Below are 72,089 nucleotides of genomic sequence, written 5' to 3'. Positions count from 1 at the left end.
TGTAGTAGTGTGGAAAAACCACCTTTCGCACTTGTGTTAGTGTTGAAAAACCACTTTTTGCACTTGTGTTAGTGTTGAAAAACCACTTTTCGCACTTCTGTTTTGCAGGAAACCACTTTTGCATTTGTATTAGTGTGGAAAAAAAACACTTTTTGCACTTGTGAAAGTGTTGAAAAAACACTTTTTGCACTTGTGATAGTGTTGAAAAACCACTTTTCGCACTTGTGTTAGTGTTGAAAAAACACTTTTCGCACTTGTGTTAGTGTTGAAAAACCACTTTTCGCACTTGTGTTAGTGTTGAAAAACCACTTTTGCACTTGTATTAGTGTGGAAAAAACACTTTTTGCACTTGTGATAGTGTTGAAAAACCACTTTTCGCACTTGTGTTAGTGTTGAAAAACCCCTTTTCGCACTTGTGTTGGTGCAGGAAACCACTTTTGCACTTGTATTAGTGTGGAAAAAACACTTTTCGCACTTGTGTTAGTGTTGAAAATGCACTTTTCACACTTGTGTTAGTGTTGAAAAACCACTTTTCGCACTTGTGTTGGTGCAGGAAACCACTTTTGCACTTGTATTACTGTGGAAAAACCACTTTTCGCACTTGTGTTAGTGTTGAAAAACCACTTTTCGCACTTGTGTTAGTGTTGAAAAACCCCTTTTCGCACTTGTGTTGGTGCAGGAAACCACTTTTGCACTTGTATTAGTGTGGAAAAACACTTTTCGCACTTGTGTTAGTGTTGAAAAACCACTTTTCACACTTGTGTTAGTGTTGAAAAACCACTTTTCGCACTTGTATTAGTGTTGAAAAACCACTTTTCGCACTTGTGTTAGTGTTGAAAAACCACTTTTCGCACTTGTATTGGTGTGGAAAAAACACTTTTTGCACTTGTGATAGTGTTGAAAAACCACTTTTCGCACTTGTGTTAGTGTTGAAAAACCACTTTTCGCACTTGTGTTAGTGTTGAAAAACCACTTTTCGCACTTGTGTTAGTATTGAAAAACCACTTTTTGCACTTGTGTTGGTGCAGGAAACCACTTTTGCACTTGTATTAGTGTGGAAAAAACACTTTTTGCACTTGTGATAGTGTTGAAAAACCACTTTTTGCACTTGTGTTGGTGCAGGAAACCACTTTTGCACTTGTATTAGTGTGGAAAAACCACTTTTCGCACTTGTGTCGGTGCAGGAAACCACTTTTGCACTTGTATTAGTGTGGAAAAAACACTTTTTACACTTGTGATAGTGTTGAAAAACCACTTTCGCACTTGTGTTAGTGTTTAAAAACCACTTTTCGCACTTGTCTTGGTGCAGGAAACCACTTTTGCACATGTATTAGTGTGGGAAAACCACTTATCGCACTTGTGTTAGTGTTGAAAACCCACTTTTCGCACTTGTGTTAGTGTTGAAAAACCACTTTTCACAGTTGTGTTGGTGCAGGAAACCACTTTTGCACTTGTATTAGTGTGAAAAAAACACTTTTTGCACTTGTGATAGTGTTGAGTAACCACTTTTCACACTTGTGTTAGTGTTGAAAAACCACTTTTCGCACTTGTGTTAGTGTTGAAAAACTACTTTTCGCACTTGTGTTGGTGCAGGAAACCACTTTTGCACTTGTATTAGTGTGGAAAAAACACTTTTTGCACTTGTGATAGTGTTGAAAAACCACTTTTCGCACTTCTGTTAGTGTTGAAAAACCCCTTTTCGCACTTGTGTTGGTGCAGGAAACCACTTTTGCACTTGTATTAGTGTGGAAAAAACACTTTTCGCACTTGTGTTAGTGTTGAAAATGCACTTTTCACACTTGTGTTAGTGTTGAAAAACCACTTTTCGCACTTGTGTTGGTGCAGGAAACCACTTTTGCACTTGTATTAGTGTGGAAAAACCACTTTTCGCACTTGTGTTAGTGTTGAAAAACCACTTTTCGCACTTGTGTTAGTGTTGAAAAACCACTTTTCGCACTTGTGTTGGTGCAGGAAACCACTTTTGCAGTTGTATTAGTGTGGAAAAACCACTTTTTGCACTTGTGATAGTGTTGAAAAACTACTTTTCGCACTTGTGTTAGTGTTGAAAAACTACTTTTCGCACTTGTGTTGGTGCAGGAAACCACTTTTGCACTTGTATTAGTGTGGAAAAACCACTTTTCGCACTTGTGTTAGTGTTGAAAAACCACTTTTCGCACTTGTGTTAGTGTTGAAAAACCACTTTTCGCACTTGTGTTGGTGCAGGAAACCACTTTTGCAGTTGTATTAGTGTGGAAAAAACGCTTTTTGCACTTGTGATAGTGTTGAAAAACTACTTTTCGCACTTGTGTTAGTGTTGAAAAACCACTTTCGCACTTGTGTTAGTGTTTAAAAACCACTTTTCGCACTTGTCTTGGTGCAGGAAACCACTTTTGCACATGTATTAGTGTGGGAAAACCACTTATCGCACTTGTGTTAGTGTTGAAAACCCACTTTTCGCACTTGTGTTAGTGTTGAAAAACCACTTTTCACAGTTGTGTTGGTGCAGGAAACCACTTTTGCACTTGTATTAGTGTGAAAAAAACACTTTTTGCACTTGTGATAGTGTTGAGTAACCACTTTTCACACTTGTGTTAGTGTTGAAAAACCACTTTTCGCACTTGTGTTAGTGTTGAAAAACTACTTTTCGCACTTGTGTTGGTGCAGGAAACCACTTTTGCACTTGTATTAGTGTGGAAAAAACACTTTTTGCACTTGTGATAGTGTTGAAAAACCACTTTTCGCACTTCTGTTAGTGTTGAAAAACCCCTTTTCGCACTTGTGTTGGTGCAGGAAACCACTTTTGCACTTGTATTAGTGTGGAAAAAACACTTTTCGCACTTGTGTTAGTGTTGAAAATGCACTTTTCACACTTGTGTTAGTGTTGAAAAACCACTTTTCGCACTTGTGTTGGTGCAGGAAACCACTTTTGCACTTGTATTAGTGTGGAAAAACCACTTTTCGCACTTGTGTTAGTGTTGAAAAACCACTTTTCGCACTTGTGTTAGTGTTGAAAAACCACTTTTCGCACTTGTGTTGGTGCAGGAAACCACTTTTGCAGTTGTATTAGTGTGGAAAAACCACTTTTTGCACTTGTGATAGTGTTGAAAAACTACTTTTCGCACTTGTGTTAGTGTTGAAAAACTACTTTTCGCACTTGTGTTGGTGCAGGAAACCACTTTTGCACTTGTATTAGTGTGGAAAAACCACTTTTCGCACTTGTGTTAGTGTTGAAAAACCACTTTTCGCACTTGTGTTAGTGTTGAAAAACCACTTTTCGCACTTGTGTTGGTGCAGGAAACCACTTTTGCAGTTGTATTAGTGTGGAAAAAACGCTTTTTGCACTTGTGATAGTGTTGAAAAACTACTTTTCGCACTTGTGTTAGTGTTGAAAAACTACTTTTCGCACTTGTGTTAGTGTTGAAAAACTACTTTTCGCACTTGTGTTGGTGCAGGAAACCACTTTTGCACTTGTATTAGTGTGGAAAAAACACTTTTTGCACTTGTGATAGTGTTGAAAAACTACTTTTCGCACTTGTGTTAGTGTTGAAAAACCACTTTTCGCACTTGTGTTAGTGTTGAAAAACTACTTTTCGCACTTGTGTTGGTGCAGGAAACCACTTTTGCACTTGTATTAGTGTGGAAAAAACACTTTTTGCACTTGTGATAGTGTTGAAAAACCACTTTTCGCACTTCTGTTAGTGTTGAAAAACCCCTTTTCGCACTTGTGTTGGTGCAGGAAACCACTTTTGCACTTGTATTAGTGTGGAAAAAACACTTTTCGCACTTGTGTTAGTGTTGAAAATGCACTTTTCACACTTGTGTTAGTGTTGAAAAACCACTTTTCGCACTTGTGTTGGTGCAGGAAACCACTTTTGCACTTGTATTAGTGTGGAAAAACCACTTTTCGCACTTGTGTTAGTGTTGAAAAACCACTTTTCGCACTTGTGTTAGTGTTGAAAAACCACTTTTCGCACTTGTGTTGGTGCAGGAAACCACTTTTGCACTTGTATTAGTGTGGAAAAAACACTTTTTGCACTTGTGATAGTGTTGAAAAACCACTTTTCGCACTTGTGTTAGTGTTGAAAAACCACTTTTCGCACTTGTGTTGGTGCAGGAAACCACTTTTGCACTTGTATTAGTGTGGAAAAACCACTTTTCGCACTTGTGTTAGTGTTGAAAAACCACTTTTTGCACTTGTGCTAGTGTTGAAAAACCACTTTTCGCACTTCTGTTGGTGCAGGAAACCACTTTTGCATTTGTATTAGTGTGGAAAAACCACTTATCGCACTTGTGTTAGTGTTGAAAAACCACTTTTCGCACTTGTGTTAGTGTTGAAAAACCACTTTTCACACTTGTGTTGGTGCAGGAAACCACTTTTGCACTTGTATTAGTGTGGAAAAAACACTTTTTGCACTTGTGATAGTGTTGAAAAACCACTTTTCGCACTTGTGTTAGTGTTGAAAAACCACTTTTCGCACTTGTGTTAGTGTTGAAAAACTACTTTTCGCACTTGTGTTGGTGCAGGAAACCACTTTTGCACTTGTATTAGTGTGGAAAAAACACTTTTTGCACTTGTGATAGTGTTGAAAAACCACTTTTCGCACTTGTGTTAGTGTTGAAAAACCCCTTTTCGCACTTGTGTTGGTGCAGGAAACCACTTTTGCACTTGTATTAGTGTGGAAAAAACACTTTTCGCACTTGTGTTAGTGTTGAAAATGCACTTTTCACACTTGTGTTAGTGTTGAAAAACCACTTTTCGCACTTGTGTTGGTGCAGGAAACCACTTTTGCACTTGTATTACTGTGGAAAAACCACTTTTCGCACTTGTGTTAGTGTTGAAAAACCACTTTTCGCACTTGTGTTAGTGTTGAAAAACCACTTTTCGCACTTGTGTTGGTGCAGGAAACCACTTTTGCACTTGTATTAGTGTGGAAAAAACACTTTTTGCACTTGTGATAGTGTTGAAAAACCACTTTTCGCACTTGTGTTAGTGTTGAAAAACCACTTTTCGCACTTGTGTTGGTGCAGAAAACCACTTTTGCAGTTGTATTAGTGTGGAAAAACCACTTTTCGCACTTGTGTTAGTGTTGAAAAACCACTTTTCGCACTTCTGTTGTGCAGGAAACCACTTTTGCATTTGTATTAGTGTGGAAAAAAAACACTTTTTGCACTTGTGAAAGTGTTGAAAAAACACTTTTTGCACTTGTGATAGTGTTGAAAAACCACTTTTCGCACTTGTGTTAGTGTTGAAAAAACACTTTTCGCACTTGTGTTAGTGTTGAAAAACCACTTTTCGCACTTGTGTTAGTGTTGAAAAACCACTTTTCGCACTTGTGTTAGTGTTGAAAAACCACTTTTCGCACTTGTATTAGTGTGGAAAAAACACTTTTTGCACTTGTGATAGTGTTGAAATACCACTTTTCGCACTTGTGTTAGTGTTGAAAAACCACTTTTCACACTTGTGTTAGTGTTGAAAAACCACTTTTCGCACTTGTGTTAGTGTTGAAAAACCACTTTTCGCACTTGTGTTAGTGTTGAAAAACCACTTTTCGCACTTGTGTTGATGCAGGAAACCACTTTTGCACTTGTATTAGTGCGGAAAAAACCACTTTTCGCACTTGTATTAGTGTTGAAAAACCACTTTTCGCACTTGTGTTAGTGTTGAAAAACCACTTTTCGCACTTGTGCTAGTGTTGAAAAACCACTTTTCGCACTTGTGTTGGTGCAGGAAACCACTTTTGCACTTGTATTAGTGTGGAAAAAACACTTTTTGCACTTGTGATAGTGTTGAAAAACCACTTTTCGCACTTCTGTTAGTGTTGAAAAACCCCTTTTCGCACTTGTGTTGGTGCAGGAAACCACTTTTGCACTTGTATTAGTGTGGCAAAACCACTTTTCGCACTTGTGTTAGTGTTGAAAAACCACTTTTCGCACTTGTGTTAGTGTTGAAAAACCACTTTTCGCACTTGTGTTGGTGCAGGAAACCACTTTTGCACTTGTATTAGTGTGGAAAAAACACTTTTTGCACTTGTGATAGTGTTGAAAAACCACTTTTCGCACTTGTGTTAGTGTTGAAAAACCACTTTTCGCACTTGTGTTGGTGCAGGAAACCACTTTTGCACTTGTATTAGTGTGGAAAAACCACTTTTCGCACTTGTGTTGGTGTTGAAAAACCACTTTTTGCACTTGTGTTAGTGTTGAAAAACCACTTTTCGCACTTCTGTTGGTGCAGGAAACCACTTTTGCATTTGTATTAGTGTGGAAAAACCACTTATCGCACTTGTGTTAGTGTTGAAAAACCACTTTTCGCACTTGTGTTAGTGTTGAAAAACCCCTTTTCGCACTTGTGTTGGTGCAGGAAACCACTTTTGCACTTGTATTAGTGTGGAAAAAACACTTTTCGCACTTGTGTTAGTGTTGAAAATGCACTTTTCACACTTGTGTTAGTGTTGAAAAACCACTTTTCGCACTTGTGTTGGTGCAGGAAACCACTTTTGCACTTGTATTACTGTGGAAAAACCACTTTTCGCACTTGTGTTAGTGTTGAAAAACCACTTTTCGCACTTGTGTTAGTGTTGAAAAACCACTTTTCGCACTTGTGTTGGTGCAGGAAACCACTTTTGCACTTGTATTAGTGTGGAAAAAACACTTTTTGCACTTGTGATAGTGTTGAAAAACCACTTTTCGCACTTGTGTTAGTGTTGAAAAACCACTTTTCGCACTTGTGTTGGTGCAGGAAACCACTTTTGCACTTGTATTAGTGTGGAAAAAACACTTTTTGCACTTGTGATAGTGTTGAAAAACCACTTTTCACACTTGTGTTAGTGTTGAAAAACCACTTTTCGCACTTGTGTTAGTGTTGAAAAACCACTTTTCGCACTTGTGTTGGTGCAGGAAACCACTTTTGCACTTGTATTAGTGTGGAAAAAACACTTTTTGCACTTGTGATAGTGTTGAAAAACCACTTTTCGCACTTGTGTTAGTGTTGAAAAACCACTTTTCGCACTTGTGTTGGTGCAGAAAACCACTTTTGCAGTTGTAGTAGTGTGGAAAAACCACTTTTCGCACTTGTGTTAGTGTTGAAAAACCACTTTTTGCACTTGTGTTAGTGTTGAAAAACCACTTTTCGCACTTCTGTTTTGCAGGAAACCACTTTTGCATTTGTATTAGTGTGGAAAAAAAACACTTTTTGCACTTGTGAAAGTGTTGAAAAAACACTTTTTGCACTTGTGATAGTGTTGAAAAACCACTTTTCGCACTTGTGTTAGTGTTGAAAAAACACTTTTCGCACTTGTGTTAGTGTTGAAAAACCACTTTTCGCACTTGTGTTAGTGTTGAAAAACCACTTTTGCACTTGTATTAGTGTGGAAAAAACACTTTTTGCACTTGTGATAGTGTTGAAAAACCACTTTTCGCACTTGTGTTAGTGTTGAAAAACCCCTTTTCGCACTTGTGTTGGTGCAGGAAACCACTTTTGCACTTGTATTAGTGTGGAAAAAACACTTTTCGCACTTGTGTTAGTGTTGAAAATGCACTTTTCACACTTGTGTTAGTGTTGAAAAACCACTTTTCGCACTTGTGTTGGTGCAGGAAACCACTTTTGCACTTGTATTACTGTGGAAAAACCACTTTTCGCACTTGTGTTAGTGTTGAAAAACCACTTTTCGCACTTGTGTTAGTGTTGAAAAACCCCTTTTCGCACTTGTGTTGGTGCAGGAAACCACTTTTGCACTTGTATTAGTGTGGAAAAACACTTTTCGCACTTGTGTTAGTGTTGAAAAACCACTTTTCACACTTGTGTTAGTGTTGAAAAACCACTTTTCGCACTTGTATTAGTGTTGAAAAACCACTTTTCGCACTTGTGTTAGTGTTGAAAAACCACTTTTCGCACTTGTATTGGTGTGGAAAAAACACTTTTTGCACTTGTGATAGTGTTGAAAAACCACTTTTCGCACTTGTGTTAGTGTTGAAAAACCACTTTTCGCACTTGTGTTAGTGTTGAAAAACCACTTTTCGCACTTGTGTTAGTATTGAAAAACCACTTTTTGCACTTGTGTTGGTGCAGGAAACCACTTTTGCACTTGTATTAGTGTGGAAAAAACACTTTTTGCACTTGTGATAGTGTTGAAAAACCACTTTTCGCACTTGTGTTGGTGCAGGAAACCACTTTTGCACTTGTATTAGTGTGGAAAAACCACTTTTCGCACTTGTGTCGGTGCAGGAAACCACTTTTGCACTTGTATTAGTGTGGAAAAAACACTTTTTACACTTGTGATAGTGTTGAAAAACCACTTTCGCACTTGTGTTAGTGTTTAAAAACCACTTTTCGCACTTGTCTTGGTGCAGGAAACCACTTTTGCACATGTATTAGTGTGGGAAAACCACTTATCGCACTTGTGTTAGTGTTGAAAACCCACTTTTCGCACTTGTGTTAGTGTTGAAAAACCACTTTTCACAGTTGTGTTGGTGCAGGAAACCACTTTTGCACTTGTATTAGTGTGAAAAAAACACTTTTTGCACTTGTGATAGTGTTGAGTAACCACTTTTCACACTTGTGTTAGTGTTGAAAAACCACTTTTCGCACTTGTGTTAGTGTTGAAAAACTACTTTTCGCACTTGTGTTGGTGCAGGAAACCACTTTTGCACTTGTATTAGTGTGGAAAAAACACTTTTTGCACTTGTGATAGTGTTGAAAAACCACTTTTCGCACTTCTGTTAGTGTTGAAAAACCCCTTTTCGCACTTGTGTTGGTGCAGGAAACCACTTTTGCACTTGTATTAGTGTGGAAAAAACACTTTTCGCACTTGTGTTAGTGTTGAAAATGCACTTTTCACACTTGTGTTAGTGTTGAAAAACCACTTTTCGCACTTGTGTTGGTGCAGGAAACCACTTTTGCACTTGTATTAGTGTGGAAAAACCACTTTTCGCACTTGTGTTAGTGTTGAAAAACCACTTTTCGCACTTGTGTTAGTGTTGAAAAACCACTTTTCGCACTTGTGTTGGTGCAGGAAACCACTTTTGCACTTGTATTAGTGTGGAAAAAACACTTTTTGCACTTGTGATAGTGTTGAAAAACCACTTTTCGCACTTGTGTTAGTGTTGAAAAACCACTTTTCGCACTTGTGTTGGTGCAGGAAACCACTTTTGCACTTGTATTAGTGTGGAAAAACCACTTTTCGCACTTGTGTTAGTGTTGAAAAACCACTTTTTGCACTTGTGCTAGTGTTGAAAAACCACTTTTCGCACTTCTGTTGGTGCAGGAAACCACTTTTGCATTTGTATTAGTGTGGAAAAACCACTTATCGCACTTGTGTTAATGTTGAAAAACCACTTTTCGCACTTGTGTTAGTGTTGAAAAACCACTTTTCACACTTGTGTTGGTGCAGGAAACCACTTTTGCACTTGTATTAGTGTGGAAAAAACACTTTTTGCACTTGTGATAGTGTTGAAAAACCACTTTTCGCACTTGTGTTAGTGTTGAAAAACCACTTTTCGCACTTGTGTTAGTGTTGAAAAACTACTTTTCGCACTTGTGTTGGTGCAGGAAACCACTTTTGCACTTGTATTAGTGTGGAAAAAACACTTTTTGCACTTGTGATAGTGTTGAAAAACCACTTTTCGCACTTGTGTTAGTGTTGAAAAACCACTTTTTGCACTTGTGCTAGTGTTGAAAAACCCCTTTTCGCACTTGTGTTGGTGCAGGAAACCACTTTTGCACTTGTATTAGTGTGGAAAAAACACTTTTCGCACTTGTGTTAGTGTTGAAAAACCACTTTTCACACTTGTGTTAGTGTTGAAAAACCACTTTTCGCACTTGTGTTAGTGTTGAAAAACCACTTTTCGCACTTGTGTTAGTGTTGAAAAACCACTTTTCGCACTTGTGTTGATGCAGGAAACCACTTTTGCACTTGTATTAGTGCGGAAAAAACCACTTTTCGCACTTGTATTAGTGTTGAAAAACCACTTTTCGCACTTGTGTTAGTGTTGAAAAACCACTTTTCGCACTTGTGCTAGTGTTGAAAAACCACTTTTCGCACTTGTGTTGGTGCAGGAAACCACTTTTGCACTTGTATTAGTGTGGAAAAAACACTTTTTGCACTTGTGATAGTGTTGAAAAACCACTTTTCGCACTTCTGTTAGTGTTGAAAAACCCCTTTTCGCACTTGTGTTGGTGCAGGAAACCACTTTTGCACTTGTATTAGTGTGGTAAAACCACTTTTCGCACTTGTGTTAGTGTTGAAAAACCACTTTTCGCACTTGTGTTAGTGTTGAAAAACCACTTTTCGCACTTGTGTTGGTGCAGGAAACCACTTTTGCACTTGTATTAGTGTGGAAAAAACACTTTTTGCACTTGTGATAGTGTTGAAAAACCACTTTTCGCACTTGTGTTAGTGTTGAAAAACCACTTTTCGCACTTGTGTTGGTGCAGGAAACCACTTTTGCACTTGTATTAGTGTGGAAAAACCACTTTTCGCACTTGTGTTAGTGTTGAAAAACCACTTTTTGCACTTGTGTTAGTGTTGAAAAACCACTTTTCGCACTTCTGTTGGTGCAGGAAACCACTTTTGCATTTGTATTAGTGTGGAAAAACCACTTATCGCACTTGTGTTAGTGTTGAAAAACCACTTTTCGCACTTGTGTTAGTGTTGAAAAACCCCTTTTCGCACTTGTGTTGGTGCAGGAAACCACTTTTGCACTTGTATTAGTGTGGAAAAAACACTTTTCGCACTTGTGTTAGTGTTGAAAATGCACTTTTCACACTTGTGTTAGTGTTGAAAAACCACTTTTCGCACTTGTGTTGGTGCAGGAAACCACTTTTGCACTTGTATTACTGTGGAAAAACCACTTTTCGCACTTGTGTTAGTGTTGAAAAACCACTTTTCGCACTTGTGTTAGTGTTGAAAAACCACTTTTCGCACTTGTGTTGGTGCAGGAAACCACTTTTGCACTTGTATTAGTGTGGAAAAAACACTTTTTGCACTTGTGATAGTGTTGAAAAACCACTTTTCGCACTTGTGTTAGTGTTGAAAAACCACTTTTCGCACTTGTGTTGGTGCAGGAAACCACTTTTGCACTTGTATTAGTGTGGAAAAAACACTTTTTGCACTTGTGATAGTGTTGAAAAACCACTTTTCACACTTGTGTTAGTGTTGAAAAACCACTTTTCGCACTTGTGTTAGTGTTGAAAAACCACTTTTCGCACTTGTGTTGGTGCAGGAAACCACTTTTGCACTTGTATTAGTGTGGAAAAAACACTTTTTGCACTTGTGATAGTGTTGAAAAACCACTTTTCGCACTTGTGTTAGTGTTGAAAAACCACTTTTCGCACTTGTGTTGGTGCAGAAAACCACTTTTGCAGTTGTAGTAGTGTGGAAAAACCACTTTTCGCACTTGTGTTAGTGTTGAAAAACCACTTTTTGCACTTGTGTTAGTGTTGAAAAACCACTTTTCGCACTTCTGTTTTGCAGGAAACCACTTTTGCATTTGTATTAGTGTGGAAAAAAAACACTTTTTGCACTTGTGAAAGTGTTGAAAAAACACTTTTTGCACTTGTGATAGTGTTGAAAAACCACTTTTCGCACTTGTGTTAGTGTTGAAAAAACACTTTTCGCACTTGTGTTAGTGTTGAAAAACCACTTTTCGCACTTGTGTTAGTGTTGAAAAACCACTTTTGCACTTGTATTAGTGTGGAAAAAACACTTTTTGCACTTGTGATAGTGTTGAAAAACCACTTTTCGCACTTGTGTTAGTGTTGAAAAACCCCTTTTCGCACTTGTGTTGGTGCAGGAAACCACTTTTGCACTTGTATTAGTGTGGAAAAAACACTTTTCGCACTTGTGTTAGTGTTGAAAATGCACTTTTCACACTTGTGTTAGTGTTGAAAAACCACTTTTCGCACTTGTGTTGGTGCAGGAAACCACTTTTGCACTTGTATTACTGTGGAAAAACCACTTTTCGCACTTGTATTGGTGTGGAAAAAACACTTTTTGCACTTGTGATAGTGTTGAAAAACCACTTTTCGCACTTGTGTTAGTGTTGAAAAACCACTTTTCGCACTTGTGTTAGTGTTGAAAAACCACTTTTCGCACTTGTGTTAGTATTGAAAAACCACTTTTTGCACTTGTGTTGGTGCAGGAAACCACTTTTGCACTTGTATTAGTGTGGAAAAAACACTTTTTGCACTTGTGATAGTGTTGAAAAACCACTTTTCGCACTTGTGTTGGTGCAGGAAACCACTTTTGCACTTGTATTAGTGTGGAAAAACCACTTTTCGCACTTGTGTCGGTGCAGGAAACCACTTTTGCACTTGTATTAGTGTGGAAAAAACACTTTTTACACTTGTGATAGTGTTGAAAAACCACTTTCGCACTTGTGTTAGTGTTTAAAAACCACTTTTCGCACTTGTCTTGGTGCAGGAAACCACTTTTGCACATGTATTAGTGTGGGAAAACCACTTATCGCACTTGTGTTAGTGTTGAAAACCCACTTTTCGCACTTGTGTTAGTGTTGAAAAACCACTTTTCACAGTTGTGTTGGTGCAGGAAACCACTTTTGCACTTGTATTAGTGTGAAAAAAACACTTTTTGCACTTGTGATAGTGTTGAGTAACCACTTTTCACACTTGTGTTAGTGTTGAAAAACCACTTTTCGCACTTGTGTTAGTGTTGAAAAACTACTTTTCGCACTTGTGTTGGTGCAGGAAACCACTTTTGCACTTGTATTAGTGTGGAAAAAACACTTTTTGCACTTGTGATAGTGTTGAAAAACCACTTTTCGCACTTCTGTTAGTGTTGAAAAACCCCTTTTCGCACTTGTGTTGGTGCAGGAAACCACTTTTGCACTTGTATTAGTGTGGAAAAAACACTTTTCGCACTTGTGTTAGTGTTGAAAATGCACTTTTCACACTTGTGTTAGTGTTGAAAAACCACTTTTCGCACTTGTGTTGGTGCAGGAAACCACTTTTGCACTTGTATTAGTGTGGAAAAACCACTTTTCGCACTTGTGTTAGTGTTGAAAAACCACTTTTCGCACTTGTGTTAGTGTTGAAAAACCACTTTTCGCACTTGTGTTGGTGCAGGAAACCACTTTTGCACTTGTATTAGTGTGGAAAAAACACTTTTTGCACTTGTGATAGTGTTGAAAAACCACTTTTCGCACTTGTGTTAGTGTTGAAAAACCACTTTTCGCACTTGTGTTGGTGCAGGAAACCACTTTTGCACTTGTATTAGTGTGGAAAAACCACTTTTCGCACTTGTGTTAGTGTTGAAAAACCACTTTTTGCACTTGTGCTAGTGTTGAAAAACCACTTTTCGCACTTCTGTTGGTGCAGGAAACCACTTTTGCATTTGTATTAGTGTGGAAAAACCACTTATCGCACTTGTGTTAATGTTGAAAAACCACTTTTCGCACTTGTGTTAGTGTTGAAAAACCACTTTTCACACTTGTGTTGGTGCAGGAAACCACTTTTGCACTTGTATTAGTGTGGAAAAAACACTTTTTGCACTTGTGATAGTGTTGAAAAACCACTTTTCGCACTTGTGTTAGTGTTGAAAAACCACTTTTCGCACTTGTGTTAGTGTTGAAAAACTACTTTTCGCACTTGTGTTGGTGCAGGAAACCACTTTTGCACTTGTATTAGTGTGGAAAAAACACTTTTTGCACTTGTGATAGTGTTGAAAAACCACTTTTCGCACTTGTGTTAGTGTTGAAAAACCACTTTTCGCACTTGTGTTGGTGCAGAAAACCACTTTTGCAGTTGTAGTAGTGTGGAAAAACCACTTTTCGCACTTGTGTTAGTGTTGAAAAACCACTTTTTGCACTTGTGTTAGTGTTGAAAACCCACTTTTCGCACTTCTGTTTTGCAGGAAACCACTTTTGCATTTGTATTAGTGTGGAAAAAAAACACTTTTTGCACTTGTGAAAGTGTTGAAAAAACACTTTTTGCACTTGTGATAGTGTTGAAAAACCACTTTTCGCACTTGTGTTAGTGTTGAAAAAACACTTTTCGCACTTGTGTTAGTGTTGAAAAACCACTTTTCGCACTTGTGTTAGTGTTGAAAAACCACTTTTGCACTTGTATTAGTGTGGAAAAAACACTTTTTGCACTTGTGATAGTGTTGAAAAACCACTTTTCGCACTTGTGTTAGTGTTGAAAAACCCCTTTTCGCACTTGTGTTGGTGCAGGAAACCACTTTTGCACTTGTATTAGTGTGGAAAAAACACTTTTCGCACTTGTGTTAGTGTTGAAAATGCACTTTTCACACTTGTGTTAGTGTTGAAAAACCACTTTTCGCACTTGTGTTGGTGCAGGAAACCACTTTTGCACTTGTATTACTGTGGAAAAACCACTTTTCGCACTTGTGTTAGTGTTGAAAAACCACTTTTCGCACTTGTGTTAGTGTTGAAAAACCCCTTTTCGCACTTGTGTTGGTGCAGGAAACCACTTTTGCACTTGTATTAGTGTGGAAAAACACTTTTCGCACTTGTGTTAGTGTTGAAAAACCACTTTTCACACTTGTGTTAGTGTTGAAAAACCACTTTTCGCACTTGTATTAGTGTTGAAAAACCACTTTTCGCACTTGTGTTAGTGTTGAAAAACCACTTTTCGCACTTGTATTGGTGTGGAAAAAACACTTTTTGCACTTGTGATAGTGTTGAAAAACCACTTTTCGCACTTGTGTTAGTGTTGAAAAACCACTTTTCGCACTTGTGTTAGTGTTGAAAAACCACTTTTCGCACTTGTGTTAGTATTGAAAAACCACTTTTTGCACTTGTGTTGGTGCAGGAAACCACTTTTGCACTTGTATTAGTGTGGAAAAAACACTTTTTGCACTTGTGATAGTGTTGAAAAACCACTTTTCGCACTTGTGTTGGTGCAGGAAACCACTTTTGCACTTGTATTAGTGTGGAAAAACCACTTTTCGCACTTGTGTCGGTGCAGGAAACCACTTTTGCACTTGTATTAGTGTGGAAAAAACACTTTTTACACTTGTGATAGTGTTGAAAAACCACTTTCGCACTTGTGTTAGTGTTTAAAAACCACTTTTCGCACTTGTCTTGGTGCAGGAAACCACTTTTGCACATGTATTAGTGTGGGAAAACCACTTATCGCACTTGTGTTAGTGTTGAAAACCCACTTTTCGCACTTGTGTTAGTGTTGAAAAACCACTTTTCACAGTTGTGTTGGTGCAGGAAACCACTTTTGCACTTGTATTAGTGTGAAAAAAACACTTTTTGCACTTGTGATAGTGTTGAGTAACCACTTTTCACACTTGTGTTAGTGTTGAAAAACCACTTTTCGCACTTGTGTTAGTGTTGAAAAACTACTTTTCGCACTTGTGTTGGTGCAGGAAACCACTTTTGCACTTGTATTAGTGTGGAAAAAACACTTTTTGCACTTGTGATAGTGTTGAAAAACCACTTTTCGCACTTCTGTTAGTGTTGAAAAACCCCTTTTCGCACTTGTGTTGGTGCAGGAAACCACTTTTGCACTTGTATTAGTGTGGAAAAAACACTTTTCGCACTTGTGTTAGTGTTGAAAATGCACTTTTCACACTTGTGTTAGTGTTGAAAAACCACTTTTCGCACTTGTGTTGGTGCAGGAAACCACTTTTGCACTTGTATTAGTGTGGAAAAACCACTTTTCGCACTTGTGTTAGTGTTGAAAAACCACTTTTCGCACTTGTGTTAGTGTTGAAAAACCACTTTTCGCACTTGTGTTGGTGCAGGAAACCACTTTTGCACTTGTATTAGTGTGGAAAAAACACTTTTTGCACTTGTGATAGTGTTGAAAAACCACTTTTCGCACTTGTGTTAGTGTTGAAAAACCACTTTTCGCACTTGTGTTGGTGCAGGAAACCACTTTTGCACTTGTATTAGTGTGGAAAAACCACTTTTCGCACTTGTGTTAGTGTTGAAAAACCACTTTTTGCACTTGTGCTAGTGTTGAAAAACCACTTTTCGCACTTCTGTTGGTGCAGGAAACCACTTTTGCATTTGTATTAGTGTGGAAAAACCACTTATCGCACTTGTGTTAATGTTGAAAAACCACTTTTCGCACTTGTGTTAGTGTTGAAAAACCACTTTTCACACTTGTGTTGGTGCAGGAAACCACTTTTGCACTTGTATTAGTGTGGAAAAAACACTTTTTGCACTTGTGATAGTGTTGAAAAACCACTTTTCGCACTTGTGTTAGTGTTGAAAAACCACTTTTCGCACTTGTGTTAGTGTTGAAAAACTACTTTTCGCACTTGTGTTGGTGCAGGAAACCACTTTTGCACTTGTATTAGTGTGGAAAAAACACTTTTTGCACTTGTGATAGTGTTGAAAAACCACTTTTCGCACTTGTGTTAGTGTTGAAAAACCACTTTTTGCACTTGTGCTAGTGTTGAAAAACCCCTTTTCGCACTTGTGTTGGTGCAGGAAACCACTTTTGCACTTGTATTAGTGTGGAAAAAACACTTTTCGCACTTGTGTTAGTGTTGAAAAACCACTTTTCACACTTGTGTTAGTGTTGAAAAACCACTTTTCGCACTTGTGTTAGTGTTGAAAAACCACTTTTCGCACTTGTGTTAGTGTTGAAAAACCACTTTTCGCACTTGTGTTGATGCAGGAAACCACTTTTGCACTTGTATTAGTGCGGAAAAAACCACTTTTCGCACTTGTATTAGTGTTGAAAAACCACTTTTCGCACTTGTGTTAGTGTTGAAAAACCACTTTTCGCACTTGTGCTAGTGTTGAAAAACCACTTTTCGCACTTGTGTTGGTGCAGGAAACCACTTTTGCACTTGTATTAGTGTGGAAAAAACACTTTTTGCACTTGTGATAGTGTTGAAAAACCACTTTTCGCACTTCTGTTAGTGTTGAAAAACCCCTTTTCGCACTTGTGTTGGTGCAGGAAACCACTTTTGCACTTGTATTAGTGTGGTAAAACCACTTTTCGCACTTGTGTTAGTGTTGAAAAACCACTTTTCGCACTTGTGTTAGTGTTGAAAAACCACTTTTCGCACTTGTGTTGGTGCAGGAAACCACTTTTGCACTTGTATTAGTGTGGAAAAAACACTTTTTGCACTTGTGATAGTGTTGAAAAACCACTTTTCGCACTTGTGTTAGTGTTGAAAAACCACTTTTCGCACTTGTGTTGGTGCAGGAAACCACTTTTGCACTTGTATTAGTGTGGAAAAACCACTTTTCGCACTTGTGTTAGTGTTGAAAAACCACTTTTTGCACTTGTGTTAGTGTTGAAAAACCACTTTTCGCACTTCTGTTGGTGCAGGAAACCACTTTTGCATTTGTATTAGTGTGGAAAAACCACTTATCGCACTTGTGTTAGTGTTGAAAAACCACTTTTCGCACTTGTGTTAGTGTTGAAAAACCCCTTTTCGCACTTGTGTTGGTGCAGGAAACCACTTTTGCACTTGTATTAGTGTGGAAAAAACACTTTTCGCACTTGTGTTAGTGTTGAAAATGCACTTTTCACACTTGTGTTAGTGTTGAAAAACCACTTTTCGCACTTGTGTTGGTGCAGGAAACCACTTTTGCACTTGTATTACTGTGGAAAAACCACTTTTCGCACTTGTGTTAGTGTTGAAAAACCACTTTTCGCACTTGTGTTAGTGTTGAAAAACCACTTTTCGCACTTGTGTTGGTGCAGGAAACCACTTTTGCACTTGTATTAGTGTGGAAAAAACACTTTTTGCACTTGTGATAGTGTTGAAAAACCACTTTTCGCACTTGTGTTAGTGTTGAAAAACCACTTTTCGCACTTGTGTTGGTGCAGGAAACCACTTTTGCACTTGTATTAGTGTGGAAAAAACACTTTTTGCACTTGTGATAGTGTTGAAAAACCACTTTTCACACTTGTGTTAGTGTTGAAAAACCACTTTTCGCACTTGTGTTAGTGTTGAAAAACCACTTTTCGCACTTGTGTTGGTGCAGGAAACCACTTTTGCACTTGTATTAGTGTGGAAAAAACACTTTTTGCACTTGTGATAGTGTTGAAAAACCACTTTTCGCACTTGTGTTAGTGTTGAAAAACCACTTTTCGCACTTGTGTTGGTGCAGAAAACCACTTTTGCAGTTGTAGTAGTGTGGAAAAACCACTTTTCGCACTTGTGTTAGTGTTGAAAAACCACTTTTTGCACTTGTGTTAGTGTTGAAAAACCACTTTTCGCACTTCTGTTTTGCAGGAAACCACTTTTGCATTTGTATTAGTGTGGAAAAAAAACACTTTTTGCACTTGTGAAAGTGTTGAAAAAACACTTTTTGCACTTGTGATAGTGTTGAAAAACCACTTTTCGCACTTGTGTTAGTGTTGAAAAAACACTTTTCGCACTTGTGTTAGTGTTGAAAAACCACTTTTCGCACTTGTGTTAGTGTTGAAAAACCACTTTTGCACTTGTATTAGTGTGGAAAAAACACTTTTTGCACTTGTGATAGTGTTGAAAAACCACTTTTCGCACTTGTGTTAGTGTTGAAAAACCCCTTTTCGCACTTGTGTTGGTGCAGGAAACCACTTTTGCACTTGTATTAGTGTGGAAAAAACACTTTTCGCACTTGTGTTAGTGTTGAAAATGCACTTTTCACACTTGTGTTAGTGTTGAAAAACCACTTTTCGCACTTGTGTTGGTGCAGGAAACCACTTTTGCACTTGTATTACTGTGGAAAAACCACTTTTCGCACTTGTGTTAGTGTTGAAAAACCACTTTTCGCACTTGTGTTAGTGTTGAAAAACCCCTTTTCGCACTTGTGTTGGTGCAGGAAACCACTTTTGCACTTGTATTAGTGTGGAAAAACACTTTTCGCACTTGTGTTAGTGTTGAAAAACCACTTTTCACACTTGTGTTAGTGTTGAAAAACCACTTTTCGCACTTGTATTAGTGTTGAAAAACCACTTTTCGCACTTGTGTTAGTGTTGAAAAACCACTTTTCGCACTTGTATTGGTGTGGAAAAAACACTTTTTGCACTTGTGATAGTGTTGAAAAACCACTTTTCGCACTTGTGTTAGTGTTGAAAAACCACTTTTCGCACTTGTGTTAGTGTTGAAAAACCACTTTTCGCACTTGTGTTAGTATTGAAAAACCACTTTTTGCACTTGTGTTGGTGCAGGAAACCACTTTTGCACTTGTATTAGTGTGGAAAAAACACTTTTTGCACTTGTGATAGTGTTGAAAAACCACTTTTCGCACTTGTGTTGGTGCAGGAAACCACTTTTGCACTTGTATTAGTGTGGAAAAACCACTTTTCGCACTTGTGTCGGTGCAGGAAACCACTTTTGCACTTGTATTAGTGTGGAAAAAACACTTTTTACACTTGTGATAGTGTTGAAAAACCACTTTCGCACTTGTGTTAGTGTTTAAAAACCACTTTTCGCACTTGTCTTGGTGCAGGAAACCACTTTTGCACATGTATTAGTGTGGGAAAACCACTTATCGCACTTGTGTTAGTGTTGAAAACCCACTTTTCGCACTTGTGTTAGTGTTGAAAAACCACTTTTCACAGTTGTGTTGGTGCAGGAAACCACTTTTGCACTTGTATTAGTGTGAAAAAAACACTTTTTGCACTTGTGATAGTGTTGAGTAACCACTTTTCACACTTGTGTTAGTGTTGAAAAACCACTTTTCGCACTTGTGTTAGTGTTGAAAAACTACTTTTCGCACTTGTGTTGGTGCAGTAAACCACTTTTGCACTTGTATTAGTGTGGAAAAAACACTTTTTGCACTTGTGATAGTGTTGAAAAACCACTTTTCGCACTTCTGTTAGTGTTGAAAAACCCCTTTTCGCACTTGTGTTGGTGCAGGAAACCACTTTTGCACTTGTATTAGTGTGGAAAAAACACTTTTCGCACTTGTGTTAGTGTTGAAAATGCACTTTTCACACTTGTGTTAGTGTTGAAAAACCACTTTTCGCACTTGTGTTGGTGCAGGAAACCACTTTTGCACTTGTATTAGTGTGGAAAAACCACTTTTCGCACTTGTGTTAGTGTTGAAAAACCACTTTTCGCACTTGTGTTAGTGTTGAAAAACCACTTTTCGCACTTGTGTTGGTGCAGGAAACCACTTTTGCACTTGTATTAGTGTGGAAAAAACACTTTTTGCACTTGTGATAGTGTTGAAAAACCACTTTTCGCACTTGTGTTAGTGTTGAAAAACCACTTTTCGCACTTGTGTTGGTGCAGGAAACCACTTTTGCACTTGTATTAGTGTGGAAAAACCACTTTTCGCACTTGTGTTAGTGTTGAAAAACCACTTTTTGCACTTGTGCTAGTGTTGAAAAACCACTTTTCGCACTTCTGTTGGTGCAGGAAACCACTTTTGCATTTGTATTAGTGTGGAAAAACCACTTATCGCACTTGTGTTAATGTTGAAAAACCACTTTTCGCACTTGTGTTAGTGTTGAAAAACCACTTTTCACACTTGTGTTGGTGCAGGAAACCACTTTTGCACTTGTATTAGTGTGGAAAAAACACTTTTTGCACTTGTGATAGTGTTGAAAAACCACTTTTCGCACTTGTGTTAGTGTTGAAAAACCACTTTTCGCACTTGTGTTAGTGTTGAAAAACTACTTTTCGCACTTGTGTTGGTGCAGGAAACCACTTTTGCACTTGTATTAGTGTGGAAAAAACACTTTTTGCACTTGTGATAGTGTTGAAAAACCACTTTTCGCACTTGTGTTAGTGTTGAAAAACCACTTTTTGCACTTGTGCTAGTGTTGAAAAACCCCTTTTCGCACTTGTGTTGGTGCAGGAAACCACTTTTGCACTTGTATTAGTGTGGAAAAAACACTTTTCGCACTTGTGTTAGTGTTGAAAATGCACTTTTCACACTTGTGTTAGTGTTGAAAAACCACTTTTCGCACTTGTGTTGGTGCAGGAAACCACTTTTGCACTTGTATTACTGTGGAAAAACCACTTTTCGCACTTGTGTTAGTGTTGAAAAACCACTTTTCGCACTTGTGTTAGTGTTGAAAAACCACTTTTCGCACTTGTGTTGGTGCAGGAAACCACTTTTGCACTTGTATTAGTGTGGAAAAAACACTTTTTGCACTTGTGATAGTGTTGAAAAACCACTTTTCGCACTTGTGTTAGTGTTGAAAAACCACTTTTCGCACTTGTGTTGGTGCAGAAAACCACTTTTGCAGTTGTATTAGTGTGGAAAAACCACTTTTCGCACTTGTGTTAGTGTTGAAAAACCACTTTTTGCACTTGTGTTAGTGTTGAAAAACCACTTTTCGCACTTCTGTTGTGCAGGAAACCACTTTTGCATTTGTATTAGTGTGGAAAAAAAACACTTTTTGCACTTGTGAAAGTGTTGAAAAAACACTTTTTGCACTTGTGATAGTGTTGAAAAACCACTTTTCGCACTTGTGTTAGTGTTGAAAAAACACTTTTCGCACTTGTGTTAGTGTTGAAAAACCACTTTTCGCACTTGTGTTAGTGTTGAAAAACCACTTTTCGCACTTGTGTTAGTGTTGAAAAACCACTTTTCGCACTTGTATTAGTGTGGAAAAAACACTTTTTGCACTTGTGATAGTGTTGAAAAACCACTTTTCGCACTTGTGTTAGTGTTGAAAAACCACTTTTCGCACTTGTGTTAGTGTTGAAAAACCACTTTTCGCACTTGTGTTAGTGTTGAAAAACCACTTTTCGCACTTGTGTTGATGCAGGAAACCACTTTTGCACTTGTATTAGTGCGGAAAAAACCACTTTTCGCACTTGTATTAGTGTTGAAAAACCACTTTTCGCACTTGTGTTAGTGTTGAAAAACCACTTTTCGCACTTGTGCTAGTGTTGAAAAACCACTTTTCGCACTTGTGTTGGTGCAGGAAACCACTTTTGCACTTGCATTAGTGTGGAAAAAACACTTTTTGCACTTGTGATAGTGTTGAAAAACCACTTTTCGCACTTCTGTTAGTGTTGAAAAACCCCTTTTCGCACTTGTGTTGGTGCAGGAAACCACTTTTGCACTTGTATTAGTGTGGCAAAACCACTTTTCGCACTTGTGTTAGTGTTGAAAAACCACTTTTCGCACTTGTGTTAGTGTTGAAAAACCACTTTTCGCACTTGTGTTGGTGCAGGAAACCACTTTTGCACTTGTATTAGTGTGGAAAAAACACTCTTTGCACTTGTGATAGTGTTGAAAAACCACTTTTCGCACTTGTGTTAGTGTTGAAAAACCACTTTTCGCACTTGTGTTGGTGCAGGATACCACTTTTGCACTTGTATTAGTGTGGAAAAACCACTTTTCGCACTTGTGTTAGTGTTGAAAAACCACTTTTTGCACTTGTGTTAGTGTTGAAAAACCACTTTTCGCACTTCTGTTGGTGCAGGAAACCACTTTTGCATTTGTATTAGTGTGGAAAAACCACTTATCGCACTTGTGTTAGTGTTGAAAAACCACTTTTCGCACTTGTGTTAGTGTTGAAAAACCACTTTTCACACTTGTGTTGGTGCAGGAAACCACTTTTGCACTTGTATTAGTGTGGAAAAAACCCTTTTTGCACTTGTGATAGTGTTGAAAAACCACTTTTCGCACTTGTGTTAGTGTTGAAAAACCACTTTTCGCACTTGTGTTAGTGTTGAAAAACTACTTTTCGCACTTGTGTTGTTGCAGGAAACCACTTTTGCACTTGTATTAGTGTGGAAAAAACACTTTTTGCACTTGTGATAGTGTTGAAAAACCACTTTTCGCACTTGTGTTAGTGTTGAAAAACCCCTTTTCGCACTTGTGTTGGTGCAGGAAACCACTTTTGCACTTGTATTAGTGTGGAAAAAACACTTTTCGCACTTGTGTTAGTGTTGAAAATGCACTTTTCACACTTGTGTTAGTGTTGAAAAACCACTTTTCGCACTTGTGTTGGTGCAGGAAACCACTTTTGCACTTGTATTACTGTGGAAAAACCACTTTTCGCACTTGTGTTAGTGTTGAAAAACCACTTTTCGCACTTGTGTTAGTGTTGAAAAACCCCTTTTCGCACTTGTGTTGGTGCAGGAAACCACTTTTGCACTTGTATTAGTGTGGAAAAACACTTTTCGCACTTGTGTTAGTGTTGAAAAACCACTTTTCACACTTGTGTTAGTGTTGAAAAACCACTTTTCGCACTTGTGTTAGTGTTGAAAAACCACTTTTCGCACTTGTTTTTTGTGTGGAAAAAACACTTTTTGCACTTGTGATAGTGTTGAAAAACCACTTTTTGCACTTGTGTTAGTGTTGAAAAACCACTTTTTGCACTTGTGTTAGTGTTGAAAAACCACTTTTCGCACTTGTATTGGTGTGGAAAAAACACTTTTTGCACTTGTGATAGTGTTGAAAAACCACTTTTCGCACTTGTGTTAGTGTTGAAAAACCACTTTTCGCACTTGTGTTAGTGTTGAAAAACCACTTTTCGCACTTGTGTTAGTATTGAAAAACCACTTTTTGCACTTGTGTTGGTGCAGGAAACCACTTTTGCACTTGTATTAGTGTGGAAAAAACACTTTTTGCACTTGTGATAGTGTTGAAAAACCACTTTTCGCACTTGTGTTGGTGCAGGAAACCACTTTTGCACTTGTATTAGTGTGGAAAAACCACTTTTCGCACTTATGTCGGTGCAGGAAACCACTTTTGCACTTGTATTAGTGTGGAAAAAACACTTTTTGCACTTGTGATAGTGTTGAAAAACCACTTTCGCACTTGTGTTAGTGTTTAAAAACCACTTTTCGCACTTGTGTTGGTGCAGGAAACCACTTTTGCACTTGTATTAGTGTGGGAAAACCACTTATCGCACTTGTGTTAGTGTTGAAAACCCACTTTTCGCACTTGTGTTAGTGTTGAAAAACCACTTTTCACACTTGTGTTGGTGCAGGAAACCACTTTTGCACTTGTATTAGTGTGGAAAAAACACTTTTTGCACTTGTGATAGTGTTGAAAAACCACTTTTCACACTTGTGTTAGTGTTGAAAAACCACTTTTCGCACTTGTGTTAGTGTTGAAAAACTACTTTTCGCACTTGTGTTGGTGCAGGAAACCACTTTTGCACTTGTATTAGTGTGGAAAAAACACTTTTTGCACTTGTGATAGTGTTGAAAAACCACTTTTCGCACTTCTGTTAGTGTTGAAAACCCCCTTTTCGCACTTGTGTTGGTGCAGGAAACCACTTTTGCACTTGTATTAGTGTGGAAAAAACACTTTTCGCACTTGTGTTAGTGTTGAAAAACCACTTTTCGCACTTGTGTTGGTGCAGGAAACCACTTTTGCACTTGTATTAGTGTGGAAAAAACACTTTTTGCACTTGTGATAGTGTTGAAAAACCACTTTTCGCACTTGTGTTAGTGTTGAAAAACCACTTTTCGCACTTGTGTTGGTGCAGAAAACCACTTTTGCAGTTGTATTAGTGCGGAAAAACCACTTTTCGCACTTGTGTTAGTGTTGTAAAACCACTTTTTGCACTTGTGTTAGTGTTGAAAAACCACTTTTCGCACTTCTGTTTTGCAGGAAACCACTTTTGCATTTGTATTAGTGTGGAAAAAAAACACTTTTTGCACTTGTGAAAGTGTTGAAAAAACACTTTTTGCACTTGTGATAGTGTTGAAAAACCACTTTTCGCACTTGTGTTAGTGTTGAAAAAACACTTTTCGCACTTGTGTTAGTGTTGAAAAACCACTTTTCGCACTTGTGTTAGTGTTGAAAAACCACTTTTGCACTTGTATTAGTGTGGAAAAAACACTTTTTGCACTTGTGATAGTGTTGAAAAACCACTTTTCGCACTTGTGTTAGTGTTGAAAAACCCCTTTTCGCACTTGTGTTGGTGCAGGAAACCACTTTTGCACTTGTATTAGTGTGGAAAAAACACTTTTCGCACTTGTGTTAGTGTTGAAAATGCACTTTTCACACTTGTGTTAGTGTTGAAAAACCACTTTTCGCACTTGTGTTGGTGCAGGAAACCACTTTTGCACTTGTATTACTGTGGAAAAACCACTTTTCGCACTTGTGTTAGTGTTGAAAAACCACTTTTCGCACTTGTGTTAGTGTTGAAAAACCCCTTTTCGCACTTGTGTTGGTGCAGGAAACCACTTTTGCACTTGTATTAGTGTGGAAAAACACTTTTCGCACTTGTGTTAGTGTTGAAAAACCACTTTTCACACTTGTGTTAGTGTTGAAAAACCACTTTTCGCACTTGTGTTAGTGTTGAAAAACCACTTTTCGCACTTGTTTTTTGTGTGGAAAAAACACTTTTTGCACTTGTGATAGTGTTGAAAAACCACTTTTCGCACTTGTGTTAGTGTTGAAAAACCACTTTTTGCACTTGTGTTAGTGTTGAAAAACCACTTTTCGCACTTGTATTGGTGTGGAAAAAACACTTTTTGCACTTGTGATAGTGTTGAAAAACCACTTTTCGCACTTGTGTTAGTGTTGAAAAACCACTTTTCGCACTTGTGTTAGTGTTGAAAAACCACTTTTCGCACTTGTGTTAGTATTGAAAAACCACTTTTTGCACTTGTGTTGGTGCAGGAAACCACTTTTGCACTTGTATTAGTGTGGAAAAAACACTTTTTGCACTTGTGATAGTGTTGAAAAACCACTTTTCGCACTTGTGTTGGTGCAGGAAACCACTTTTGCACTTGTATTAGTGTGGAAAAACCACTTTTCGCACTTGTGTCGGTGCAGGAAACCACTTTTGCACTTGTATTAGTGTGGAAAAAACACTTTTTGCACTTGTGATAGTGTTGAAAAACCACTTTCGCACTTGTGTTAGTGTTTAAAAACCACTTTTCGCACTTGTCTTGGTGCAGGAAACCACTTTTGCACATGTATTAGTGTGGGAAAACCACTTATCGCACTTGTGTTAGTGTTGAAAACCCACTTTTCGCACTTGTGTTAGTGTTGAAAAACCACTTTTCACAGTTGTGTTGGTGCAGGAAACCACTTTTGCACTTGTATTAGTGTGAAAAAAACACTTTTTGCACTTGTGATAGTGTTGAGAAACCACTTTTCACACTTGTGTTAGTGTTGAAAAACCACTTTTCGCACTTGTGTTAGTGTTGAAAAACTACTTTTCGCACTTGTGTTGGTGCAGGAAACCACTTTTGCACTTGTATTAGTGTGGAAAAAACACTTTTTGCACTTGTGATAGTGTTGAAAAACCACTTTTCGCACTTCTGTTAGTGTTGAAAAACCCCTTTTCGCACTTGTGTTGGTGCAGGAAACCACTTTTGCACTTGTATTAGTGTGGAAAAAACACTTTTCGCACTTGTGTTAGTGTTGAAAATGCACTTTTCACACTTGTGTTAGTGTTGAAAAACCACTTTTCGCACTTGTGTTGGTGCAGGAAACCACTTTTGCACTTGTATTAGTGTGGAAAAACCACTTTTCGCACTTGTGTTAGTGTTGAAAAACCACTTTTCGCACTTGTGTTAGTGTTGAAAAACCACTTTTCGCACTTGTGTTGGTGCAGGAAACCACTTTTGCACTTGTATTAGTGTGGAAAAAACACTTTTTGCACTTGTGATAGTGTTGAAAAACCACTTTTCGCACTTGTGTTAGTGTTGAAAAACCACTTTTCGCACTTGTGTTGGTGCAGGAAACCACTTTTGCACTTGTATTAGTGTGGAAAAACCACTTTTCGCACTTGTGTTAGTGTTGAAAAACCACTTTTTGCACTTGTGCTAGTGTTGAAAAACCACTTTTCGCAATTCTGTTCGTGCAGGAAACCACTTTTGCATTTGTATTAGTGTGGAAAAACCACTTATCGCACTTGTGTTAGTGTTGAAAAACCACTTTTCGCACTTGTGTTAGTGTTGAAAAACCACTTTTCACACTTGTGTTGGTGCAGGAAACCACTTTTGCACTTGTATTAGTGTGGAAAAAACACTTTTTGCACTTGTGATAGTGTTGAAAAACCACTTTTCGCACTTGTGTTAGTGTTGAAAAACCACTTTTCGCACTTGTGTTAGTGTTGAAAAACTACTTTTCGCACTTGTGTTGGTGCAGGAAACCACTTTTGCACTTGTATTAGTGTGGAAAAAACACTTTTTGCACTTGTGATAGTGTTGAAAAACCACTTTTCGCACTTGTGTTAGTGTTGAAAAACCCCTTTTCGCACTTGTGTTGGTGCAGGAAACCACTTTTGCACTTGTATTAGTGTGGAAAAAACACTTTTCGCACTTGTGTTAGTGTTGAAAATGCACTTTTCACACTTGTGTTAGTGTTGAAAAACCACTTTTCGCACTTGTGTTGGTGCAGGAAACCACTTTTGCACTTGTATTACTGTGGAAAAACCACTTTTCGCACTTGTGTTAGTGTTGAAAAACCACTTTTCGCACTTGTGTTAGTGTTGAAAAACCACTTTTCGCACTTGTGTTGGTGCAGGAAACCACTTTTGCACTTGTATTAGTGTGGAAAAAACACTTTTTGCACTTGTGATAGTGTTGAAAAACCACTTTTCGCACTTGTGTTAGTGTTGAAAAACCACTTTTCGCACTTGTGTTGGTGCAGAAAACCACTTTTGCAGTTGTATTAGTGTGGAAAAACCACTTTTCGCACTTGTGTTAGTGTTGAAAAACCACTTTTTGCACTTGTGTTAGTGTTGAAAAACCACTTTTCGCACTTCTGTTGTGCAGGAAACCACTTTTGCATTTGTATTAGTGTGGAAAAAAAACACTTTTTGCACTTGTGAAAGTGTTGAAAAAACACTTTTTGCACTTGTGATAGTGTTGAAAAACCACTTTTCGCACTTGTGTTAGTGTTGAAAAAACACTTTTCGCACTTGTGTTTGTGTTGAAAAACCACTTTTCGCACTTGTGTTAGTGTTGAAAAACCACTTTTCGCACTTGTGTTAGTGTTGAAAAACCACTTTTCGCACTTGTATTAGTGTGGAAAAAACACTTTTTGCACTTGTGATAGTGTTGAAAAACCACTTTTCGCACTTGTGTTAGTGTTGAAAAACCACTTTTCGCACTTGTGTTAGTGTTGAAAAACCACTTTTCGCACTTGTGTTAGTGTTGAAAAACCACTTTTCGCACTTGTGTTGATGCAGGAAACCACTTTTGCACTTGTATTAGTGCGGAAAAAACCACTTTTCGCACTTGTATTAGTGTTGAAAAACCACTTTTCGCACTTGTGTTAGTGTTGAAAAACCACTTTTCGCACTTGTGCTAGTGTTGAAAAACCACTTTTCGCACTTGTGTTGATGCAGGAAACCACTTTTGCACTTGTATTAGTGCGGAAAAAACCACTTTTCGCACTTGTATTAGTGTTGAAAAACCACTTTTCGCACTTGTGTTAGTGTTGAAAAACCACTTTTCGCACTTGTGCTAGTGTTGAAAAACCACTTTTCGCACTTGTGTTGGTGCAGGAAACCACTTTTGCACTTGTATTAGTGTGGAAAAACCACTTTTCGCACTTATGTCGGTGCAGGAAACCACTTTTGCACTTGTATTAGTGTGGAAAAAACACTTTTTGCACTTGTGATAGTGTTGAAAAACCACTTTCGCACTTGTGTTAGTGTTTAAAAACCACTTTTCGCACTTGTGTTGGTGCAGGAAACCACTTTTGCACTTGTATTAGTGTGGGAAAACCACTTATCGCACTTGTGTTAGTGTTGAAAACCCACTTTTCGCACTTGTGTTAGTGTTGAAAAACCACTTTTCACACTTGTGTTGGTGCAGGAAACCACTTTTGCACTTGTATTAGTGTGGAAAAAACACTTTTTGCACTTGTGATAGTGTTGAAAAACCACTTTTCACACTTGTGTTAGTGTTGAAAAACCACTTTTCGCACTTGTGTTAGTGTTGAAAAACTACTTTTCGCACTTGTGTTGGTGCAGGAAACCACTTTTGCACTTGTATTAGTGTGGAAAAAACACTTTTTGCACTTGTGATAGTGTTGAAAAACCACTTTTCGCACTTCTGTTAGTGTTGAAAAACCCCTTTTCGCACTTGTGTTGGTGCAGGAAACCACTTTTGCACTTGTATTAGTGTGGAAAAAACACTTTTCGCACTTGTGTTACTGTTGAAAATGCACTTTTCACACTTGTGTTAGTGTTGAAAAACCACTTTTCGCACTTGTGTTGGTGCAGGAAACCACTTTTGCACTTGTATTAGTGTGGAAAAACCACTTTTCGCACTTGTGTTAGTGTTGAAAAACCACTTTTCGCACTTGTGTTAGTGTTGAAAAACCACTTTTCGCACTTGTGTTGGTGCAGGAAACCACTTTTGCACTTGTATTAGTGTGGAAAAAACACTTTTTGCACTTGTGATAGTGTTGAAAAACCACTTTTCACACTTGTGTTAGTGTTGAAAAACCACTTTTCGCACTTGTGTTGGTGCAGGAAACCACTTTTGCACTTGTATTATTGTGGAAAAACCACTTTTCGCACTTGTGTTAGTGTTGAAAAACCACTTTTTGCACTTGTGCTAGTGTTGAAAAACCACTTTTCGCACTTCTGTTGGTGCAGGAAACCACTTTTGCATTTGTATTAGTGTGGAAAAACCACTTATCGCACTTGTGTTAGTGTTGAAAAACCACTTTTCGCACTTGTGTTAGTGTTGAAAAACCACTTTTCACACTTGTGTTGGTGCAGGAAACCACTTTTGCACTTGTATTAGTGTGGAAAAAACACTTTTTGCACTTGTGATAGTGTTGAAAAACCACTTTTCGCACTTGTGTTAGTGTTGAAAAACCACTTTTCGCACTTGTGTTAGTGTTGAAAAACTACTTTTCGCACTTGTGTTGGTGCAGGAAACCACTTTTGCACTTGTATTAGTGTGGAAAAAACACTTTTTGCACTTGTGATAGTGTTGAAAAACCACTTTTCGCACTTGTGTTAGTGTTGAAAAACCCCTTTTCGCACTTGTGTTGGTGCAGGAAACCACTTTTGCACTTGTATTAGTGTGGAAAAAACACTTTTCGCACTTGTGTTAGTGTTGAAAATGCACTTTTCACACTTGTGTTAGTGTTGAAAAACCACTTTTCGCACTTGTGTTGGTGCAGGAAACCACTTTTGCACTTGTATTACTGTGGAAAAACCACTTTTCGCACTTGTGTTAGTGTTGAAAAACCACTTTTCGCACTTGTGTTAGTGTTGAAAAACCACTTTTCGCACTTGTGTTGGTGCAGGAAACCACTTTTGCACTTGTATTAGTGTGGAAAAAACACTTTTTGCACTTGTGATAGTGTTGAAAAACCACTTTTCGCACTTGTGTTAGTGTTGAAAAACCACTTTTCGCACTTGTGTTGGTGCAGAAAACCACTTTTGCAGTTGTATTAGTGTGGAAAACCACTTTTCGCACTTGTGTTAGTGTTGAAAAACCACTTTTTGCACTTGTGTTAGTGTTGAAAAACCACTTTTCGCACTTCTGTTGTACAGGAAACCACTTTTGCATTTGTATTAGTGTGGAAAAAAAACACTTTTTGCACTTGTGAAAGTGTTGAAAAAACACTTTTTGCACTTGTGATAGTGTTGAAAAACCACTTTTCGCACTTGTGTTAGTGTTGAAAAAACACTTTTCGCACTTGTGTTAGTGTTGAAAAACCACTTTTCGCACTTGTGTTAGTGTTGAAAAACCACTTTTCGCACTTGTGTTAGTGTTGAAAAACCACTTTTCGCACTTGTATTAGTGTGGAAAAAACACTTTTTGCACTTGTGATAGTGTTGAAAAACCACTTTTCGCACTTGTGTTAGTGTTGAAAAACCACTTTTCGCACTTGTGTTAGTGTTGAAAAACCACTTTTCGCACTTGTGTTAGTGTTGAAAAACCACTTTTCGCACTTGTGTTGATGCAGGAAACCACTTTTGCACTTGTATTAGTGCGGAAAAAACCACTTTTCGCACTTGTATTAGTGTTGAAAAACCACTTTTCGCACTTGTATTGGTGTGGAAAAAACACTTTTTGCACTTGTGATAGTGTTGAAAAACCACTTTTCGCACTTGTGTTAGTGTTGAAAAACCACTTTTCGCACTTGTGTTAGTGTTGAAAAACCACTTTTCGCACTTGTGTTAGTATTGAAAAACCACTTTTTGCACTTGTGTTGGTGCAGGAAACCACTTTTGCACTTGTATTAGTGTGGAAAAAACACTTTTTGCACTTGTGATAGTGTTGAAAAACCACTTTTCGCACTTGTGTTGGTGCAGGAAACCACTTTTGCACTTGTATTAGTGTGGAAAAACCACTTTTCGCACTTATGTCGGTGCAGGAAACCACTTTTGCACTTGTATTAGTGTGGAAAAAACACTTTTTGCACTTGTGATAGTGTTGAAAAACCACTTTCGCACTTGTGTTAGTGTTTAAAAACCACTTTTCGCACTTGTGTTGGTGCAGGAAACCACTTTTGCACTTGTATTAGTGTGGGAAAACCACTTATCGCACTTGTGTTAGTGTTGAAAACCCACTTTTCGCACTTGTGTTAGTGTTGAAAAACCACTTTTCACACTTGTGTTGGTGCAGGAAACCACTTTTGCACTTGTATTAGTGTGGAAAAAACACTTTTTGCACTTGTGATAGTGTTGAAAAACCACTTTTCACACTTGTGTTAGTGTTGAAAAACCACTTTTCGCACTTGTGTTAGTGTTGAAAAACTACTTTTCGCACTTGTGTTGGTGCAGGAAACCACTTTTGCACTTGTATTAGTGTGGAAAAAACACTTTTTGCACTTGTGATAGTGTTGAAAAACCACTTTTCGCACTTCTGTTAGTGTTGAAAAACCCCTTTTCGCACTTGTGTTGGTGCAGGAAACCACTTTTGCACTTGTATTAGTGTGGAAAAAACACTTTTCGCACTTGTGTTAGTGTTGAAAAACCACTTTTCGCACTTGTGTTGGTGCAGGAAACCACTTTTGCACTTGTATTAGTGTGGAAAAAACACTTTTTGCACTTGTGATAGTGTTGAAAAACCACTTTTCGCACTTGTGTTAGTGTTGAAAAACCACTTTTCGCACTTGTGTTGGTGCAGAAAACCACTTTTGCAGTTGTATTAGTGCGGAAAAACCACTTTTCGCACTTGTGTTAGTGTTGTAAAACCACTTTTTGCACTTGTGTTAGTGTTGAAAAACCACTTTTCGCACTTCTGTTTTGCAGGAAACCACTTTTGCATTTGTATTAGTGTGGAAAAAAAATACTTTTTGCACTTGTGAAAGTGTTGAAAAAACACTTTTTGCACTTGTGATAGTGTTGAAAAACCACTTTTCGCACTTGTGTTAGTGTTGAAAAAACACTTTTCGCACTTGTGTTAGTGTTGAAAAACCACTTTTCGCACTTGTGTTAGTGTTGAAAAACCACTTTTGCACTTGTATTAGTGTGGAAAAAACACTTTTTGCACTTGTGATAGTGTTGAAAAACCACTTTTCGCACTTGTGTTAGTGTTGAAAAACCCCTTTTCGCACTTGTGTTGGTGCAGGAAACCACTTTTGCACTTGTATTAGTGTGGAAAAAACACTTTTCGCACTTGTGTTAGTGTTGAAAATGCACTTTTCACACTTGTGTTAGTGTTGAAAAACCACTTTTCGCACTTGTGTTGGTGCAGGAAACCACTTTTGCACTTGTATTACTGTGGAAAAACCACTTTTCGCACTTGTGTTAGTGTTGAAAAACCACTTTTCGCACTTGTGTTAGTGTTGAAAAACCCCTTTTCGCACTTGTGTTGGTGCAGGAAACCACTTTTGCACTTGTATTAGTGTGGAAAAACACTTTTCGCACTTGTGTTAGTGTTGAAAAACCACTTTTCACACTTGTGTTAGTGTTGAAAAACCACTTTTCGCACTTGTGTTAGTGTTGAAAAACCACTTTTCGCACTTGTTTTTTGTGTGGAAAAAACACTTTTTGCACTTGTGATAGTGTTGAAAAACCACTTTTCGCACTTGTGTTAGTGTTGAAAAACCACTTTTTGCACTTGTGTTAGTGTTGAAAAACCACTTTTCGCACTTGTATTGGTGTGGAAAAAACACTTTTTGCACTTGTGATAGTGTTGAAAAACCACTTTTCGCACTTGTGTTAGTGTTGAAAAACCACTTTTCGCACTTGTGTTAGTGTTGAAAAACCACTTTTCGCACTTGTGTTAGTATTGAAAAACCACTTTTTGCACTTGTGTTGGTGCAGGAAACCACTTTTGCACTTGTATTAGTGTGGAAAAAACACTTTTTGCACTTGTGATAGTGTTGAAAAACCACTTTTCGCACTTGTGTTGGTGCAGGAAACCACTTTTGCACTTGTATTAGTGTGGAAAAACCACTTTTCGCACTTGTGTCGGTGCAGGAAACCACTTTTGCACTTGTATTAGTGTGGAAAAAACACTTTTTGCACTTGTGATAGTGTTGAAAAACCACTTTCGCACTTGTGTTAGTGTTTAAAAACCACTTTTCGCACTTGTCTTGGTGCAGGAAACCACTTTTGCACATGTATTAGTGTGGGAAAACCACTTATCGCACTTGTGTTAGTGTTGAAAACCCACTTTTCGCACTTGTGTTAGTGTTGAAAAACCACTTTTCACAGTTGTGTTGGTGCAGGAAACCACTTTTGCACTTGTATTAGTGTGAAAAAAACACTTTTTGCACTTGTGATAGTGTTGAGAAACCACTTTTCACACTTGTGTTAGTGTTGAAAAACCACTTTTCGCACTTGTGTTAGTGTTGAAAAACTACTTTTCGCACTTGTGTTGGTGCAGGAAACCACTTTTGCACTTGTATTAGTGTGGAAAAAACACTTTTTGCACTTGTGATAGTGTTGAAAAACCACTTTTCGCACTTCTGTTAGTGTTGAAAAACCCCTTTTCGCACTTGTGTTGGTGCAGGAAACCACTTTTGCACTTGTATTAGTGTGGAAAAAACACTTTTCGCACTTGTGTTAGTGTTGAAAATGCACTTTTCACACTTGTGTTAGTGTTGAAAAACCACTTTTCGCACTTGTGTTGGTGCAGGAAACCACTTTTGCACTTGTATTAGTGTGGAAAAACCACTTTTCGCACTTGTGTTAGTGTTGAAAAACCACTTTTCGCACTTGTGTTAGTGTTGAAAAACCACTTTTCGCACTTGTGTTGGTGCAGGAAACCACTTTTGCACTTGTATTAGTGTGGAAAAAACACTTTTTGCACTTGTGATAGTGTTGAAAAACCACTTTTCGCACTTGTGTTAGTGTTGAAAAACCACTTTTCGCACTTGTGTTGGTGCAGGAAACCACTTTTGCACTTGTATTAGTGTGGAAAAACCACTTTTCGCACTTGTGTTAGTGTTGAAAAACCACTTTTTGCACTTGTGCTAGTGTTGAAAAACCACTTTTCGCAATTCTGTTGGTGCAGGAAACCACTTTTGCATTTGTATTAGTGTGGAAAAACCACTTATCGCACTTGTGTTAGTGTTGAAAAACCACTTTTCGCACTTGTGTTAGTGTTGAAAAACCACTTTTCACACTTGTGTTGGTGCAGGAAACCACTTTTGCACTTGTATTAGTGTGGAAAAAACACTTTTTGCACTTGTGATAGTGTTGAAAAACCACTTTTCGCACTTGTGTTAGTGTTGAAAAACCACTTTTCGCACTTGTGTTAGTGTTGAAAAACTACTTTTCGCACTTGTGTTGGTGCAGGAAACCACTTTTGCACTTGTATTAGTGTGGAAAAAACACTTTTTGCACTTGTGATAGTGTTGAAAAACCACTTTTCGCACTTGTGTTAGTGTTGAAAAACCCCTTTTCGCACTTGTGTTGGTGCAGGAAACCACTTTTGCACTTGTATTAGTGTGGAAAAAACACTTTTCGCACTTGTGTTAGTGTTGAAAATGCACTTTTCACACTTGTGTTAGTGTTGAAAAACCACTTTTCGCACTTGTGTTGGTGCAGGAAACCACTTTTGCACTTGTATTACTGTGGAAAAACCACTTTTCGCACTTGTGTTAGTGTTGAAAAACCACTTTTCGCACTTGTGTTAGTGTTGAAAAACCACTTTTCGCACTTGTGTTGGTGCAGGAAACCACTTTTGCACTTGTATTAGTGTGGAAAAAACACTTTTTGCACTTGTGATAGTGTTGAAAAACCACTTTTCGCACTTGTGTTAGTGTTGAAAAACCACTTTTCGCACTTGTGTTGGTGCAGAAAACCACTTTTGCAGTTGTATTAGTGTGGAAAAACCACTTTTCGCACTTGTGTTAGTGTTGAAAAACCACTTTTTGCACTTGTGTTAGTGTTGAAAAACCACTTTTCGCACTTCTGTTGTGCAGGAAACCACTTTTGCATTTGTATTAGTGTGGAAAAAAAACACTTTTTGCACTTGTGAAAGTGTTGAAAAAACACTTTTTGCACTTGTGATAGTGTTGAAAAACCACTTTTCGCACTTGTGTTAGTGTTGAAAAAACACTTTTCGCACTTGTGTTTGTGTTGAAAAACCACTTTTCGCACTTGTGTTAGTGTTGAAAAACCACTTTTCGCACTTGTGTTAGTGTTGAAAAACCACTTTTCGCACTTGTATTAGTGTGGAAAAAACACTTTTTGCACTTGTGATAGTGTTGAAAAACCACTTTTCGCACTTGTGTTAGTGTTGAAAAACCACTTTTCGCACTTGTGTTAGTGTTGAAAAACCACTTTTCGCACTTGTGTTAGTGTTGAAAAACCACTTTTCGCACTTGTGTTGATGCAGGAAACCACTTTTGCACTTGTATTAGTGCGGAAAAAACCACTTTTCGCACTTGTATTAGTGTTGAAAAACCACTTTTCGCACTTGTGTTAGTGTTGAAAAACCACTTTTCGCACTTGTGCTAGTGTTGAAAAACCACTTTTCGCACTTGTGTTGGTGCAGGAAACCACTTTTGCACTTGCATTAGTGTGGAAAAAACACTTTTTGCACTTGTGATAGTGTTGAAAAACCACTTTTCGCACTTCTGTTAGTGTTGAAAAACCCCTTTTCGCACTTGTGTTGGTGCAGGAAACCACTTTTGCACTTGTATTAGTGTGGCAAAACCACTTTTCGCACTTGTGTTAGTGTTGAAAAACCACTTTTCGCACTTGTGTTAATGTTGAAAAACCACTTTTCGCACTTGTGTTGGTGCAGGAAACCACTTTTGCACTTGTATTAGTGTGGAAAAAACACTTTTTGCACTTGTGATAGTGTTGAAAAACCACTTTTCGCACTTGTGTTAGTGTTGAAAAACCACTTTTCGCACTTGTGTTGGTGCAGGATACCACTTTTGCACTTGTATTAGTGTGGAAAAACCACTTTTCGCACTTGTGTTAGTGTTGAAAAACCACTTTTTGCACTTGTGTTAGTGTTGAAAAACCACTTTTCGCACTTCTGTTGGTGCAGGAAACCACTTTTGCATTTGTATTAGTGTGGAAAAACCACTTATCGCACTTGTGTTAGTGTTGAAAAACCACTTTTCGCACTTGTGTTAGTGTTGAAAAACCACTTTTCACACTTGTGTTGGTGCAGGAAACCACTTTTGCACTTGTATTATTGTGGAAAAAACCCTTTTTGCACTTGTGATAGTGTTGAAAAACCACTTTTCGCACTCGTGTTAGTGTTGAAAAACCACTTTTCGCACTTGTGTTAGTGTTGAAAAACTACTTTTCGCACTTGTGTTGGTGCAGGAAACCACTTTTGCACTTGTATTAGTGTGGAAAAAACACTTTTTGCACTTGTGATAGTGTTGAAAAACCACTTTTCGCACTTGTGTTAGTGTTGAAGAACCCCTTTTCGCACTTGTGTTGGTGCAGGAAACCACTTTTGCACTTGTATTACTGTGGAAAAACCACTTTTCGCACTTGTGTTAGTGTTGAAAAACCACTTTTCGCACTTGTGTTAGTGTTGAAAAACCCCTTTTCGCACTTGTGTTGGTGCAGGAAACCACTTTTGCACTTGTATTAGTGTGGAAAAACACTTTTCGCACTTGTGTTAGTGTTGAAAACCCACTTTTCACACTTGTGTTAGTGTTGAAAAACCACTTTTCGCACTTGTGTTAGTGTTGAAAAACCACTTTTCGCACTTGTGTTGGTGCAGGAAACCACTTTTGCACTTGTATTACTGTGGAAAAACCACTTTTCGCACTTGTGTTAGTGTTGAAAAACCACTTTTCGCACTTGTGTTAGTGTTGAAAAACCCCTTTTCGCACTTGTGTTGGTGCAGGAAACCACTTTTGCACTTGTATTAGTGTGGAAAAACACTTTTCGCACTTGTGTTAGTGTTGAAAAACCACTTTTCATACTTGTGTTAGTGTTGAAAAACGACTTTTCGCACTTGTGTTAGTGTTGAAAAACCACTTTTCGCACTTGTTTTTTGTGTGGAAAAAACACTTTTTGCACTTGTGATAGTGTTGAAAAACCACTTTTCGCACTTGTGTTAGTGTTGAAAAACCACTTTTCGCACTTGTGTTGGTGCAGGAAACCACTTTTGCACTTGCATTAGTGTGGAAAAACCACTTTTCGCACTTGTGTTAGTGTTGAAAAACCACTTTTTGCACTTCTGTTGGTGCAGGAAACCACTTTTGCATTTGTATTAGTGTGGAAAAACCACTTATCGCACTTGTGTTAGTGTTGAAAAACCACTTTTCGCACTTGTGTTAGTGTTGAAAAAACCCCTTTTCGCACTTGTGTTGGTGCAGGAAACCACTTTTGCACTTGTATTAGTGTGGAAAAAACACTTTTCGCACTTGTGTTAGTGTTGAAAATGCACTTTTCACACTTGTGTTGGTGCAGGAAACCACTTTTGCACTTGTATTACTGTGGAAAAACCACTTTTCGCACTTGTGATAGTGTTGAAAAACCACTTTTCGCACTTGTGTTAGTGTTGAAAAACCACTTTTCGCACTCGTGTTAGTGTTGAAAAACCACTTTTCGCACTTGTGTTGGTGCAGGAAACCACTTTTGCACTTGTATTAGTGTGGAAAAAACACTTTTTGCACTTGTGATAGTGTTGAAAAACCACTTTTCGCACTTGTGTTAGTGTTGAAAAACCACTTTTCGCACCTGTGTTGGTGCAGGAAACCACTTTTGCACTTGTATTAGTGTGGAAAAAACACTTTTTGCACTTGTGATAGTGTTGAAAAACCACTTTTCACACTTGTGTTAGTGTTGAAAAAACACTTTTCGCACTTGTGTTAGTGTTGAAAAACTACTTTTCGCACTTGTGTTGGTGCAGGAAACCACTTTTGCACTTGTATTAGTGTGGAAAAAACACTTTTTGCACTTGTGATAGTGTTGAAAAAACACTTTTCGCACTTCTGTTAGTGTTGAAAAACCCCTTTTCGCACTTGTGTTGGTGCAGGAAACCACTTTTGCACTTGTATTAGTGTGGAAAAAACACTTTTCGCACTTGTGTTAGTGTTGAAAATGCACTTTTCACACGTGTGTTAGTGTTGAAAAACCACTTTTCGCACTTGTGTTGGTGCAGGAAACCACTTTTGCACTTGTATTACTGTGGAAAAACCACTTTTCGCACTTGTGTTAGTGTTGAAAAACCACTTTTCGCACTTGTGTTAGTGTTGAAAAACCCCTTTTCGCACTTGTGTTGGTGCAGGAAACCACTTTTGCACTTGTATTAGTGTGGAAAAAACACTTTTCGCACTTGTGTTAGTGTTGAAAATGCACTTTTCACACTTGTGTTAGTGTTGAAAAACCACTTTTCGCACTTGTGTTGGTGCAGGAAACCACTTTTGCACTTGTATTACTGTGGAAAAACCACTTTTCGCACTTGTGTTAGTGTTGAAAAACCACTTTTCGCACTTGTGTTAGTGTTGAAAAACCCCTTTTCGCACTTGTGTTGGTGCAGGAAACCACTTTTGCACTTGTATTAGTGCGGAAAAACACTTTTCGCACTTGTGTTAGTGTTGAAAAACCACTTTTCATACTTGTGTTAGTGTTGAAAAACCACTTTTCGCACTTGTGTTAGTGTTGAAAAACCACTTTTCGCACTTGTTTTTTGTGTGGAAAAAACACTTTTTGCACTTGTGATAGTGTTGAAAAACGACTTTTCGCACTTGTGTTAGTGTTGAAAAACCACTTTTTGCACTTGTGTTAGTGTTGAAAAACCACTTTTCGCACTTGTATTGGTGTGGAAAAAACACTTTTTGCACTTGTGATCGTGTTGAAAAACCACTTTTCGCACTTGTGTTAGTGTTGAAAAACCACTTTTCGCACTTGTGTTAGTGTTGAAAAACCACTTTTCGCACTTGTGTTAGTATTGAAAAACCACTTTTTGCACTTGTGTTGGTGCAGGAAACCACTTTTGCACTTGTATTAGTGTGGAAAAAACACTTATCGCACTTGTGTTAGTGTTGAAAAACCACTTTTCGCACTTGTGTTAGTGTTGAAAAACCACTTTTCGCACTTGTGTTAGTGTTGAAAAACCACTTTTCGCACTTGTGTTAGTGTTGAAAAACCACTTTTCGCACTTGTGTTGGTGTTGAAAAACCCCTTTTCGCACTTGTGTTGGTGCAGGAAACCACTTTTGCACTTGTATTAGTGTGGAAAAAACACTTTTCGCACTTGTGTTAGTGTTGAAAATGCACTTCTCACACTTGTGTTGGTGCAGGAAACCACTTTTGCACTTGTATTACTGTGGAAAAACCACTTTTCGCACTTGTGTTAGTGTTGAAAAACCACTTTTCGCACTTGTGTTGGTGTTGAAAAACCCCTTTTCGCACTTGTGTTGGTGCAGGAAACCACTTTTGCACTTGTATTACTGTGGAAAAACCACTTTTCGCACTTGTGTTAGTGTTGAAAAACCACTTTTCGCACTTGTGTTGGTGTTGAAAAACCCCTTTTTGCACTTCTGTTTGTGCAGGAAACCACTTTTGCATTTGTATTAGTGTGGAAAAACCACTTATCGCACTTGTGTTAGTGTTGAAAAACCACTTTTCGCACTTGTGTTGGTGTTGAAAAACCCCTTTTCGCACTTGTGTTGGTGCAGGAAACCACTTTTGCACTTGTATTAGTGTGGAAAAAACACTTTTCGCACTTGTGTTAGTGTTGAAAATGCACTTCTCACACTTGTGTTGGTGCAGGAAACCACTTTTGCACTTGTATTACTGTGGAAAAACCACTTTTCGCACTTGTGATAGTGTTGAAAAACCACTTTTCGCACTTGTGTTAGTGTTGAAAAACCACTTTTCGCACTCGTGTTAGTGTTGAAAAACCACTTTTCGCACTTGTGTTGGTGCAGGAAACCACTTTTGCACTTGTATTAGTGTGGAAAAAACACTTTTTGCACTTGTGATAGTGTTGAAAAACCACTTTTCGCACTTGTGTTAGTGTTGAAAAACCACTTTTCGCACCTGTGTTGGTGCAGGAAACCACTTTTGCACTTGTATTAGTGTGGAAAAAACACTTTTTGCACTTGTGATAGTGTTGAAAAACCACTTTTCACACTTGTGTTAGTGTTGAAAAAACACTTTTCGCACTTGTGTTAGTGTTGAAAAACTACTTTTCGCACTTGTGTTGGTGCAGGAAACCACTTTTGCACTTGTATTAGTGTGGAAAAAACACTTTTTGCACTTGTGATAGTGTTGAAAAAACACTTTTCGCACTTCTGTTAGTGTTGAAAAACCCCTTTTCGCACTTGTGTTGGTGCAGGAAACCACTTTTGCACTTGTATTAGTGTGGAAAAAACACTTTTCGCACTTGTGTTAGTGTTGAAAATGCACTTTTCACACTTGTGTTAGTGTTGAAAAACCACTTTTCGCACTTGTGTTGGTGCAGGAAACCACTTTTGCACTTGTATTACTGTGGAAAAACCACTTTTCGCACTTGTGTTAGTGTTGAAAAACCACTTTTCGCACTTGTGTTAGTGTTGAAAAACCCCTTTTCGCACTTGTGTTGGTGCAGGAAACCACTTTTGCACTTGTATTAGTGTGGAAAAACACTTTTCGCACTTGTGTTAGTGTTGAAAAACCACTTTTCATACTTGTGTTAGTGTTGAAAAACCACTTTTCGCACTTGTGTTAGTGTTGAAAAACCACTTTTCGCACTTGTGTTAGTATTGAAAAACCACTTTTTGCACTTGTGTTGGTGCAGGAAACCACTTTTGCACTTGTATTAGTGTGGAAAAAACACTTATCGCACTTGTGTTAGTGTTGAAAAACCACTTTTCGCACTTGTGTTAGTGTTGAAAAACCACTTTTCGCACTTGTGTTAGTGTTGAAAAACCACTTTTCGCACTTGTGTTAGTGTTGAAAAACCACTTTTTGCACTTCTGTTTGTGCAGGAAACCACTTTTGCATTTGTATTAGTGTGGAAAAACCACTTATCGCACTTGTGTTAGTGTTGAAAAACCACTTTTCGCACTTGTGTTGGTGTTGAAAAACCCCTTTTCGCACTTGTGTTGGTGCAGGAAACCACTTTTGCACTTGTATTAGTGTGGAAAAAACACTTTTCGCACTTGTGTTAGTGTTGAAAATGCACTTCTCACACTTGTGTTGGTGCAGGAAACCACTTTTGCACTTGTATTACTGTGGAAAAACCACTTTTCGCACTTGTGATAGTGTTGAAAAACCCCTTTTCGCACTTGTGTTGGTGCAGGAAACCACTTTTGCACTTGTATTAGTGTGGAAAAACACTTTTCGCACTTGTGTTAGTGTTGAAAAACCACTTTTCATACTTGTGTTAGTGTTGAAAAACCACTTTTCGCACTTGTGTTAGTGTTGAAAAACCACTTTTCGCACTTGTTTTTTGTGTGGAAAAAACACTTTTTGCACTTGTGATAGTGTTGAAAAACGACTTTTCGCACTTGTGTTAGTGTTGAAAAACCACTTTTTGCACTTGTGTTAGTGTTGAAAAACCACTTTTCGCACTTGTATTGGTGTGGAAAAAACACTTTTTGCACTTGTGATCGTGTTGAAAAACCACTTTTCGCACTTGTGTTAGTGTTGAAAAACCACTTTTCGCACTTGTGTTAGTGTTGAAAAACCACTTTTCGCACTTGTGTTAGTGTTGAAAAACCACTTTTCGCACTTGTGTTAGTGTTGAAAAACCACTTTTCGCACTTGTGTTAGTGTTGAAAAACCACTTTTTGCACTTCTGTTGGTGCAGGAAACCACTTTTGCATTTGTATTAGTGTGGAAAAACCACTTATCGCACTTGTGTTAGTGTTGAAAAACCACTTTTCGCACTTGTGTTAGTGTTGAAAAACCCCTTTTCGCACTTGTGTTGGTGCAGGAAACCACTTTTGCACTTGTATTAGTGTGGAAAAAACACTTTTCGCACTTGCGTTAGTGTTGAAAATGCACTTCTCACACTTGTGTTGGTGCAGGAAACCACTTTTGCACTTGTATTACTGTGGAAAAACCACTTTTCGCACTTGTGATAGTGTTGAAAAACCACTTTTCGCACTTGTGTTAGTGTTGAAAAACCACTTTTCGCACTCGTGTTAGTGTTGAAAAACCACTTTTCGCACTTGTGTTGGTGCAGGAAACCACTTTTGCACTTGCATTAGTGTGGAAAAACCACTTTTCGCACTTGTGTTAGTGTTGAAAAAACACTTTTTGCACTTCTGTTGGTGCAGGAAACCACTTTTGCATTTGTATTAGTGTGGAAAAACCACTTATCGCACGCACTTGTGTTAGTGTTGAAAAACCACTTTTCGCACTTGTGTTAGTGTTGAAAAACCCCTTTTCGCACTTGTGTTGGTGCAGGAAACCACTTTTGCACTTGTATTAGTGTGGAAAAAACACTTTTCGCACTTGTGTTAGTGTTGAAAATGCACTTTTCACACTTGTGTTGGTGCAGGAAACCACTTTTGCACTTGTATTACTGTGGAAAAACCACTTTTCGCACTTGTGATAGTGTTGAAAAACCACTTTTCGCACTTGTGTTAGTGTTGAAAAACCACTTTTCGCACTCGTGTTAGTGTTGAAAAACCACTTTTCGCACTTGTGTTGGTGCAGGAAACCACTTTTGCACTTGTATTAGTGTGGAAAAAACACTTTTTGCACTTGTGATAGTGTTGAAAAACCACTTTTCGCACTTGTGTTAGTGTTGAAAAACCACTTTTCGCACCTGTGTTGGTGCAGGAAACCACTTTTGCACTTGTATTAGTGTGGAAAAAACACTTTTTGCACTTGTGATAGTGTTGAAAAACCACTTTTCACACTTGTGTTAGTGTTGAAAAAACACTTTTCGCACTTGTGTTAGTGTTGAAAAACTACATTTCGCACTTGTGTTGGTGCAGGAAACCACTTTTGCACTTGTATTAGTGTGGAAAAAACACTTTTTGCACTTGTGATAGTGTTGAAAAAACACTTTTCGCACTTCTGTTAGTGTTGAAAAACCCCTTTTCGCACTTGTGTTGGTGCAGGAAACCACTTTTGCACTTGTATTAGTGTGGAAAAAACACTTTTCGCACTTGTGTTAGTGTTGAAAATGCACTTTTCACACGTGTGTTAGTGTTGAAAAACCACTTTTCGCACTTGTGTTGGTGCAGGAAACCACTTTTGCACTTGTATTACTGTGGAAAAACCACTTTTCGCACTTGTGTTAGTGTTGAAAAACCACTTTTCGCACTTGTGTTAGTGTTGAAAAACCACTTTTTGCACTTCTGTTGGTGCAGGAAACCACTTTTGCATTTGTATTAGTGTGGAAAAACCACTTATCGCACTTGTGTTAGTGTTGAAAAACCACTTTTCGCACTTGTGTTAGTGTTGAAAAACCCCTTTTCGCACTTGTGTTGGTGCAGGAAACCACTTTTGCACTTGTATTAGTGTGGAAAAAACACTTTTCGCACTTGTGTTAGTGTTGAAAATGCACTTTTCACACTTGTGTTGGTGCAGGAAACCACTTTTGCACTTGTATTACTGTGGAAAAACCACTTTTCGCACTTGTGATAGTGTTGAAAAACCACTTTTCGCACTTGTGTTAGTGTTGAAAAACCACTTTTCGCACTCGTGTTAGTGTTGAAAAACCACTTTTCGCACTTGTGTTGGTGCAGGAAACCACTTTTGCACTTGTATTAGTGTGGAAAAAACACTTTTTGCACTTGTGATAGTGTTGAAAAACCACTTTTCGCACTTGTGTTAGTGTTGAAAAACCACTTTTCGCACCTGTGTTGGTGCAGGAAACCACTTTTGCACTTGTATTAGTGTGGAAAAAACACTTTTTGCACTTGTGATAGTGTTGAAAAACCACTTTTCACACTTGTGTTAGTGTTGAAAAAACACTTTTCGCACTTGTGTTAGTGTTGAAAAACTACTTTTCGCACTTGTGTTGGTGCAGGAAACCACTTTTGCACTTGTATTAGTGTGGAAAAAACACTTTTTGCACTTGTGATAGTGTTGAAAAAACACTTTTCGCACTTCTGTTAGTGTTGAAAAACCCCTTTTCGCACTTGTGTTGGTGCAGGAAACCACTTTTGCACTTGTATTAGTGTGGAAAAAACACTTTTCGCACTTGTGTTAGTGTTGAAAATGCACTTTTCACACGTGTGTTAGTGTTGAAAAACCACTTTTCGCACTTGTGTTGGTGCAGGAAACCACTTTTGCACTTGTATTACTGTGGAAAAACCACTTTTCGCACTTGTGTTAGTGTTGAAAAACCACTTTTCGCACTTGTGTTAGTGTTGAAAAACCCCTTTTCGCACTTGTGTTGGTGCAGGAAACCACTTTTGCACTTGTATTACTGTGGAAAAACCACTTTTCGCACTTGTGTTAGTGTTGAAAAACCACTTTTCGCACTTGTGTTAGTGTTGAAAAACCCCTTTTCGCACTTGTGTTGGTGCAGGAAACCACTTTTGCACTTGTATTACTGTGGAAAAACCACTTTTCGCACTTGTGTTAGTGTTGAAAAACCACTTTTCGCACTTGTGTTAGTGTTGAAAAACCCCTTTTCGCACTTGTGTTGGTGCAGGAAACCACTTTTGCACTTGTATTAGTGTGGAAAAACACTTTTCGCACTTGTGTTAGTGTTGAAAAACCACTTTTCATACTTGTGTTAGTGTTGAAAAACCACTTTTCGCACTTGTGTTAGTGTTGAAAAACCACTTTTCGCACTTGTTTTTTGTGTGGAAAAAACACTTTTTGCACTTGTGATAGTGTTGAAAAACGACTTTTCGCACTTGTGTTAGTGTTGAAAAACCACTTTTTGCACTTGTGTTAGTGTTGAAAAACCACTTTTCGCACTTGTATTGGTGTGGAAAAAACACTTTTTGCACTTGTGATCGTGTTGAAAAACCACTTTTCGCACTTGTGTTAGTGTTGAAAAACCACTTTTCGCACTTGTGTTAGTGTTGAAAAACCACTTTTCGCACTTGTGTTAGTATTGAAAAACCACTTTTTGCACTTGTGTTGGTGCAGGAAACCACTTTTGCACTTGTATTAGTGTGGAAAAAACACTTATCGCACTTGTGTTAGTGTTGAAAAACCACTTTTCGCACTTGTGTTAGTGTTGAAAAACCACTTTTCGCACTTGTGTTAGTGTTGAAAAACCACTTTTCGCACTTGTGTTAGTGTTGAAAAACCACTTTTTGCACTTCTGTTGGTGCAGGAAACCACTTTTGCATTTGTATTAGTGTGGAAAAACCACTTATCGCACTTGTGTTAGTGTTGAAAAACCACTTTTCGCACTTGTGTTAGTGTTGAAAAACCCCTTTTCGCACTTGTGTTGGTGCAGGAAACCACTTTTGCACTTGTATTAGTGTGGAAAAAACACTTTTCGCACTTGTGTTAGTGTTGAAAATGCACTTCTCACACTTGTGTTGGTGCAGGAAACCACTTTTGCACTTGTATTACTGTGGAAAAACCACTTTTCGCACTTGTGATAGTGTTGAAAAACCACTTTTCGCACTTGTGTTAGTGTTGAAAAACCACTTTTCGCACTCGTGTTAGTGTTGAAAAACCACTTTTCGCACTTGTGTTGGTGCAGGAAACCACTTTTGCACTTGTATTAGTGTGGAAAAAACACTTTTTGCACTTGTGATAGTGTTGAAAAACCACTTTTCGCACTTGTGTTAGTGTTGAAAAACCACTTTTCGCACCTGTGTTGGTGCAGGAAACCACTTTTGCACTTGTATTAGTGTGGAAAAAACACTTTTTGCACTTGTGATAGTGTTGAAAAACCACTTTTCACACTTGTGTTAGTGTTGAAAAAACACTTTTCGCACTTGTGTTAGTGTTGAAAAACTACTTTTCGCACTTGTGTTGGTGCAGGAAACCACTTTTGCACTTGTATTAGTGTTGAAAAAACACTTTTTGCACTTGTGATAGTGTTGAAAAAACACTTTTCGCACTTCTGTTAGTGTTGAAAAACCCCTTTTCGCACTTGTGTTGGTGCAGGAAACCACTTTTGCACTTGTATTAGTGTGGAAAAAACACTTTTCGCACTTGTGTTAGTGTTGAAAATGCACTTTTCACACGTGTGTTAGTGTTGAAAAACCACTTTTCGCACTTGTGTTGGTGCAGGAAACCACTTTTGCACTTGTATTACTGTGGAAAAACCACTTTTCGCACTTGTGTTAGTGTTGAAAAACCACTTTTCGCACTTGTGTTAGTGTTGAAAAACCCCTTTTCGCACTTGTGTTGGTGCAGGAAACCACTTTTGCACTTGTATTAGTGTGGAAAAAACACTTTTCGCACTTGTGTTAGTGTTGAAAATGCACTTTTCACACTTGTGTTAGTGTTGAAAAACCACTTTTCGCACTTGTGTTGGTGCAGGAAACCACTTTTGCACTTGTATTACTGTGGAAAAACCACTTCTCGCACTTGTGTTAGTGTTGAAAAACCACTTTTCGCACTTGTGTTAGTGTTGAAAAACCCCTTTTCGCACTTGTGTTGGTGCAGGAAACCACTTTTGCACTTGTATTAGTGTGGAAAAACACTTTTCGCACTTGTGTTAGTGTTGAAAAACCACTTTTCATACTTGTGTTAGTGTTGAAAAACCACTTTTCGCACTTGTGTTAGTGTTGAAAAACCACTTTTCGCACTTGTTTTTTGTGTGGAAAAAACACTTTTTGCCCTTGTGATAGTGTTGAAAAACCACTTTTCGCACTTGTGTTAGTGTTGAAAAACCACTTTTCGCACTTGTGTTGGTGCAGGAAACCACTTTTGCACTTGCATTAGTGTGGAAAAACCACTTTTCGCACTTGTGTTAGTGTTGAAAAACCACTTTTTGCACTTCTGTTGGTGCAGGAAACCACTTTTGCATTTGTATTAGTGTGGAAAAACCACTTATCGCACTTGTGTTAGTGTTGAAAAACCACTTTTCGCACTTGTGTTAGTGTTGAAAAACCCCTTTTCGCACTTGTGTTGGTGCAGGAAACCACTTTTGCACTTGTATTAGTGTGGAAAAAACACTTTTCGCACTTGTGTTAGTGTTGAAAATGCACTTTTCACACTTGTGTTGGTGCAGGAAACCACTTTTGCACTTGTATTACTGTGGAAAAACCACTTTTCGCACTTGTGATAGTGTTGAAAAACCACTTTTCGCACTTGTGTTAGTGTTGAAAAACCACTTTTCGCACTCGTGTTAGTGTTGAAAAACCACTTTTCGCACTTGTGTTGGTGCAGGAAACCACTTTTGCACTTGTATTAGTGTGGAAAAAACACTTTTTGCACTTGTGATAGTGTTGAAAAACCACTTTTCGCACTTGTGTTAGTGTTGAAAAACCACTTTTCGCACCTGTGTTGGTGCAGGAAACCACTTTTGCACTTGTATTAGTGTGGAAAAAACACTTTTTGCACTTGTGATAGTGTTGAAAAACCACTTTTCACACTTGTGTTAGTGTTGAAAAAACACTTTTCGCACTTGTGTTAGTGTTGAAAAACTACTTTTCGCACTTGTGTTGGTGCAGGAAACCACTTTTGCACTTGTATTAGTGTGGAAAAAACACTTTTTGCACTTGTGATAGTGTTGAAAAAACACTTTTCGCACTTCTGTTAGTGTTGAAAAACCCCTTTTCGCACTTGTGTTGGTGCAGGAAACCACTTTTGCACTTGTATTAGTGTGGAAAAAACACTTTTCGCACTTGTGTTAGTGTTGAAAATGCACTTTTCACACGTGTGTTAGTGTTGAAAAACCACTTTTCGCACTTGTGTTGGTGCAGGAAACCACTTTTGCACTTGTATTACTGTGGAAAAACCACTTTTCGCACTTGTGTTAGTGTTGAAAAACCACTTTTCGCACTTGTGTTAGTGTTGAAAAACCCCTTTTCGCACTTGTGTTGGTGCAGGAAACCACTTTTGCACTTGTATTAGTGTGGAAAAAACACTTTTCGCACTTGTGTTAGTGTTGAAAATGCACTTTTCACACTTGTGTTAGTGTTGAAAAACCACTTTTCGCACTTGTGTTGGTGCAGGAAACCACTTTTGCACTTGTATTACTGTGGAAAAACCACTTTTCGCACTTGTGTTAGTGTTGAAAAACCACTTTTCGCACTTGTGTTAGTGTTGAAAAACCCCTTTTCGCACTTGTGTTGGTGCAGGAAACCACTTTTGCACTTGTATTAGTGTGGAAAAACACTTTTCGCACTTGTGTTAGTGTTGAAAAACCACTTTTCATACTTGTGTTAGTGTTGAAAAACCACTTTTCGCACTTGTGTTAGTGTTGAAAAACCACTTTTCGCACTTGTTTTTTGTGTGGAAAAAACACTTTTTGCACTTGTGATAGTGTTGAAAAACGACTTTTCGCACTTGTGTTAGTGTTGAAAAACCACTTTTTGCACTTGTGTTCGTGTTGAAAAACCACTTTTCGCACTTGTATTGGTGTGGAAAAAACACTTTTTGCACTTGTGATCGTGTTGAAAAACCACTTTTCGCACTTGTGTTAGTGTTGAAAAACCACTTTTCGCATTTGTGTTAGTGTTGAAAAACCACTTTTCGCACTTGTGTTAGTATTGAAAAACCACTTTTTGCACTTGTGTTGGTGCAGGAAACCACTTTTGCACTTGTATTAGTGTGGAAAAAACACTTATCGCACTTGTGTTAGTGTTGAAAAACCACTTTTCGCACTTGTGTTAGTGTTGAAAAACCACTTTTCGCACTTGTGTTAGTGTTGAAAAACCACTTTTCGCACTTGTGTTAGTGTTGAAAAACCACTTTTTGCACTTCTGTTGGTGCAGGAAACCACTTTTGCATTTGTATTAGTGTGGAAAAACCACTTATCGCACTTGTGTTAGTGTTGAAAAACCACTTTTCGCACTTGTGTTAGTGTTGAAAAACCCCTTTTCGCACTTGTGTTGGTGCAGGAAACCACTTTTGCACTTGTATTAGTGTGGAAAAAACACTTTTCACACTTGTGTTAGTGTTGAAAAACCACTTTTCGCACTTGTGTTGATGCAGGAAACCACTTTTGCACTTGTATAAGTGCGGAAAAAACCACTTTTCGCACTTGTATTAGTGTTGAAAAACCACTTTTCGCACTTGTGTTAGTGTTGAAAAACAATTTTCGCACTTGTGCTAGTGTTGAAAAACCACTTTTCGCACTTGTGTTGGTGCAGGAAACCACTTTTGCACTTGTATTAGTGTGGAAAAAACACTTTTTGCACTTGTGATAGTGTTGAAAAACCACTTTTCACACTTGTGTTAGTGTTGAAAAAACACTTTTCGCACTTGTGTTAGTGTTGAAAAACTACTTTTCGCACTTGTGTTGGTGCAGGAAACCACTTTTGCACTTGTATTAGTGTGGAAAAAACACTTTTTGCACTTGTGATAGTGTTGAAAAAACACTTTTCGCACTTCTGTTAGTGTTGAAAAACCCCTTTTCGCACTTGTGTTGGTGCAGGAAACCACTTTTGCACTTGTATTAGTGTGGAAAAAACACTTTTCGCACTTGTGTTAGTGTTGAAAATGCACTTTTCACACGTGTGTTAGTGTTGAAAAACCACTTTTCGCACTTGTGTTGGTGCAGGAAACCACTTTTGCACTTGTATTACTGTGGAAAAACCACTTTTCACACTTGTGTTAGTGTTGAAAAACCACTTTTCGCACTTGTGTTAGTGTTGAAAAACCCCTTTTCGCACTTGTGTTGGTGCAGGAAACCACTTTTGCACTTGTATTAGTGTGGAAAAAACACTTTTCGCACTTGTGTTAGTGTTGAAAATGCACTTTTCACACTTGTGTTAGTGTTGAAAAACCACTTTTCGCACTTGTGTTGGTGCAGGAAACCACTTTTGCACTTGTATTACTGTGGAAAAACCACTTTTCGCACTTGTGTTAGTGTTGAAAAACCACTTTTCGCACTTGTGTTAGTGTTGAAAAACCCCTTTTCGCACTTGTGTTGGTGCAGGAAACCACTTTTGCACTTGTATTAGTGTGGAAAAACACTTTTCGCACTTGTGTTAGTGTTGAAAAACCACTTTTCATACTTGTGTTAGTGTTGAAAAACCACTTTTCGCACTTGTGTTAGTGTTGAAAAACCACTTTTCGCACTTGTTTTTTGTGTGGAAAAAACACTTTTTGCACTTGTGATAGTGTTGAAAAACGACTTTTCGCACTTGTGTTAGTGTTGAAAAACCACTTTTTGCACTTGTGTTAGTGTTGAAAAACCACTTTTCGCACTTGTATTGGTGTGGACAAAACACTTTTTGCACTTGTGATCGTGTTGAAAAACCACTTTTCGCACTTGTGTTAGTGTTGAAAAACCACTTTTCGCACTTGTGTTAGTGTTGAAAAACCACTTTTCGCACTTGTGTTAGTATTGAAAAACCACTTTTTGCACTTGTGTTGGTGCAGGAAACCACTTTTGCACTTGTATTAGTGTGGAAAAAACACTTATCGCACTTGTGTTAGTGTTGAAAAACCACTTTTCGCACTTGTGTTAGTGTTGAAAAACCACTTTTCGCACTTGTGTTAGTGTTGAAAAACCACTTTTCGCACTTGTGTTAGTATTGAAAAACCACTTTTTGCACTTGTGTTGGTGCAGGAAACCACTTTTGCACTTGTATTAGTGTGGAAAAAACACTTTTTACACTTGTGATAGTGTTGAAAAACCACTTTTCGCACTTGTGTTGGTGCAGGAAACCACTTTTGCACTTGTATTAGTGTGGAAAAACCACTTTTCGCACTTGTGTCGGTGCAGGAAACCACTTTTGCACTTGTATTAGTGTGGAAAAAACACTTTTTGCACTTGTGATAGTGTTGAAAAACCACTTTTCACACTTGTGTTAGTGTTGTAAAACCACTTTTCGCACTTGTGTTGGTGCAGGAAACCACTTTTGCACTTGTATTAGTGTGGAAAACCACTTTTCGCACTTGTGTTAGTGTTGAAAAACCACTTTTTGCACTTGTGCTAGTGTTGAAAAACCACTTTTCGCACTTCTGTTGGTGCAGGAAACCACTTTTGCATTTGTATTAGTGTGGAAAAACCACTTATCGCACTTGTGTTAGTGTTGAAAAACCACTTTTCGCACTTGTGTTAGTGTTGAAAAACCACTTTTCACACTTGTGTTGGTGCAGGAAACCACTTTTGCACTTGTATTAGTGTGGAAAAAACACTTTTTGCACTTGTGATAGTGTTGAAAAACCACTTTTCGCACTTGTGTTAGTGTTGAAAAACCACTTTTCGCACTTGTGTTAGTGTTGAAAAACCACTTTTCGCACTTGTGTTGGTGCAGGAAACCACTTTTGCACTTGTATTAGTGTGGAAAAAACACTTTTTGCACTTGTGATAGTGTTGAAAAACCACTTTTCGCACTTGTGTTAGTGTTGAAAAACCACTTTTCGCACTTGTGTTGGTGCAGAAAACCACTTTTGCAGTTGTATTAGTGTGGAAAAACCACTTTTCGCACTTGTGTTAGTGTTGAAAAACCACTTTTTGCACTTGTGTTAGTGTTGAAAAACCACTTTTCGCACTTCTGTTGTGCAGGAAACCACTTTTGCATTTGTATTAGTGTGGAAAAAAAACACTTTTTGCACTTGTGAAAGTGTTGAAAAAACACTTTTTGCACTTGTGATAGTGTTGAAAAACCACTTTTCGCACTTGTGTTAGTGTTGAAAAAACACTTTTCGCACTTGTGTTCGTGTTGAAAAACCACTTTTCGCACTTGTGTTAGTGTTGAAAAACCACTTTTCGCACTTGTGTTAGTGTTGAAAAACCACTTTTCGCACTTGTATTAGTGTGGAAAAAACACTTTTTGCACTTGTGATAGTGTTGAAAAACCACTTTTCGCACTTGTGTTAGTGTTGAAAAACCACTTTTCGCACTTGTGTTAGTGTTGAAAAACCACTTTTCGCACTTGTGTTAGTGTTGAAAAACCACTTTTCGCACTTGTGTTGATGCAGGAAACCACTTTTGCACTTGTATTAGTGCGGAAAAAACCACTTTTCGCACTTGTATTAGTGCGGAAAAAACCACTTTTCGCACTTGTATTAGTGTTGAAAAACCACTTTTCGCACTTGTGTTAGTGTTGAAAAACCACTTTTCGCACTTGTGCTAGTGTTGAAAAACCACTTTTCGCACTTGTGTTGGTGCAGGAAACCACTTTTGCACTTGTATTAGTGTGGAAAAAACACTTTTTGCACTTGTGATAGTGTTGAAAAACCACTTTTCGCACTTCTGTTAGTGTTGAAAAACCCCTTTTCGCACTTGTGTTGGTGCAGGAAACCACTTTTGCACTTGTATTAGTGTGGCAAAACCACTTTTCGCACTTGTGTTAGTGTTGAAAAACCACTTTTCGCACTTGTGTTAGTGTTGAAAAACCACTTTTCGCACTTGTGTTGGTGCAGGAAACCACTTTTGCACTTGTATTAGTGTGGAAAACACACTTTTTGCACTTGTGATAGTGTTGAAAAACCACTTTTCGCACTTGTGTTAGTGTTGAAAAACCACTTTTCGCACTTGTGTTGGTGCAGGAAACCACTTTTGCACTTGTATTAGTGTGGAAAAACCACTTTTCGCACTTGTGTTAGTGTTGAAAAACCACTTTTTGCACTTGTGTTAGTGTTGAAAAACCACTTTTCACACTTCTGTTGGTGCAGGAAACCACTTTTGCATTTGTATTAGTGTGGAAAACCCACTTATCGCACTTGTGTTAGTGTTGAAAAACCACTTTTCGCACTTGTGTTAGTGTTGAAAAACCCCTTTTCGCACTTGTGTTGGTGCAGGAAACCACTTTTGCACTTGTATTAGTGTGGAAAAAACACTTTTCGCACTTGTGTTAGTGTTGAAAATGCACTTTTCACACTTGTGTTAGTGTTGAAAAACCACTTTTCGCACTTGTGTTGGTGCAGGAAACCACTTTTGCACTTGTATTACTGTGGAAAAACCACTTTTCGCACTTGTGTTAGTGTTGAAATACCACTTTTCGCACTTGTGTTAGTGTTGAAAAACCACTTTTCGCACTTGTGTTGGTGCAGGAAACCACTTTTGCACTTGCATTAGTGTGGAAAAAACACTTTTTGCACTTGTGATAGTGTTGAAAAACCACTTTTCGCACTTGTGTTAGTGTTGAAAAACCACTTTTCGCACTTGTGTTGGTGCAGGAAACCACTTTTGCACTTGTATTAGTGTGGAAAAAACACTTTTTGCACTTGTGATAGTGTTGAAAAACCACTTTTCACACTTGTGTTAGTGTTGAAAAACCACTTTTCGCACTTGTGTTAGTGTTGAAAAACTACTTTTCGCACTTGTGTTGGTGCAGGAAACCACTTTTGCACTTGTATTAGTGTGGAAAAAACACTTTTTGCACTTGTATTAGTGTTGAAAAACCACTTTTCGCACTTCTGTTAGTGTTGAAAAACCCCTTTTCGCACTTGTGTTAGTGTTGAAAAACCACTTTTCGCACTTGTGTTAGTGTTGAAAAACCACTTTTCGCACTTGTGTTGGTGCAGGAAACCACTTTTGCACTTGTATTAGTGTGGAAAAAACACTTTTTGCACTTGTGATAGTGTTGAAAAACCACTTTTCGCACTTGTGTTAGTGTTGAAAAAACACTTTTCGCACTTGTGTTGGTGCAGGAAACCACTTTTGCACTTGCATTCGTGTGGAAAAACCACTTTTCGCACTTGTGTTAGTGTTGAAAAACCACTTTTTGCACTTGTGTTAGTGTTGAAAAACCACTTTTTGCACTTCTGTTGGTGCAGCAAACCACTTTTGCATTTGTATTAGTGTGGAAAACCACTTATCGCACTTGTGTTAGTGTCGAAAAACCACTTTTCGCACTTGTGTTAGTGTTGAAAAACCCCTTTTCGCACTTGTGTTGGTGCAGGAAACCACTTTTGCACTTGTATTAGTGTGGAAAAACACTTTTCGCACTTGTGTTAGTGTTGAAAAACCACTTTTCATACTTGTGTTAGTGTTGAAAAACCACTTTTCGCACTTGTGTTAGTGTTGAAAAACCACTTTTCGCACTTGTTTTTTGTGTGGAAAAAACACTTTTTGCACTTGTGATAGTGTTGAAAAACGACTTTTCGCACTTGTGTTAGTGTTGAAAAACCACTTTTTGCACTTGTGTTAGTGTTGAAAAACCACTTTTCGCACTTGTATTGGTGTGGACAAAACACTTTTTGCACTTGTGATCGTGTTGAAAAACCACTTTTCGCACTTGTGTTAGTGTTGAAAAACCACTTTTCGCACTTGTGTTAGTGTTGAAAAACCACTTTTCGCACTTGTGTTAGTATTGAAAAACCACTTTTTGCACTTGTGTTGGTGCAGGAAACCACTTTTGCACTTGTATTAGTGTGGAAAAAACACTTATCGCACTTGTGTTAGTGTTGAAAAACCACTTTTCGCACTTGTGTTAGTGTTGAAAAACCACTTTTCGCACTTGTGTTAGTGTTGAAAAACCACTTTTCGCACTTGTGTTAGTGTTGAAAAACCACTTTTTGCACTTCTGTTGGTGCAGGAAACCACTTTTGCATTTGTATTAGTGTGGAAAAACCACTTATCGCACTTGTGTTAGTGTTGAAAAACCACTTTTCGCACTTGTGTTAGTGTTGAAAAACCCCTTTTCGCACTTGTGTTGGTGCAGGAAACCACTTTTGCACTTGTATTAGTGTGGAAAAAACACTTTTCGCACTTGTGTTAGTGTTGAAAATGCACCTCTCACACTTGTGTTGGTGCAGGAAACCACTTTTGCACTTGTATTACTGTGGAAAAACCACTTTTCGCACTTGTGATAGTGTTGAAAAACCACTTTTCGCACTTGTGTTAGTGTTGAAAAACCACTTTTCGCACTCGTGTTAGTGTTGAAAAACCACTTTTCGCACTTGTGTTGGTGCAGGAAACCACTTTTGCACTTGTATTAGTGTGGAAAAAACACTTTTTGCACTTGTGATAGTGTTGAAAAACCACTTTTCGCACTTGTGTTAGTGTTGAAAAACCACTTTTCGCACCTGTGTTGGTGCAGGAAACCACTTTTGCACTTGTATTAGTGTGGAAAAAACACTTTTTGCACTTGTGATAGTGTTGAAAAACCACTTTTCACACTTGTGTTAGTGTTGAAAAAACACTTTTCGCACTTGTGTTAGTGTTGAAAAACTACTTTTCGCACTTGTGTTGGTGCAGGAAACCACTTTTGCACTTGTATTAGTGTTGAAAAAACACTTTTTGCACTTGTGATAGTGTTGAAAAAACACTTTTCGCACTTCTGTTAGTGTTGAAAAACCCCTTTTCGCACTTGTGTTGGTGCAGGAAACCACTTTTGCACTTGTATTAGTGTGGAAAAAACACTTTTCGCACTTGTGTTAGTGTTGAAAATGCACTTTTCACACGTGTGTTAGTGTTGAAAAACCACTTTTCGCACTTGTGTTGGTGCAGGAAACCACTTTTGCACTTGTATTACTGTGGAAAAACCACTTTTCGCACTTGTGTTAGTGTTGAAAAACCACTTTTCGCACTTGTGTTAGTGTTGAAAAACCCCTTTTCGCACTTGTGTTGGTGCAGGAAACCACTTTTGCACTTGTATTAGTGTGGAAAAAACACTTTTCGCACTTGTGTTAGTGTTGAAAATGCACTTTTCACACTTGTGTTAGTGTTGAAAAACCACTTTTCGCACTTGTGTTGGTGCAGGAAACCACTTTTGCACTTGTATTACTGTGGAAAAACCACTTTTCGCACTTGTGTTAGTGTTGAAAAACCACTTTTCGCACTTGTGTTAGTGTTGAAAAACCCCTTTTCGCACTTGTGTTGGTGCAGGAAACCACTTTTGCACTTGTATTAGTGTGGAAAAACACTTTTCGCACTTGTGTTAGTGTTGAAAAACCACTTTTCATACTTGTGTTAGTGTTGAAAAACCACTTTTCGCACTTGTGTTAGTGTTGAAAAACCACTTTTCGCACTTGTTTTTTGTGTGGAAAAAACACTTTTTGCACTTGTGATAGTGTTGAAAAACGACTTTTCGCACTTGTGTTAGTGTTGAAAAACCACTTTTTGCACTTGTGTTAGTGTTGAAAAACCACTTTTCGCATTTGTATTGGTGTGGAAAAAACACTTTTTGCACTTGTGATCGTGTTGAAAAACTACTTTTCGCACTTGTGTTAGTGTTGAAAAACCACTTTTCGCACTTGTGTTAGTGTTGAAAAACCACTTTTCGCACTTGTGTTAGTATTGAAAAACCACTTTTTGCACTTGTGTTGGTGCAGGAAACCACTTTTGCACTTGTATTAGTGTGGAAAAAACACTTTTTGCACTTGTGATAGTGTTGAAAAACCACTTTTCGCACTTGTGTTGGTGCAGGAAACCACTTTTGCACTTGTATTAGTGTGGAAAAACCACTTTTCGCACTTGTGTCGGTGCAGGAAACCACTTTTGCACTTGTATTAGTGTGGAAAAAACACTTTTTGCACTTGTGATAGTGTTGAAAAACCACTTTTCACACTTGTGTTAGTGTTGTAAAACCACTTTTCGCACTTGTGTTGGTGCAGGAAACCACTTTTGCACTTGTATTAGTGTGGAAAACCACTTTTCGCACTTGTGTTAGTGTTGAAAAACCACTTTTTGCACTTGTGCTAGTGTTGAAAAACCACTTTTCGCACTTCTGTTGGTGCAGGAAACCACTTTTGCATTTGTATTAGTGTGGAAAAACCACTTATCGCACTTGTGTTAGTGTTGAAAAACCACTTTTCGCACTTGTGTTAGTGTTGAAAAACCACTTTTCACACTTGTGTTGGTGCAGGAAACCACTTTTGCACTTGTATTAGTGTGGAAAAAACACTTTTTGCACTTGTGATAGTGTTGAAAAACCACTTTTCGCACTTGTGTTAGTGTTGAAAAACCACTTTTCGCACTTGTGTTAGTGTTGAAAAACCACTTTTCGCACTTGTGTTGGTGCAGGAAACCACTTTTGCACTTGTATTAGTGTGGAAAAAACACTTTTTGCACTTGTGATAGTGTTGAAAAACCACTTTTCGCACTTGTGTTAGTGTTGAAAAACCACTTTTCGCACTTGTGTTGGTGCAGAAAACCACTTTTGCAGTTGTATTAGTGTGGAAAAACCACTTTTCGCACTTGTGTTAGTGTTGAAAAACCACTTTTTGCACTTGTGTTAGTGTTGAAAAACCACTTTTCGCACTTCTGTTGTGCAGGAAACCACTTTTGCATTTGTATTAGTGTGGAAAAAAAACACTTTTTTCACTTGTGAAAGTGTTGAAAAAACACTTTTTGCACTTGTGATAGTGTTGAAAAACCACTTTTCGCACTTGTGTTAGTGTTGAAAAAACACTTTTCGCACTTGTGTTCGTGTTGAAAAACCACTTTTCGCACTTGTGTTAGTGTTGAAAAACCACTTTTCGCACTTGTGTTAGTGTTGAAAAACCACTTTTCGCACTTGTATTAGTGTGGAAAAAACACTTTTTGCACTTGTGATAGTGTTGAAAAACCACTTTTCGCACTTGTGTTAGTGTTGAAAAACCACTTTTCGCACTTGTGTTAGTGTTGAAAAACCACTTTTCGCACTTGTGTTAGTGTTGAAAAACCACTTTTCGCACTTGTGTTGATGCAGGAAACCACTTTTGCACTTGTATTAGTGCGGAAAAAACCACTTTTCGCACTTGTATTAGTGCGGAAAAAACCACTTTTCGCACTTGTATTAGTGTTGAAAAACCACTTTTCGCACTTGTGTTAGTGTTGAAAAACCACTTTTCGCACTTGTGCTAGTGTTGAAAAACCACTTTTCGCACTTGTGTTGGTGCAGGAAACCACTTTTGCACTTGTATTAGTGTGGAAAAAACACTTTTTGCACTTGTGATAGTGTTGAAAAACCACTTTTCGCACTTCTGTTAGTGTTGAAAAACCCCTTTTCGCACTTGTGTTGGTGCAGGAAACCACTTTTGCACTTGTATTAGTGTGGCAAAACCACTTTTCGCACTTGTGTTAGTGTTGAAAAGCCACTTTTCGCACTTGTGTTAGTGTTGAAAAACCACTTTTCGCACTTGTGTTGGTGCAGGAAACCACTTTTGCACTTGTATTAGTGTGGAAAACACACTTTTTGCACTTGTGATAGTGTTGAAAAACCACTTTTCGCACTTGTGTTAGTGTTGAAAAACCACTTTTCGCACTTGTGTTGGTGCAGGAAACCACTTTTGCACTTGTATTAGTGTGGAAAAACCACTTTTCGCACTTGTGTTAGTGTTGAAAAACCACTTTTTGCACTTGTGTTAGTGTTGAAAAACCACTTTTCACACTTCTGTTGGTGCAGGAAACCACTTTTGCATTTGTATTAGTGTGGAAAACCCACTTATCGCACTTGTGTTAGTGTTGAAAAACCACTTTTCGCACTTGTGTTAGTGTTGAAAAACCCCTTTTCGCACTTGTGTTGGTGCAGGAAACCACTTTTGCACTTGTATTAGTGTGGAAAAAACACTTTTCGCACTTGTGTTAGTGTTGAAAATGCACTTTTCACACTTGTGTTAGTGTTGAAAAACCACTTTTCGCACTTGTGTTGGTGCAGGAAACCACTTTTGCACTTGTATTACTGTGGAAAAACCACTTTTCGCACTTGTGTTAGTGTTGAAATACCACTTTTCGCACTTGTGTTAGTGTTGAAAAACCACTTTTCGCACTTGTGTTGGTGCAGGAAACCACTTTTGCACTTGCATTAGTGTGGAAAAAACACTTTTTGCACTTGTGATAGTGTTGAAAAACCACTTTTCGCACTTGTGTTAGTGTTGAAAAACCACTTTTCGCACTTGTGTTGGTGCAGGAAACCACTTTTGCACTTGTATTAGTGTGGAAAAAACACTTTTTGCACTTGTGATAGTGTTGAAAAACCACTTTTCACACTTGTGTTAGTGTTGAAAAACCACTTTTCGCACTTGTGTTAGTGTTGAAAAACTACTTTTCGCACTTGTGTTGGTGCAGGAAACCACTTTTGCACTTGTATTAGTGTGGAAAAAACACTTTTTGCACTTGTATTAGTGTTGAAAAACCACTTTTCGCACTTCTGTTAGTGTTGAAAAACCCCTTTTCGCACTTGTGTTAGTGTTGAAAAACCACTTTTCGCACTTGTGTTAGTGTTGAAAAACCACTTTTCGCACTTGTGTTGGTGCAGGAAACCACTTTTGCACTTGTATTAGTGTGGAAAAAACACTTTTTGCACTTGTGATAGTGTTGAAAAACCACTTTTCGCACTTGTGTTAGTGTTGAAAAAACACTTTTCGCACTTGTGTTGGTGCAGGAAACCACTTTTGCACTTGCATTCGTGTGGAAAAACCACTTTTCGCACTTGTGTTAGTGTTGAAAAACCACTTTTTGCACTTGTGTTAGTGTTGAAAAACCACTTTTTGCACTTCTGTTGGTGCAGCAAACCACTTTTGCATTTGTATTAGTGTGGAAAACCACTTATCGCACTTGTGTTAGTGTCGAAAAACCACTTTTCGCACTTGTGTTAGTGTTGAAAAACCCCTTTTCGCACTTGTGTTGGTGCAGGAAACCACTTTTGCACTTGTATTAGTGTGGAAAAAACACTTTTCGCACTTGTGTTAGTGTTGAAAATGCACTTTTCACACTTGTGTTGGTGCAGGAAACCACTTTTGCACTTGTATTACTGTGGAAAAACCACTTTTCGCACTTGTGATAGTGTTGAAAAACCACTTTTCGCACTTGTGTTAGTGTTGAAAAACCACTTTTCGCACTCGTGTTAGTGTTGAAAAACCACTTTTCGCACTTGTGTTGGTGCAGGAAACCACTTTTGCACTTGTATTAGTGTGGAAAAAACACTTTTTGCACTTGTGATAGTGTTGAAAAACCACTTTTCGCACTTGTGTTAGTGTTGAAAAACCACTTTTCGCACTTGTGTTGGTGCAGGAAACCACTTTTGCACTTGTATTAGTGTGGAAAAAACACTTTTTGCACTTGTGATAGTGTTGAAAAACCACTTTTCACACTTGTGTTAGTGTTGAAAAAACACTTTTCGCACTTGTGTTAGTGTTGAAAAACTACTTTTCGCACTTGTGTTGGTGCAGGAAACCACTTTTGCACTTGTATTAGTGTGGAAAAAACACTTTTTGCACTTGTGATAGTGTTGAAAAAACACTTTTCGCACTTCTGTTAGTGTTGAAAAACCCCTTTTCGCACTTGTGTTGGTGCAGGAAACCACTTTTGCACTTGTATTAGTGTGGAAAAAACACTTTTCGCACTTGTGTTAGTGTTGAAAATGCACTTTTCACACGTGTGTTAGTGTTGAAAAACCACTTTTCGCACTTGTGTTGGTGCAGGAAACCACTTTTGCACTTGTATTAGTGTGGAAAAACCACTTTTCGCACTTGTGTTAGTGTTGAAAAACCACTTTTCGCACTTGTGTTAGTGTTGAAAAACCACTTTTCGCACTTGTGTTGGTGCAGGAAACCACTTTTGCACTTGTATTAGTGTGGAAAAAACACTTTTTGCACTTGTGATAGTGTTGAAAAACCACTTTTCGCACTTGTGTTAGTATTGAAAATGCACTTTTCACACTTGTGTTAGTGTTGAAAAACCACTTTTCGCACTTGTGTTGGTGCAGGAAACCACTTTTGCACTTGTATTACTGTGGAAAAACCACTTTTCGCACTTGTGTTAGTGTTGAAAAACCACTTTTCGCACTTGTGTTAGTGTTGAAAAACCCCTTTTCGCACTTGTGTTGGTGCAGGAAACCACTTTTGCACTTGTATTAGTGTGGAAAAAACACTTTTCGCACTTGTGTTAGTGTTGAAAATGCACTTTTCACACTTGTGTTAGTGTTGAAAAACCACTTTTCGCACTTGTGTTGGTGCAGGAAACCACTTTTGCACTTGTATTACTGTGGAAAAACCACTTTTCGCACTTGTGTTAGTGTTGAAAAACCACTTTTCGCACTTGTGTTAGTGTTGAAAAACCCCTTTTCGCACTTGTGTTGGTGCAGGAAACCACTTTTGCACTTGTATTAGTGTGGAAAAACACTTTTCGCACTTGTGTTAGTGTTGAAAAACCACTTTTCATACTTGTGTTAGTGTTGAAAAACCACTTTTCGCACTTGTGTTAGTGTTGAAAAACCACTTTTCGCACTTGTTTTTTGTGTGGAAAAAACACTTTTTGCACTTGTGATAGTGTTGAAAAACGACTTTTCGCACTTGTGTTAGTGTTGAAAAACCACTTTTTGCACTTGTGTTAGTGTTGAAAAACCACTTTTCGCACTTGTATTGGTGTGGAAAAAACACTTTTTGCACTTGTGATCGTGTTGAAAAACCACTTTTCGCACTTGTGTTAGTGTTGAAAAACCACTTTTCGCACTTGTGTTAGTGTTGAAAAACCACTTTTCGCACTTGTGTTAGTATTGAAAAACCACTTTTTGCACTTGTGTTGGTGCAGGAAACCACTTTTGCACTTGTATTAGTGTGGAAAAACCACTTTTTGCACTTGTGCTAGTGTTGAAAAACCACTTTTCGCACTTCTGTTGGTGCAGGAAACCACTTTTGCACTTGTATTAGTGTGGAAAAACCACTTTTCGCACTTGTGTCGGTGCAGGAAACCACTTTTGCACTTGTATTAGTGTGGAAAAAACACTTTTTACACTTGTGATAGTGTTGAAAAACCACTTTTCACACTTGTGTTAGTGTTGAAAAACCACTTTTCGCACTTGTGTTAGTGTTGAAAAACCACTTTTTGCACTTGTGCTAGTGTTGAAAAACCACTTTTCGCACTTCTGTTGGTGCAGGAAACCACTTTTGCACTTGTATTAGTGTGGAAAAACCACTTTTCGCACTTGTGTTAGTGTTGAAAAACCACTTTTTGCACTTGTGCTAGTGTTGAAAAACCACTTTTCGCACTTCTGTTGGTGCAGGAAACCACTTTTGCATTTGTATTAGTGTGGAAAAACCACTTATCGCACTTGTGTTAGTGTTGAAAAACCACTTTTCGCACTTGTGTTAGTGTTGAAAAACCACTTTTCACACTTGTGTTGGTGCAGGAAACCACTGTTGCACTTGTATTAGTGTGGAAAAAACACTTTTTGCACTTGTGATAGTGTTGAAAAACCACTTTTCGCACTTGTGTTAGTGTTGAAAAACCACTTTTCGCACTTGTGTTAGTGTTGAAAAACTACTTTTCGCACTTGTGTTGGTGCAGGAAACCACTTTTGCACTTGTATTAGTGTGGAAAAAACACTTTTTGCACTTGTGTTAGTGTTGAAAAACCACTTTTCGCACTTATGTTGGTGTTGAAAAACCCCTTTTCGCACTTGTGTTGGTGCAGGAAACCACTTTTGCACTTGTATTAGTGTGGAAAAAACACTTTTCGCACTTGTGTTAGTGTTGAAAATGCACTTTTCACACTTGTGTTAGTGTTGAAAAACCACTTTTCGCACTTGTGTTGGTGCAGGAAACCACTTTTGCACTTGTATTACTGTGGAAAAACCACTTTTCGCACTTGTGTTAGTGTTGAAAAACCACTTTTCGCACTTGTGTTTGTGTTGAAAAACCACTTTTCGCACTTGTGTTGGTGCAGAAAACCACTTTTGCAGTTGTACTAGTGTGGAAAAACCACTTTTCGCACTTGTGTTAGTGTTGAAAAACCACTTTTTGCACTTGTGTTAGTGTTGAAAAACCACTTTTCGCACTTCTGTTGTGCAGGAAACCACTTTTGCATTTGTATTAGTGTGGAAAAAAACACTTTTTGCACTTGTAAAAGTGTTGAAAAAACACTTTTTGCACTTGTGATAGTGTTGAAAAACCACTTTTCGCACTTGTGTTAGTGTTGAAAAAACACTTTTCGCACTTGTGTTAGTGTTGAAAAACCACTTTTCGCACTTGTGTTAGTGTTGAAAAACCACTTTTCGCACTTGTGTTAGTGTTGAAAAACCACTTTTCGCACTTGTGTTAGTGTTGAAAAACCACTTTTTGCACTTGTATTAGTGTGGAAAAAACACTTTTTGCACTTGTGATAGTGTTGAAAAACCACTTTTCGTACTTGTGTTAGTGTTGAAAAACCACTTTTCGCACTTGTGTTAGTGTTGAAAAACCACTTTTCGCACTTGTGTTAGTGTTGAAAAACCACTTTTCGCACTTGTGTTGATGCAGGAAACCACTTTTGCACTTGTATAAGTGCGGAAAAAACCACTTTTCGCACTTGTATTAGTGTTGAAAAACCACTTTTCGCACTTGTGTTAGTGTTGAAAAACAATTTTCGCACTTGTGCTAGTGTTGAAAAACCACTTTTCGCACTTGTGTTGGTGCAGGAAACCACTTTTGCACTTGTATTAGTGTGGAAAAAACACTTTTTGCACTTGTGATAGTGTTGAAAAACCACTTTTCGCACTTCTGTTAGTGTTGAAAAACCCCTTTTCGCACTTGTGTTGGTGCAGGAAACCACTTTTGCACTTGTATTAGTGTGGAAAAAACACTTTTCGCACTTGTGATAGTGTTGAAAAACCACTTTTCGCACTTGTGATAGTGTTGAAAAACCACTTTTCGCACTTGTGTTAGTGTTGAAAAACCACTTTTCGCACTTGTTATTGTTGAAAACCACTTTTCGCACTTGTGTTGGTGCAGGAAACCACTTTTGCACTTGTATTAGTGTGGAAAAAACACTTTTTGCACTTGTGATAGTGTTGAAAACCCACTTTTCGCACTTGTGTTGGTGTTGAAAAACCACTTTTCGCACTTGTGTTGGTGCAGGAAACCACTTTTGCACTTGTATTAGTGTGAAAACCACTTATCGCACTTGTGTTAGTGTTGAAAAACCACTTTTCGCACTTGTGTTAGTGTTGAAAAACCACTTTTCACACTTGTGTTGGTGCAGGAAACCACTTTTGCACTTGTATTAGTGTGGAAAAAACACTTTTTGCACTTGTGATAGTGTTGAAAAACCACTTTTCGCACTTGTGATAGTGTTGAAAAACCACTTTTTGCACTTGTGATAGTGTTGAAAAACCACTTTTCGCACTTGTGTTGGTGCAGGAAACCACTTTTGCACTTGTATTAGTGTGGAAAAACCACTTTTCGCACTTGTGTCGGTGCAGGAAACCACTTTTGCACTTGTATTAGTGTGGAAAAAACACTTTTTGCACTTGTGATAGTGTTGAAAAACCACTTTTCGCACTTGTGTTAGTGTTGAAAAACCACTTTTCGCACTTGTGTTGGTGCAGGAAACCACTTTTGCACTTGTATTAGTGTGGAAAAACCACTTTTCGCACTTGTGTTAGTGTTGAAAAACCACTTTTTGCACTTGTGCTAGTGTTGAAAAACCACTTTTCGCACTTCTGTTGGTGCAGGAAACCACTTTTGCATTTGTATTAGTGTGGAAAAACCACTTATCGCACTTGTGTTAGTGTTGAAAAAACACTTTTCGCACTTGTGTTAGTGTTGAAAAACCACTTTTCATACTTGTGTTAGTGTTGAAAAACCACTTTTCGCACTTGTGTTAGTGTTGAAAAACCACTTTTCGCACTTGTTTTTTGTGTGGAAAAAACACTTTTTGCACTTGTGATAGTGTTGAAAAACGACTTTTCGCACTTGTGTTAGTGTTGAAAAACCACTTTTTGCACTTGTGTTAGTGTTGAAAAACCACTTTTCGCACTTGTATTGGTGTGGAAAAAACACTTTTTGCACTTGTGTTAGTGTTGAAAAACCACTTTTCGCACTTGTATTGGTGTGGAAAAAACACTTTTTGCACTTGTGATCGTGTTGAAAAACCACTTTTCGCACTTGTGTTAGTGTTGAAAAACCACTTTTCGCACTTGTGTTAGTGTTGAAAAACCACTTTTCGCACTTGTGTTAGTGTTGAAAAACCACTTTTCGCACTTGTATTAGTGTGGAAAAAACACTTTTTGCACTTGTGATAGTGTTGAAAAACCACTTTTCGCACTTGTGTTAGTGTTGAAAAACCACTTTTCGCACTTGTGTTAGTGTTGAAAAACCACTTTTCGCACTTGTGTTAGTGTTGAAAAACCACTTTTCGCACTTGTGTTAGGGTTGAAAAACCACTTTTCGCACTTGTGTTAGTGTTGAAAAACCACTTTTCGCACTTGTATTAGTGTGGAAAAAACACTTTTTGCACTTGTGATAGTGTTGAAAAACCACTTTTCGCACTTGTGTTAGTGTTGAAAAACCACTTTTCGCACTTGTGTTGGTGCAGGAAACCACTTTTGCTCTTGTATTAGTGTGGAAAAAACACTTTTTGCACTTGTGATAGTGTTGAAAAACCACTTTTCACACTTGTGTTAGTGTTGAAAAACCACTTTTCGCACTTGTGTTAGTGTTGAAAAACCACTTTTCGCACTTGTGTTGGTGCAGGAAACCACTTTTGCACTTGTATTAGTGCGGAAAAACCACTTTTCGCACTTGTATTAGTGTTGAAAAACCACTTTTCGCACTTGTGTTAGTGTTGAAAAACCACTTTTCGCACTTGTGTTGGTGCAGGAAACCACTTTTGCACTTGTATTAGTGTGGGAAAAAACACTTTTTGCACTTGTGTTAGTGTTGAAAAACCACTTTTCGCACTTGTGTTGGTGCAGGAAACCACTTTTGCACTTGTATTAGTGTGGAAAAACCACTTTTCGCAGTTGTGTTAGTGTTGAAATACCACTTTTCGCACTTGTGATAGTGTTGAAAAACCACTTTTCGCACTTGTGTTAGTGTTGAAAAACCACTTCGCACTTGTGTTGGTGCAGGAAACCACGTTTGCACTTGTGTTAGTGTTGAAAAACCACTTTTCGCACTTGTGTTGGTGCAGGAACCACTTTTGCACTTGTATTAGTGTGGAAAAAACACTTTTTGCACTTGTGATAGTGTGGAAAACCCACTTTTCGCACTTGTGTTAGTGTTGAAAAACCACTTTTCGCACTTGTATTAGTGTGGAAAAAACACTTTTTGCACTTGTGATAGTGTTGAAAAACCACTTTTCGCACTTGTGTTAGTGTTGAAAAACCACTTTTCGCACTTGTGTTAGTGTTGAAAAACCACTTTTCGCACTTGTGTTAGTGTTGAAAAACCACTTTTCGCACTTGTGTTAGAAAACCACTTTTTGCACTTGTGTTAGAGTTGAAAAACCACTTTTCGCACTTGTGTTAGTGTTGAAAAACCACTTTTCGCACTTGTGTTAGTGTTGAAAAACCACTTTTTGCACTTGTGTTGGTGCAGGAAACCACTTTTGCACTTGTATTAGTGTGGAAAAAACACTTTTTGCACTTGTGATAGTGTTGAAAAACCACTTTTCGCACTTGTGTTAGTGTTGAAAAACCACTTTTCGCACTTGTGTTAGTGTTGAAAAACCACTTTTCGCACTTGTGTTGGTGCAGGAAACCACTTTTGCACTTGTATTGGTGTGGAAAAAACACTTTTCGCACTTGTGTTAGTGTTGAAAAACCACTTTTCGCACTTGTGTTGGTGCAGGAAACCACTTTTGCACTTGTATTAGTGTGGAAAAAACACTTTTTGCACTTGTGATAGTGTTGAAAAACCACTTTTTGCACTTGTGTTAGTGTTGAAAAACCACTTTTCGCACTTGTGTTGGTGCAGGAAACCACTTTTGCACTTGTATTAGTGTGGAAAAAACACTTTTTGCACTTGTGATAGTGTTGAAAAACCACTTTTCGCACTTGTGTTAGTGTTGAAAAACCACTTTTCGCACTTGTGTTGGTGCAGGAAACCACTTTTGCACTTGTATTAGTGTGGAAAAACCACTTTACGCACTTGTTTTAGTGTTGAAAAACCACTTTTCGCACTTGTGTCGGTGCAGGAAACCACTTTTGCACTTGTATTAGTGTGGAAAAAACACTTTTTGCACTTGTGATAGTGTTGAAAAACCACTTTTCGCACTTGTGTTAGTGTTGAAAAACCACTTTTCGCACTTGTTATTGTTGAAAACCACTTTTCGCACTTGTGTTGGTGCAGGAAACCACTTTTGCACTTGTATTAGTGTGGAAAAATCACTTTTTGCACTTGTGATAGTGTTGAAAAACCACTTTCGCACTTGTGTTAGTGTTTAAAAACCACTTTTCGCACTTGTGTTGGTGCAGGAAACCACTTTTGCACTTGTATTAGTGTGAAAAACCACTTATCGCACTTGTGTTAGTGTTGAAAAACCACTTTTCGCACTTGTGTTAGTGTTGAAAAACCACTTTTCACACTTGTGTTGGTGCAGGAAACCACTTTTGCACTTGTATTAGTGTGGAAAAAACACTTTTTGCACTTGTGATAGTGTTGAAAAACCACTTTTCGCACTTGTGATAGTGTTGAAAAACCACTTTTCGCACTTGTGTTAGTGTTGAAAAACCACTTTTCGCACTTGTGTTAGTGTTGAAAAACCACTTTTTGCACTTGTGTTAGTGTTGAAAAACCACTTTTCGCACTTGTGTGGGTGCAGGAAACCACTTTTGCACTTGTATTAGTGTGGAAAAAACACTTTTTGCACTTGTGATAGTGTTGAAAAACCACTTTTCGCACTTGTGTTAGTGTTGAAAAACCACTTTTCGCACTTGTGTTGGTGCAGGAAACCACTTTTGCACTTGTATTAGTGTGGAAAAACCACTTTACGCACTTGTGTTAGTGTTGAAAAACCACTTTTCGCACTTGTGTCGGTGCAGGAAACCACTTTTGCACTTGTATTAGTGTGGAAAAAACACTTTTTGCACTTGTGATAGTGTTGAAAAATCACTTTTCGCACTTGTGTTATTGTTCAAAAACCACTTTTCGCACTTGTGTTGGTGCAGGAAACCACTTTTGCACTTGTATTAGTGTGGAAAAAACACTTTTTGCACTTGTGATAGTGTTGAAAAACCACTTTTCGCACTTGTGTTGGTGCAGGAAACCACTTTTGCACTTGTATTAGTGTGGAAAAAACACTTTTCGCACTTGTGTTAGTGTTGAAAAACCACTTTTCACACTTGTGTTAGTGTTGAAAAACCACTTTTCCCACTTGTGTTGGTGCAGGAAACCACTTTTGCACTTGTATTAGTGTGGAAAAACCACTTTTCGCACTTGTGTTAGTGTTGAAAAACCACTTTTCGCACTTGTGTAAGTGTTGAAAAACCACTTTTGGCACTTGTGTTGGTGCAGGAAACCACTTTTGCACTTGTATTAGTGTGGAAAAAACACTTTTTGCACTTGTGATAGTGTTGAAAAACCACTTTTCGCACCTGTGTTAGTGTTGAAAAAACACTTTTCGCACTTGTGTTAGTGTTGAAAAACCACTTTTCGCACTTCTGTTGTGCAGGAAACCACTTTTGCATTTGTATTAGTGTGGAAAAAACACTTTTTGCACTTGTGAAAGTGTTGAAAAAACACTTTTCGCACTTGTGTTAGTGTTGAAAAACCACTTTTCGCACTTGTGTTAGTGTTGAAAAACCACTTTTCGCACTTGTGTTAGAAAACCACTTTTCGCACTTGTGTTAGTGTTGAAAAACCACTTTTCGCACTTGTGTTAGTGTTGAAAACCCACTTTTCACACTTGTATTAGTGTGGAAAAAACACTTTTTGCACTTGTGATAGTGTTGAAAAACCACTTTTCGCACTTGTGTTAGTGTTGAAAAACCACTTTTCGCACTTGTGTTAGTGTTGAAAAACCACTTTTCGCACTTGTGTTGGTGCAGGAAACCACTTTTGCACTTGTATTAGTGCGGAAAAACCACTTTTCGCACTTGTATTAGTGTTGAAAAACCACTTTTCGCACTTGTGTTGGTGCAGGAAACCACTTTTTCACTTGTATTAGTGTGGAAAAAAACACTTTTTGCACTTGTGTTAGTGTTGAAAAACCACTTTTCGCACTTGTGTTGGTGCAGGAAACCACTTTTGCACTTGTATTAGTGTGGAAAAACCACTTTTCGCAGTTGTGTTAGTGTTGAAATACCACTTTTCGCACTTGTGTTAGTGCAGGAAACCACTTTTACACTTGTATTAGTGTGGAAAAAACACTTTTTGCACTTGGCATCTTTATCACACACTTTCCCCACATCTCACAGCGGTAATTGCAACATTAATGATTATGGTGTGGCATCTTTATCACACACTTTCCCCACATCTCACAGCGGTAATTGCAACATTGATGATTATGGTGTGGCATCTTTGTCACACACTTTCCCCACATCTCACAGCTGTAATTGCAACATTAATGATTATGGTGTGGCATCTTTATCAAACACTTTCCCCACATCTCACAGCGGTAATTGTAACATTAATGATTATGGTGTGGCATCTTTATCACACACTTTCCCCACATCTCACAGCGGTAATTGCAACATTGATGATTATGTTGAGGCATCTTTATCACACACTTTCCCCACATCTCACAGCGGTAATTGCAACATTGATGATTATGTTGAGGCATCTTTATCACACACTTTCCCCACATCTCACAGCTGTAATTGCAACATTAATGATTACGGTGAGGCATCTTTATCAAACACATTCCCCACATCTCACAGCTGTAATTGCAACATTGATGATTATGGTGAGGCATCTTTATCAAACACTTTCCCCACATCTCACAGCTGTAATTGCAACATTAATGATTACGGTGAGGCATCTTTATCGAACACTTTCCCCACATCTCACAGCTGTAATTGCAACATTAATGATTACGGTGAGGCATCTTTATCACACAGTTTCCCCACATCTCACAGCTGTAATTGCAACATTGATGATTACGGTGAGGCATCTTTATCAAACACTTTCCCCACATCTCACAGCGGTAATTGCAACATTAATGATTATGGTGAGGCATCTTTATCAAACACTTTCCCCACATCTCACAGCGGTAATTGCAACATTAATGATTATGGTGAGGCATCTTTATCAAACACTTTCCCCACATCTCACAGCGGTAATTGCAACATTGATGATTACGGTGTGGCATCTTTATCAAACACTTTCCCCACATCTCACAGCGGTAATTGCAACATTAATGATTACGGTGAGGCATCTTTATCAAACACTTTCCCCACATCTCACAGCGGTAATTGCAACATTAATGATTACTAGCCGAAACCCGTGGAACATCCACGGAAGGGAGGATGTGGTGTATGGATAGAGTGTACCAATATGGATGGCATAGGGGATTTGCTTGTCCGATTACGAGTTAGGAAGAAAGATGAGAATGAAGAGTGCGTATATGAACAGCGTATTTATTGCAATCTACTTAAATGACAACGCTACGATATACTTTTGAAAAATGAATGGATTCGTAATAGGAATCGGCATAGCACCACTCTGGCCATTTTTTATGAGACTATATGGTGTGGGTTGGATTTGTGTGAACAAAATCAAGAAAAAGGCGACACTTTGTAGAATCCAACTTACACTGTGTATAAAGTGTAACCTCCTGACTTTGTATTTTATATTGTTAGAGACCAAACAAACACTAAATAACATAGCCACATACCAAAAACGTGTATTTTCAATTTTCACTTGTGCAAAAATGCTACTCACAATTACATCGCCTGTGCGTCGGCCTGTGATTGAGCCAGAGAGTTGGCCTGTGTCAACTTCCTTTCCAATGTCTGCAAGAGTTGAAATACTGATTGTGCATGTGTAAAATTATATGAAAGAAGAACATGCATATCAATAGACGATGCCATTGAAAAGGAGCGCAGCTGTCAATAGAAAAGGATGTCTGACTTATCAATTTGACATTATTGCACAGGAAATGACAAACAAAGAAACAGTTCATTTCCATCGGGTAATATTACGATGAGAGATCAGCTGATACCTTTATTTTGTCCATCAGCATCCATGGCACTTAGGAAAAGAAAAAAAAACCGTGGCATCAGCCAGCCGCAGCCAACTATCACGTACCGTCTCGAAGTCAATGCCATCCTTTTATCCCTTCGTATACACCTCACTGATTTCTACCTTATCATGAACAGGGTAAAGCCTACTTTGATAATCATGAACGGTGGCAGATGCAGGAGCGAAACGTAAGCGTAGGCCTCGGCCCTACCTATCCAGTTGTTGTTTCCGTTGTGTAAGGGGGGAAAAAAACAAACATTTTGGCCTCAGACCTTTGAGAGTACGTCGTTCCGTGAACTTTTTGAACGGGCCTCGTATGCCATGCTTCGTCAACGTTGGGTTGTTTTTAAATGATTTGAAGGATTAACTTAAGCACCGTGAATAGAGCAGATACTGATGGGCTGCTGATCGGTTTCACTTCGTTGTTATCACAGTATATGGAAGAAATTATGGTAAACCCACCTGATGTGATGAGGTTAGCGTACACCGCCATCGATGACAACGGCACAAATGGCGGAACAGATGGATTCTTCTTCATCGCATTGCATCGCATTCTCTTCCTGTGAAACTGTTTCATAGAACTGTGTCGTTTATGTACATTTTTAGCCGCGTCGCAGACGCTGCTCATAGAGTGCACTCTGCTGTTGTTGTTACCCCGTCTTCTTCTTCTTCTTCTTCTTCTTGTTCTTGTTGTTGTTCTTGCAGAGAAGACAAAACCTCAAAGCTCCACCCATTCTGGGAACCATAGCTCCACCCATTCTGGGAGAGCCTTCATATAAACAAATATCCACCATTTTATTAACTCGCATAGCTTTGAGGCCTGTTTTGTAGGCCCATGGTGTCTTCCTCTCACACAGTTTTATTTCAAATCAAATTCGATATATCATTTCATTTTTCACAGTCGCCAACATAGTTTTAGACTCGGTTGAAAAAAAACGGGAAGAAAATGCGATGAAAGTTGCCCTTTATAGAACGAAATGAATTCTCAAAGGCCTGTAACTTCAAGTCCATTGACATATTTTTTTTTTTTTAATCGCGGCATGCTCAGTCATACACCGCCCGAAATAAGAGACGGGAAAATGCCGAGATATATATATATTTTGTTTAAATCGCGGCAT

Source organism: Myxine glutinosa, chromosome 2 (assembly GCF_964187855.1).
Source record: "Myxine glutinosa chromosome 2, kmMyxGlut1.1, whole genome shotgun sequence".
Taxonomy (NCBI): domain Eukaryota; kingdom Metazoa; phylum Chordata; class Myxini; order Myxiniformes; family Myxinidae; genus Myxine; species Myxine glutinosa.
This window is presented reverse-complemented; position numbering follows the sequence as displayed.